The 63,020-nt window shown below is 43.1% G+C and overlaps 2 protein-coding genes across 7 annotated transcripts; one reads left to right on the top strand and one right to left on the bottom strand.

The window, feature by feature from the left end:
* Window positions 1-7,203: 7,203 nt before the first annotated feature.
* On the bottom strand, window positions 7,204-41,925 carry RAB4A (RAB4A, member RAS oncogene family). 4 transcript variants are annotated; one of them, XR_008677721.2, is made up of 9 exons: window positions 41,617-41,748; window positions 26,126-26,206; window positions 23,847-23,961; window positions 16,776-16,838; window positions 15,047-15,201; window positions 13,612-13,707; window positions 9,712-9,848; window positions 9,010-9,050; window positions 7,204-8,899 (listed from the first exon to the last, which is right to left on the bottom strand). XR_008677721.2 is itself a non-coding variant. In XM_019031641.4 (8 exons), the coding sequence occupies exons 1-7, from the start codon at window positions 41,645-41,647 to the stop codon at window positions 9,733-9,735; spliced, it is 657 nt and encodes a 218-aa protein (XP_018887186.1). In that variant the 5' UTR covers window positions 41,648-41,925; the 3' UTR covers window positions 7,204-8,899; window positions 9,712-9,732. The 4 variants fall into 4 exon arrangements, 3 of the variants coding, with proteins under 3 accessions (XP_018887186.1, XP_063563688.1, XP_004028605.2); XM_019031641.4 differs by lacking the exon at window positions 9,010-9,050 and having other exon boundaries at window positions 41,617-41,925; XM_063707618.1 differs by lacking the exons at window positions 9,010-9,050; window positions 23,847-23,961; window positions 26,126-26,206 and having other exon boundaries at window positions 15,047-15,163; window positions 41,617-41,726.
* LOC134758736 (putative HTLV-1-related endogenous sequence) lies at window positions 41,616-57,405 on the top strand. 3 transcript variants are annotated; one of them, XR_010134259.1, is made up of 3 exons: window positions 41,616-42,011; window positions 43,360-45,026; window positions 55,179-57,405. XR_010134259.1 is itself a non-coding variant. In XM_063707621.1 (2 exons), the coding sequence occupies exons 1-2, from the start codon at window positions 41,631-41,633 to the stop codon at window positions 55,239-55,241; spliced, it is 444 nt and encodes a 147-aa protein (XP_063563691.1). In that variant the 5' UTR covers window positions 41,616-41,630; the 3' UTR covers window positions 55,242-57,405. The 3 variants fall into 3 exon arrangements, 2 of the variants coding, with proteins under 2 accessions (XP_063563691.1, XP_063563693.1); XM_063707621.1 differs by lacking the exon at window positions 43,360-45,026; XM_063707623.1 differs by lacking the exon at window positions 55,179-57,405 and having other exon boundaries at window positions 43,360-49,042.
* Window positions 57,406-63,020: the final 5,615 nt, after the last annotated feature.

Raw genomic sequence — 63,020 nt, 5'->3', positions numbered from 1 at the left:
TAAGAACACAAATGGGTCAGGTGTCGTGGTTCACGCCTATAATCCCAATACTTTGGGAGGCCGAGGCGGGAGGATTGCTAGAGCCCAGGAATTCAAGACTGGCCTGGGAAGCATAGCGAAATTCCATCTCTACAAAACAAAACATTAGCCAGACATGGCAGTGCACAACTGCGGTCCCAGCTACTTGGGAGGCTTGAGGTAAGAGGATTGCTTGAGCCCCGGAGGTTGAGGCTGCAGTGAGCCGTGATCGCACCACTGCACTCCAGGCTGGGTGACAGACTGAGATCCTGTCTCAAAAATAAAAATAGAAACCCACAAATGGAAGGACACTCTGCCTCCAGTATTTTCATATGAAAAGGGGTGTTTAGAGAAGTGCGTCTGAGGTCCTCACGCGAGCAGTTCAAGGGGCTAAGGGGTTGGCTGTGGGAGGTGAGCCTGCGTCTGCAGCTAGGAATTTTACTGTGCACATATGCTTTTGATTTTACTAATGAAAGATGGTCCAAACCAGTTAAGGATGACTATTTTGGTCATGTCGAGTGGCTCACACCTGTAATCCCAGCACTTTGAGAGGCCAAGGTGGATCACTTGAGGTCAGGAGTTCGACACCAGCCTGGCCAACATGGTGAAACCCTGTCTCTACTAAAAATACAAAAATTGGCCGGGTGTAGTGGCGGGCACCTGTACTCAGGAGGCTGAGGCGGGAAAATCACTTGAACCCGGGAGGCGGAGGTGGCAGTGAGCCAAGATCACACCACTGCACTCCAGCCTATGCAACAAGAGCAAAACTCCATCTCCCCCCCCCCCCCAAAAAAAAAATGACATTTTGTGAAAATTAACATCGCTATTAGTTAATGTTTTACTGTTCTTAACACTTAGGTATTGACTAATACCTATGACAGCTGCTGCATCCATTTCTGTTTCATTGTTTTAGAGCTTCAGGATTTCAGAAGAACTGGGGAGTTCCTCTGTGTCCAGGTTGCTGTCTGGTCTTTGACGAGAACCTGGGAAGTCTGGACCAAGCACATACTTCCTGGCAACAGTCTCCTAGGACAGCCTCTCGTGCTGCCCCATGGACAATGCATGGCAACCCAGCCTGCCCCTGCGTTGCCCTCAGGCCTTGACCCGTGATCACTTGTGGATACTTACACTCAGCCCCCGTTTGTCATCTGTGCTTTCTACAATGACTACATAGCTAAATGTTTCCTTGAAGCCCAGCTCAAGTATTCCTTTGCTGTGTAGTGTCACCCAGCCATGGAACAAACCTGTATAATGTCACCCAGCCATGGAACAAACCAGAGTAAAGTATCATCCCCACAGAAGATCCCTGTGAACAAACACCAGACTCTGTGCCTAAACTTCAGGCCACTAGACGTTTCCTAAAATGTAACTACATATGGTAGAAGTCTGGAGCAACAGGCTAGCATTTAAAGCCAAAATTATTCCTGGAAATAAAAAAGAGGAAAAGAGGATAGCCAGTAGTAGAATAATTGCATAGTTACAGATTAAAGAAAAATTCATGAGTGAATAATGAAATTTTTCTTCTACTGTTGCTCAAGGACTAAGTAGAGATGAGTAGCACAGGTGAGGGCTAACGTGGGTCAATAGTTTATTGGCAGACAGCACAGGAATGCCGTCAGAATGAATACACTAACTGCTGCAGCTAGAAAGGCAGATCCAATCACATAGTGTGGAGAACAGCCTCCCCACGAAGGCCTCACAGGCACCTTCTCACCTTAAGGAGAGAAAGATCTAACCAACACGTCAGTACCAGACTGCCTTAACCGCTGAGAAGTAGACGGTGACAGGCATTCTGAAAGCCAATTGACATGCGTTTTCACTCATGTACTTCCAACCTGTAATACTTTTAATTTACTGAATTTAATTTGCTGGAGGCAGAGTCAAAAAAAGCAAGCTACCAAACTTGCAAGATTTAAAAAAAAAAAATCAAAACATGGTTTCACAATGATGATAGAAGCTTACCCCTCACTCCAGATAATTTAGTACTAGCTGGGTGCCGTGGAGCATGCCTGTAATTCCAGCACTTTGGGAGGCTGAGGCAGGAGGATCACTTCAGCCCAGGAGTTTGAGACAAGCCTGGGCAAAATAGTGAGAGCCCATCTCTAAAAAAAAATAATTAGTGGCCAGGTGTGGTGGCTCATGCCTGTAATCCCAGCACTTTGGGAGGCTGAGGCAGGCAGATCATGAGGTCAAGAGTTCGAGATCAGCCTGACCAATATGGTGAAACCCTGTCTCTACTAAAAATACAAAAATTAGCTGGGTATGGTGGCGCATGCCTGTAATCCCAGCTACTCAGGAGGCTAAGGCAGGAAAATCGCCTGGACCTGGGAGGCAGAGGTTGCAGTGAGCCGAGATCACACCACTGCACTCCAGCCTGGGTGACAGAGTGAGACTCTGTCTCAAAATAAATAAATAAAAATAATTAACTGGGCATGGTGGTGTGCTCCTGTAGTCCCAGCTACTTGAGAGGCTGAGGTGGGAGGACAGCTTGAGGTCAGGAGTTCGAGGTTGCAGTGAGCTATGATTGCACCACTGTGCTCCTGCCGGGGTGACACACTGAGACCCTGTCTCAAAAAAAAAAAATTTTTTTTAATGGAAAATACTCCTATACCAATTAAAAACAGAACTGCTTGTAGTTCTTAAAACAAATTTTCATAATATTTGAAATTTTCATAATACAATGTTGGGGAAAAAAAGATTCCAGTCAACAGAAATCCCAGTTCCTCGTCCACTGTGCCGTGCAGAAGGACCTGCAACCAAGGCTGCTGCCTGCTCCCTGGGTTTGGCCTTTGGCCAGCCCCTTGCCTGGGCGGCTCGGGCCCCTCATTTGTAAGATGGGCCTACTATCTGCTATGACCACTGCAATGGGTTGTTCTGAAGGTTAAATTAAATTCTAAATGTAAGAATACCCTTAAGTTGTAAAATATGCTATGCCCCTTCAAGGTTTTACTATTACAGACATTTCAATGGATAGTATTATAAATAGGTTCTTGTTAAACTAAATATTATCTAGCGTTTCTCCGGCACACTATGGTTTTTAAGGAAGAAAAGAAAGGTGGGCATTGAGTCCTATACTTTGACAAGGGACGGGAGATGCAGTGAACAGCAAAAGGAGCCCTCGGCAACCGCAGATCCTCACAGTGGGCTCTCTCCAAGTGCAGGAGTCAAGTTCTCACAGCTCAGATAGGGCTGAAGTTGGAAAATCAGATAGAAACACACATAAAGAACTTAAATAGAATTCAGAATTTAAGTGTCAGGTGAAAAGAGTGAGTCTTAAAATTAGGGTAGGAAAACTATTTGTCATTCCTCTATTCCTTTGAAAAGGCAGCAGAGTTACTAAGTTTCCAAGATCTAATTATAGTTCTGGCCTCTGCTTCAACATGGGGACTTGTCAACTGTAACTTAGAGTGTGTAATTAACAGAAGTGAGAGATTCAACACATTTCACCCCTAATCATTTATGAGGCATCATAAAATACTATAACAGCTGATCATGGCTAGGCCTTAGATCAGAGGTTTATGGACAATTATATCCTCAATTGCATCTGACAACCATCGAGGTAAAGCTCCCCATTCTTACAATATCGAATTCTGCTAAGATGGAGAACACAGCAGGCATAACTGCTTGTTCACAGGCTGTGCTGTGAGATGTGCCAGGAGTCAAGTAGGAGTGCACAGACAGAACCCCCAACATGTTGTTGTTGTTTACCTGACAACAAAACATGAGACCTAAATATTGTAAGCTATCAATCCCGGAAGGTCATCAATATTCAAAAACAAAGTGACCTACTGCAGGAAGGAAGGGTTTTAACTGCCTGTATGGAAATTTTGCAAAGTGGGATCTTGCAGTGGAAAGGCTGCACCAGCGATATGCAGATACCCTGGAAAGACTTAGGGACACAGTTGGCTCTGTGATCATTTTTTCCCACAAGCCCTGGGGTCCCTCCTATGTGCCAGGCATCAGGCACACCAAAGCAGCCCTGTCCCAGGGAGCCCTTAGCCCAGGAGAGAAGACAAACAAGGACAAGGTACAATCAATGAGATCAATAGCAAGAAAGGAGGTCCAGACAGAGAATCATGGGAGTTGGGTGTCCGCATATGCTGAGGTCAGAGAAAGCGCCGCAGCAGAGAAGTTTTGCACACTGCACCCCAAAGAGCAGCAGGCCTTCCGCTCGACTGACTTAGAGGGCTGGCTGAGGAGCATTCCAGGTGAGGAACTTGAGTCCCCACAGAGACTGTGAGAAAGCCAGAGGCGTTCAGAGAGGTGCACGAGTGTCCTATAAAAGCAGCATTTTCCGCTGGAAGTGAGAATAGTATAAGGGCATGGTAGGTACCTTTATGGCCACGCAAACCAATATGATGACTTTTCTGTAAAAGCTAATAATGTGGTAGATTTACCTAAAATCAATCATATTATAAAATTTCCTATTCAATTTAAAATTATTTGAGGGCTCACACCCAAACATACAGAAATTAGCATTTTTACCATCATGCATCATTACTTGGTCCTTCAATATTTAGTAAACATAATTATTTTCATGACATTTTAGAATGTAAAATACTCAGAAATTAAGCAAGTTTGTTTTCTTCACTCTAGTTTTCTTTAAAGTGAAGTTTACACATTGCATCAAGAAGTTAAGAGAGTTTTGAGAGCACAGGCTTATCCAATTTCCATGGAGTTTTCCACAGAAGTTTCACGACAATGCCCTTCAGCATGAAGGAGCACACCAGATTATTGCAAGTTTAAGAAATGGAGGGCCAGGTGTGGTGGCTCATGCCTATAAGCCCAAGGCTTTGGGAGGCCCAGGTGGGAGGAATGCTTTAGGCCAGAAGTTTGAGACCAGCCTAGGAAACATAGAGGCAAGACATAAAAAAAAAATTAGCCAGGTGCAGTGGTGCATGCCTGTAGTCCCAGCTACTCAGGAGGCTGAGGCAGAATTGCTTGAGCCTAGGAGGTTGAGGCTGTGGTGAGCTATGATTGTGCCACTGCACTCCAGCCTGGGTGACAGCAAGACTGTGTCTCTGAAAATTAAAACAAACAAACAACAACAACAACAAACAAAAAAAGGAATGGCTCAACCCCCCTTCTATACAGTTACATATGGTCCGGACAAGCATGCATCAAAGTTAAATGTTGCCTTTACAGTAAAATACATTCTTCAAATAGAGTAGTTTGAAGATGATATCTTCAAATTTGTAGAGATGATTTAAAGTAAATATGCCTCATGTTACTACATTGGCAGGAGTGTTTTAAAACCAGTACAACAAGGGATACCAGCCCTCCAAAGCCATGCTGGCTATGTATAGCAGGCTGATGGTCCTGGTGTCCCTGCTAAAGGTACAACTGCCCCGGGCCAGGGAACAGCACTTCTGTACAACTGGACACATGCTGGGAAGTCACTGTCTCCAATGCTTCACGAAAGACACATTTTGCTGTTTTAGCACATATCAGAAAACCAACTTTATATGATTGCAAGATATGAAAAACATAAATAGCCTTGGCTTTGTTAAGTTCCCAATGGTATGGAAATTCCATAAAATTTTTAGAAAATGCTATTGTCAAAGATGCATACTGACCAATTTTTTTTTTTTTTTTTTTTTTTTTTTTTTTTTTTAGATGGAGTCTTTCTCTGTTGCCCAGGCTGGAGAACAGTGGCATGATCTTGGCTCACTACAACCTCTGCCTCCTGGGTTCAAGCAATTCTCCCACCTCAGCCTCCCAAGTAGCTGGGACTACAGGCGCCCGCCACCACGCCTGGCTAATTTTTGTATTTTTAGTAGAGACAGGGTTATACCATGTTGGCCAGGCTGGTCTCGAACTCCTGACCTCGTGATCCACCCACCTCAGCCTCCCAAAGTGCTGGGATCAGAGGCGTAAGCCACCGCGCCCGGCCCTGAGTATTTTTGGGTGAAATGACAGATGCCTCGGATGTTTTCAAGTACTATAGTATGAAAACGCTGGGTAAAGATAAAGAAAACAAGATCACAAAATGTAGGCAATTGTTAAAGCTGGCTGATATAGTGGTTCATTAGGCTATTTTTCTCTATATTTGAAAATCTCTTATAAAAAATTTATAAGTATATAAAGGGAGAATCTTTATATACTTATAGATTTATATTATGAATGTATAAGTATATAAATTCATAATATAAATTTATATTTATATTATATTATACCTGGGGGGGCCAGGCATGGTGGCTCATGCCTGTAATCCCAGCACTTTGGGAGGCTGAGGTGGGAAGATCCCTTGAGGCCAGGAGTTTGAGACCAGCCTGGGCAACACAGTGAGACCCTCCCTGTCTCTACAAAAAATAAAACTAAAAAAAAAAGAAAGAAAAAGAAAAAAAATGAGGGGGATATATGAAGGAAAAAAGTACATAAATGCTCTTTTAAAAGAAAAAAACAGATTCCCTAACCACATTATTTTCTATCAGTAGTAGTAGTTAGTGTTTTCTAAACTTTGAGGCTGGTGACCAACAACTTGGGTCACTTGTCCTACTGAAAGTGGTAGATCTTGTGTTCTCAGATAAATTCCTCTAAAATTCTAAAACAACCCTTTAAAGAAATAAATACAATAGGGAAGTAACCAAGTCAACAAGTGGGACAAACTCAGATTGTACGTACAGGAGTAGTTAGATGGATCAGGAAAGAGGTGCTTCACAAATGGCACCACAAAATATTAAAAATTCACAGGTTTTTTTTAAAGCACCTCTAATGTGCCTCTCCAAAAACATAAAAAGATGTCAGAAAATAAGGAAACATCATCTGCTGTGTCACAGTAAAAATTACAAATCATTTAGGTTTCTAATTTTAGCATCAGATTCTTTAAATACTATTATTGATCTGCTAAGAATCAATGTTCTTGAATTCATCCACTCTTATACAAGCCACAAGTAATGTTTTCAACAAAACCATTACAGATTCCCAAATTGTGATGTTCTCATTTTCACTTAAATGCTGGACTGTAAAAGAATAAATTACAATCTCCAGTTTAAATGGTCTTTATAATCTTTTTCTAGGAAGACTGAATAATTACTTTCCTAGAAATCTAAATTAAGAGCTTCCTGAAAACTTAATGAGTTGCGGGAAATAGAAACATGACATTTATTACTAGCCTGAACAATACCAAATTATCTCTCCTCCTCATTCTCCCTAAAGGCAAAGCCTGATTAAGAACCACCATGGTTTGGTTCTCCAGCAACTTTTATTGGCCAAAGGATGCAGAAGGATATATGGTGTCTGTGGTTTAATTAACAGGATCGCTTATAAAACAACTTTACATTTATCTTATTTTTAAAATTCTTGCTTTTGAATAAGCTGATGTGTTAGAATAGACATGCTCCTATCCCATGCAAAAAGCTGTTCAAAAATGAGCAGCTTGCAAATCTATCATAAATGAGACAGTGAATAAAACATTCTTACAGTGAGGTCTAAGAAGTAGTTCAGTCTGAGAATTTGCTTCAGATACTTTTTGAAATAAAATATTCAAGGCATAAAAAAAGCAAAACTCAAAATATCTAAAACAGATACATACTGATATTTTTATCCCAGTCATTTCCCAGAGTTTTTATGTGTCTCTGTGCTCTGCTGATTAAAATAAACAACAAAAGCAGTAGGCATCTTCTAACTAAAAGTTAATTTACTAGTCTTCAACTAAAAAGTCACAGTGGAAGAACATATATAAGGTGAAGAAAGCTTTTTAACCTTTCAGATTTAAATAATACTGCATTTCAACTTTAAAGAAAGGTTCCACCATATATTTTTTGCACTGACATTTTAAAATACAAGAACAAGTCTTTGTAATACAATATATACTTCAATATACCCAATATACCTTATATGAATTAAAAACATGTCAACTGAATAACTGTAGTAAGGCATTTAAGTATTCAGCAGAAGTCAAAGAAATTTCTTAATGAGTGGTGTCCATTTAATATTAACTGGTTTTAGTAGGTTTCCTTAAAATGAACAGGAAACAAAAGATGTGAAAAACAGGCAGTGATGCCATTATACTGAATTCCAGAAAAAGCACAGTACAATGTGTTTTCTAGCAGGGAGACCAGCAAACTGGAAGTGGATGAGCGGCCCCAGCTTACATGGTCTATTGTATTTGATCAACTGCTGAGAGAAGTATTAGTAGCCCAGTAGGTTTGGGTAAAGGTACCAGAATCCTTTGTGCTAGTCTCACAGCCAAAAACAGAGCAAGTACTCCAGATATACTTCCTGAACTGACCTGGATGAAGAGGCTTTAAAATCAACAGAGCTGGACAGTATAAAGTTCACAGAAAAACTCCATTTTTCATTTTATTTTGGTATATTAGTGAATGTCTACTGATCTAGTATTTCAAGTGTGGATCACGTAAACACCATGTAGAATGTAGTAAACGGAATTAAATAAGAAAACACACTGGCTATCAATGCCAGAGTCTTTGAATATCAGGTCATAAATATAACCAATTGTGCAATATAACCAACATGATGAGAAAAGCACACCTCACAATTGACAATTTTAGTTCATATGATTAAAAAAAATAAAATCTGAAACTGCATTGAGTGCCACATTCTATCATATCATACATCAGATTCCATGCTGTGGAGCCGCACTGGGCTACAGGACATACAGTACATATAGCATGTTTTAAACCGAAAGTGAAAGGAAAAATATGAAACAAAATTTTTACATACACATCTAACGGTGTTGTCCATTTAATTCGATTTATATGATTTGCTGTGCCACTTTGACTGGCTTGCAGAACACCCCAAATTCTCTTTTCCCCATAAAGATCTACTTCCATACAGAGTAGAAAAGGATGGTGGTTAAAAAAAACTTCAGATTCTTCAGGTTCCAACGATTGTGTCCCAAATGCCACTGTATGAACACCTAAAAAATATTAAGAACAATTTCAAAATCTGTATAACTATAAATGCAAAAGTAAATACAGCTTAAAGCCTAAAAGAGAATTCATGATTATCTTGTCTTTTAATACTTGCCTGTGCCTACTACATGATGTCGACTATAAATAAAACGTCCACTGTGGTAAATGGGAAAAAAGAAGAAGCTTTAAAAAGTTAAAGGGAGACATTTGTCAATTTTATAAATAGGCCTCCTGTTTTAGCAAAAGGCACATTCATTTAGACCTCAATCAATCCAGGAAGGGCTCCTCACTGACATAAGGAATCAGGATATCTCACCCTTCCCGTCAACCACCACCTGCCCTTCCTTTCTTTCTGAACAAGAGCATGAGAATTTCCTATAGAGTGTAAATTCTTTCAGTTAGAACATCCAACTTTAACTTATGGGTTCTTCTCCTCTTTTTTTTTTTCTGAGACAGTTCTCACTTTATCGCCCAGGCTGGAGTGCAGTGGTATGATCTTGGCTTACTGCAACCTCTGCCTCCCAGGCTCAAGCAATTCTCCTAAGTTTCATGAGTAGCTGGGACTACAGGTGCACGCCACCACGCCTGGCTAATTTTTTGTATTTTGTAGAGATGGTGTTTCACCATGATGCCTAGGCTGGTCTTGAACTCCTGAACTAAAGCAACTGGCCCACCTCAGCCTCCCAAAGTGCTGGAATTAGAGCCACTGCACCCGGCTGCGATCCTCTCTTTTTCATACTGCAGCTTCCCAAAGCTTTAACAGGCCTCTGCACTTGAGCTTGCCAGGAACTCAGGGCAGGGAGGTGTCCAAACCCACCTGTGTGCTCTCCCATGGCTCCTAACAACCACACTCCTGAGCGTTCGGGGCCTGTGCACGCCGCGGTGACCTCAGCTGTCTCAAGGCAGCATCTCCGTACTGAATACCTGAGCCCATTCTTTCTGGGTCCAGCTCACCTAAGGACCAAGCAAGTCTTCTTTTAAAAAAGGCTTTTATGTTTCTTTGATTCCAAAAATAGATTAAAAAAAAAAAAAGCAAAGTACAGAACACTGTGTATATATCCCACCATTCTGAATAAAGGGAAAAAACTATATATATGTTTGCTTGCACCGGCACAAAACATCTCTAGCAGGATACATAAGGAACGGCTGATTCGGAGGAGTTCTAGATGGCTGAGGACAGGAGGGGGTGGTAACAGGGGGACTTTTCATTGCATACTCTTTTATACTTCTTGAATTTCAAATTATGTGAATATATTATTTATATAAAATAATTTAAAATTAAATTACAAAGATATAATTTTTCACTTATTAGATGGGCCAAAAGTCCAAGTATGATGATACTACACGCTGTGGACATGGCTTTAGTGAAATAAGCCCATCACTAGGAGAAAATGTGACAGCCTCTACACCAAGATCCCAAATGCTTATGTTCTCTGACCCAGCAATTCCACTTCTGGGCATTTGTCTGACACACAGACTCATGCACATGTAAAAAAAAAAAATATATATATATATATATATATAATTATTTACTGTAACATTACTTATAATAGCAAAATACTGGCAACAACCCAAATGTCCAAAGTAGACTGGCTCATGAATTATGGTAACACATAGGTTGAGCGGTCCTTATCCAAATATAGGTTGAGCGGTCCTTATCCAAAATACCTGAAACCAGAAGTAATTTGGATTTTTTCAGATTTTGAAATATTTCCATTATACTTACCAGTTCAGCATCCCTAATCTGAAAATCTGAAATTTGAAGCGCTCCAATGAGCATTTCCTTTCAGTGGCAATGTTGGCAATTAAAAAGTTTCAGATTTTGGAACATTTTGGATTAGGGATACTCAACCCATATTACACATTACGCACACACATTATGTATGACATTATGTTATATATATGTACCTTATGTATTATATGTATATATGGAAACTATATGCTGATTTGTAATGATTTGTAGGTTATACAATAGTAAGTAAAAAAGCAAGGCATGGTAGTCTATCATATGATACATTTTATATAAAAAAAGGGAAGAAAACAATGGTTTCTGAATGTATTACCCATTAAAAAAATAAAAAGTACTGCTGAAGAATCCTAATTTATACTCTTATATTTTTTTTACCTAGAGGTACTTATGATTTTGATGATCTCAGAAAAAAACACATCTTGGAAGACTGCATATGAGTTGTTCTATCTGATGCATTCAGGAATACAGTATTATTAAAATAGCAAGGTCATGTAAATACAACCTCATGCTGAGCTTAATAATACTCAACAGTAAGCCAACTGTAAGGATTTATGTAACAGAGTCTTGGTTTTTGTACCAAGCTTAGTAATTTTTTTTTTCTTTCTGATAAAAAAAAAATACAAAAAGATGACATGTCCACTTCTGTTGAAACCCAGCCCTTCTACCTGGGCCCGACTCTCCTCCCTCCTACTTCACCTAGCACCCTCCTTCTTCCCTGCCCTCTCCTTGCCCATTCTTCTCTCCTTCCCCCTCAGCATTTAAACATGCTGGAATTTCTCCCATCACCCACAACCCCGGCTTTAAATTAACCCTTTGCACCCTACAGTGCCAGCCTGTGCTTCCTCAGGAGAGGAGTGGACACTCTGCTTGCTCACCTCCTACTTCTTCCTAACAGACGGCCAGCCATCTTCTACCTTCATAATTCTGCTGAAATTGTTCTTGATCAAAATGATCACTGACTTTCTATTCCCCATCCCAAAGTGTGTTTTTCAGCTCAGTCTTGGCTTATGAGGCTTCCCTCTGTTACTATTACATTACATAATGAACACTCCTTTGATTTGCTTATAATTAGGGCTTAAGTGACACCCACATTCCCTTGATTTTCTTCACACATTTCCGACCATTTCCTTTTTCATCTTTTTTGTAGATTCCTCTTCCTCTGCTCATCCTCCAACTCCAGGGTTCTGTTGATCACTGCTCTCCTTAAACACTGTTCTCTGGACGATCACATTGCTTCCACAGTTTTAGCTGTTCCTATATATTGATGGTTCCCAAACTTATACTGCCAGCCAGGAACTCTTCCCCAAGCTTACTAGATAACTCCACGTTCATGTCTCAGCGTTACTGCAAAGGCCGCACATTTGCAGCAGAGCCATCTTTACTCCCTCACACTCCCTGCTTCTCCTCTGACTCCACCCCATCTCTGTCTAGAGACACCAGTGTGACAGCTGCGAGTCATCCTTGGTTCCTCCTCCCCTGCTGGCCCTTCCTCCTCACCTTGTCCCACCTAAGAATCAGTTGTCCTGTCCCACTATCGGGCATATGAGTCATAAGGTGCTACTGCCTAAATATATCTTAGATCCATCTCTCTCTCCATCTCTGCTTCCATATCCTTGTTAAAGCATTAATCAGTCATCTCTTACTAGGATTACTCAAAAATGCCTTATAATTGGTATCCTGGCCTCCAGGCCTGTCCTCCCTTCAGTTTGTTTTCAACATAACCTCCTACATACATGACTTATCTCAAGTCACAACCCAATCACATCACCCACCTGCTGACAACCCACCACCTACAGCAGTGGTTCTCAATCTTGGATGAACATTAGAACAGCATGAGTGAACATTTAAAAACACTGGTGCCTCGACCATACTTCAGCCCAATTAGTTCAGCGTCTCCAGAGGCAGAGCCTGGGATTAGAACTTTTAATGCATCTCAGTGACTCTAGGGCTCATCCAGGGTTGACAATTGGTAATCTACAAGATAAAGTTCTAGATCCTTGATGAGGACTGGCTGGCTCCTGCCTTTCTTCAACCTTTTCTCCTGCTATTCCCTCTTCCTCACTCCCTTTGCTGGCTCACTCTTCCTTATATTCTGAAAGACTGAGCTCATCTAAGACCTCCCCTGAAAGCCCTCCCTGACACCTCCTCCATCCTCTGGCTGGGGCAGGTCCCCTTCTTCATGTTACCCTGAGCCTGTGCATCTCTCAACTACTACATCAGCCTTGTGATATTATAATTATCCTCTGACTGTCTCCCATGAAAGACAGTTTCTTGGGGGGCAAGGGGTGTAATTTATTCATTTTTGTATCCCAGCATCTGACAAATAGGCACTCAGATGTTTGAATGAATCAATTAAAAGGTGATGCCCATATATAGTTACTTTAGCAAATGACAACTACACAGTATTTCGTCAGCTGCCTACATTAGGATTATTTTAAATTATTTTAATAAGCAACAAATACAAAAATGAGGCACTTTATAATTAAGGCATGCTCAGTAAGCTTCAGAAATAAAATTACTCTGGACTCCATAGCTCCATGATGCCCGATCTGCAACAATCAACACTATACCATGTACCTATAACTCCCTTACACATGACCACTGGCCCAACAGAATTAGCGTGCTCTTGACAGAGTGGACAAAGGCCTATTCTTCCTCCGTTTAGTGAAGGACCAAAGAAAGACTATGGTTCTAAATGCAAACACTCCCTGAAACCTTGGCTACCTTTCCACAGCTGAGCTGGTGTGCCCATCCACTTTCATCACCATGGAAACCATCCTGATAAGGACGGGGCTTTCATCCTGATAAGAACAGGACCTTTGAACCCATATGTGATGCTTTTAGGTTGGCAGGTAGAGAGAGAACATTCTTTACTAAATCACCCTGAAACTATTAATTAAAAGGTGATCTACTGAGCTACAGTGTAAAATATGCAGAAGAAAAGTTGGTTAATGGAAAGGCTTTTACCTGATTCGATTTTGTTAAGTATTTTTCTTGCACACTGTACAAAAGCCTCTTCTACATTCTCCCCTGTTAGCGCACTTGTTTCCAAAAACATCAGCTCTAAAATGGACATCAAACAAAATAAAGTCATATTTAGAAGATGATCATAATTTTCACTTACAAAAGCCTGTGTAGCATTCTCTTAGAAAAGCAGACAAAATATAATTTATGACCTAAAACCATATATTTCTGTAAATATAAAATCAATATATGTCATTATGTGTTTTTTAAATGTTAAAAGAATTTTAGCCTTTTCTGAAAAGTAACTGCTATCTTGTGCTAGCACTTAACCTGGTGAAGGGGCTGAGCAAGCAACCAGGCTTCCCCAGCCAAATGACAGCCCATCAGGAAGGAGCTGGCTTGCCAAAATGGCCCTGCCATTGATTTCAGGGAAAGTTGCAATGTCCTTCTTCAAACAATCTGAGTGTCACCACAAATACGACCTACAAGTGTTTACACTTTTTAGGGGACTATATTGCAATCTGTCATACAGCCCATGAAGAGACAGTATAGGAATTAATACTCTTTCTACCCACCAGAGTGGCTGTTCATCTCAGCAGAAAGGCCTGTTCTGCTTGCTCTCTCAGCAAACCATGGCCTCTCTAGCCTCTTGTATCCTCACTTGTAAAAATGAGTTTAGATGACATCTAAATTCCTTTTCATCTTTGTTAACATTCTAAACTTCTGATTTCTAAACAGCTTTTTAAAAACTGTCATGATGGCATATGGATTTCTCTCATTTATTTTCTTAGCAAGAAACTAGTCAAGTTACAATATAATTTGGAATCTTAGAGTCCAAATACTGATATTAGGATATTCTAGTTTTTGGTTCTAAAAATTAAAGTTATTTAAAATGTCTGAATTTTTAAAAAATCATTCTCTTATCCATTAATTAAGCAACCATTAATTTTATGTGGCATTTTCATGTATTCTATATGGAAATTCAAAAAAGTTTCAAAGTTGCCTATAACCAAATGACTTAAAATGAAGCCAATAAGCCAAGTATTTCTTCTTCCACTTCCCTTTCTATTTGGGCTAATATTTCACCAAATTTCCTTCAAAATACATTAAAAAATAATGACATCATTTGGTTACAGTCTTTAAATATTATTAATTTCACTTTAGCCCAAGATCTCTAATATTGAAAGACCCTAGACTGAAAAGTCATTACAAAATGTTACTACATTTGCTTTTATCATTATAGTAACTTCTGCAGGCAGAATGCAATATACTAAAAATATGCTAAATAGGTCTAATTTATAGAAAAAACAATTGGAAATTCCACATTTCCTAAATCTAGTTTAATCTTGAAATTCCAATATATGTTTTAAATTCAAAGAAATGCTATTATCCTCAAATATGCGATTTGAAAAATAGTAAGAAGTAAAAGGTCACTTGCCATTTTCTTGAGCAAATCTGGAGGCTTCTAAGAAGGTAACTTCACGATCTGCATCCAGGTCCTTCTTGTTTCCACAAAGGATGATCACAATGTTCTGGCTCGCTAGCATTCGGGCATCTGTTAACCAATTAGTAAGCGCATTGTAGGTTTCTCGGCTGCGTAATATAAGATTGTGAAAATAATACATGTATTTTATAAAACTAGCAACTCTTTCCAGTCATTCTCACTACTCATACCGCTTTTCAACATTTCAGGGTAATGGCACCAACACCTTTAAGATAACTCAGACAACGTGAATGCACCAAGTATATACCATACCCACAGAGTTTGTTCCATTTTGTTTCTGGTAAAATGAGACAGCAAGTGAGATATTTTGTTATTTTTCGTTTGCCCAGTCATGGGACAAAAGGAAAGAGATGTTCCTTCATTCATTTGACAAATACCTATTGGAGCTCTTAGCATGTGCAAGGCACTAGACTCTGGTAGGCAAGATTTCATAGCTAATTGCTGCCACTTAATGCATCCTTGCAATGTGCCGGCACTTTGTTTTACAGGACTTTATCACATTGATTCTTTATAAGGATTCCATGACACAGACTGCCATTATTCCCCTTTTCTCTGAGAAATCCAAGGCCCAGAGAGATGAATTACTTGCCCTAGGTCACACAGCAGCCAGTGGCAAAGTCAGGACTTGACCAGCTCTGTCTGACTCCAGGACCAACTCTCAGACTTACTATTTTTGGCCCTCATGTGTCTAAGGATTGAGTTCTTCTCACGGCACTTTGCTAGCTTGATTGATGACTTCACACTTTAGCAGGCTGAGCCTTTCACTGCCTGGGCAAGTGCAGGAAGGGCTGGGCCAGAAACTGCCTTCCTCCTCTCAGAACGCCTGGCTCCCGGGACACAGATTGGAAGAGGGAAGCGGCTGAGTGACATCCTCTCACTGGACAGGTTCCTACCCAGAAAGGGCCCCCAGATGATGCCATTTAGATGACACATTTCTAAGACAGTGCTACTGAGATCAGCACTGCTGAATGTGATTTCCTCATGGATAGGAATGTTCTGTAATCTGTTCTGATATGGTAGTCACCAGCCACATGTAGCTACTGAGGACCTGAAATGTGGCCAGTGCAATCGAGGAACAGAACTTTTTATTTCAGTTAAATTGCCATATGTCACAAACAGCTACTATCTAAGTGCTTCACATTAACTAATTTAAACCTCCCAATAACCTCCTGAGGATCATGTGATTATTACTATCTCTATCTTACAGACAAGGAAACTAAGGCCCAGGCAGCTGAAGCACCTGGCCTGAGAGGGTCAATCAGCTAGTGACTGCAACTGGGATTTGAACCCAGCAATCTCAGCCCAGAGTCTGTGTCCTCACCCTCTCTCAACTCACTTCTAATAACTTTCCATACACAAAGCTTTGTGAACCTTAAGGAAAGTGTCCAAGCATCATGTCAAGAAATGTAATGTAATAGCATGGATTGCTTTATCCACCTAAAACCTTACAAACACATTTCTCTGCAGGGGAAAGCAGTGGTAGGGGCTCGTTCAAAGACCTCAGAGACCCCAGATGGAAGGGCTAAGGGGCTTCCTGGATGCCAGCCACACCACCGTCCCTGGACACACAAAGCACACACTGCACGGAGGGCACCTGGCCAAGACCAGCCTTTGGGCTGCAGGGCACTGAGCACCCTCCTTCACCAGGGGGAGCTGGCATTACCTGGTGATATCATAGACGAGGAGAGCCCCGGCCGCGCCTCGGTAATAACTTCTCGTCACGGACCTGGAAGAATTATACTGGTTTTACTTTCAACCAGTTGAGACCCTTTACTGTATCCCACCTTCCCATGAAAAAACACCCATGCTTGCTTTGTAAACCACAACACAGGGACAGACACTGGTTTAAAAGAGAAATGATTCAAAGATATTTGAACATACATGTGAGGGGTTATTCTGCCGGAAATCCCATCACTGTGGCAAGTAGGAGATTCCTTCACAGCGGATGCAGCTCTCTGATGGATGTCTCCTTTGAGAACTCCTAGCAGGGTGAGCTGTCTGCGGAAGCCAGCACCGCCCCCTAGATGGACACTAAGGGGCTCAGCAATCCACTCACTTCTCTGCGGGCTCCTCATCTACCCCACTCCCTGGCACAACTTTCTCCATCTCTTCCAGTTCTCGCCACCTCTTGGGGCGGTGGAATCCATAGTCACCACAGGAATCCATAGTCACCACAGCCCTACATGCACCTGCGTCCCTGCCCTATTACTACGGGAAAACTGAGTGTCCCAGTATGTCATACCCACTCTCACATTCAAGAAGGCATCTTTCGGTCATACATGTTTTCCCCTACATTGTCAATCTCACCCTCTTTGTGAGATTTTTCCCATTAGGGGCCAGACACCTATAATCCCAGCACTTTAGGAGGCCCAGGAGGGAGGACTGCTTGAGGCCAGGAGTTTGAGACCAGCCTGGGTAAGAGAGAGAGACCCTGTCTCTACAAAAAATTAGCCAGGTATGGCAGTACACACCTGTAATCCCAGCTACTCAGGAGGCTGAGACAGAAGGACTGTTTGAGCCCAGGAGTTTGAGGTGACGGTGAGCTATGATCATGCCACTGCACTCCAGCCCGGGCAACAGAAAGAAAAAAAAAAAAAAAAAGCCAGGAGTTCAGGATTTTTCCTATTAGCAAAATAAAAATAAATTGGCTCTGGTACCGCCCATCTTAAAACACAAAACAGAAATATGCTGCACAATCTTTTCAGTTACTGTCCCACTGTCTGCTCTTCTCCACATCCAACTTTCTTTTTTGAGACAGAGTTTCGCTCGTTACCCAGGCTAGAGTGCAATGGCGCGATCTCAGCTCTCTGTAACCTCTGCCTCCCAGGTTCAAGCAATTCTCCTGCCTCAGCCTCCTGAGTAGCTGCACCCGCCACCACACCTGGCTAATTTTTGTATTTTTAGTACAGACAGGGTTTCGCCATGTTAGCCAGGCTGGTCTCGAACTCTTAACCTCAGATGATCCACCTGCCTCGGCCTCCCAAAGTGCTGGGATTACAGGCGTGAGCCACCACGCCTGGCCCCACATCCAACTTTCTGAAAGAGCTGTCTTTACCTGCAGCTTCCTCTTCTTCACCGCCAACCTAGTGTCCATCTCTGCTACTCCCCAAAAGCCTGTCAAGGTCCCCACCCTCTCTGCAACCGAAGCTGGCGCGGGCATTTCTGTCCTCACTCACTCGCGCAGCCTCTGCGCCCTGCACTCTGCTAGTCTTCCTCCCGCTCACCAGCCACTTTTCTGGCTCTGGTCATTCTTCTGAATCTGCCCTGCTGGGATTGCGATTCCCCAGAGCTGGGTCCTGGGCTCTCTTAACATTTGACTCAAATTTTGTCTCCAGCTCAGATCCAAGTGCTGCCTCCGTATCTCCATGAGACTGCCTGATAAACATGTCAAACTTAACATCTGCACAGCAGAACTCTTTTTGGTCCCACCCTCCAGGCCCGTCCTGGCCTAGGAAGAGGCATCACCACGCACCCTGTTTCTAAAGCAAATCAGCTCCACATTCATCCTCAATTCCTGTGCACCTCCACATTCACTCCGCCAGCCTAGTGCAGTCTCCTACACTACACAAATCCTGTGTCTGCCCACGCTGCTGTCCCTGCTGCCATGTGTGGCCCACAGTCCATTCTTCAGAGCAGCCCAACTCATCAAGGCCCACGACAGGACATCCCTGTCACTGTACCTGTCCCTTTGGCCCCATTCTCTTCCCTGCTCCCAGCCCCTGCCACTCCCGTCTGGGCTCGTCACACCGCTGGCTTTCCTTGTCCCTTGGGTCTCATTAACACTATCTCCTCAGCAACGTTCCCCAAGCACCCCCATCCAGTGGACCCCCTCTATCTCAGCGCGCTGTCTCCTGGGTGGCACCATCCCACTTGGTGGGACGCTCTGTCTCTGTGTTGGCTGCCTGCCTCCCCTCCACGGGGCAGGGCTCTGCTGTCTCACTCATCAGAGGATCCCAGTGCCTAGCACGGGGCCTGGACCGCTGCTAGCTAGACATTCCCAGAACTTAACTGTGGCCTAATTAAATTAAAAAAAATACATTTGGTCTTCGTCCCAGGTTCCTGGCACAGAGACCCAAACCCCTGTGGTTTCCTTAGTGATAAAGGTGTCTTTTGTAAGCCAAGGAGATAACTGTGGGAAGAGTGGCAGGCTACAGAGCCTTGGGATCGGGGCTGTGGCCGTGGGAACCCTCACCGTGTGAGGAGAGTGCTGGAACTTATAGCCTCACCTCAGCCCTCTGGGGAGGAAAGAGGAGCTGGAGATTGAGTCAATCATCAATGGATAATGTTTTAATCAATCGTGCCTTTGTAATAAAACCTCCACAAAAAAACCAAAAGGATGGGGGTCAGAGAGCTCCTGGGCTGGTGGTGGCATGGAGGTGCTGGGAGGTGGCCCATCCCCATACTTCGTCTCCTAAGCATCTCCTCCACCGGGCTGTGCCTGAATTGACACCTATCTAACAAACCAGTAAATGCCAGGAAAAATGTTTTTCCTGAGTTGTGTGAATCATTCTAACAAATTCTCCAACCTGATGGGGATGTGAGGGATGGAGGGTGTGGGAACTGCCAGATCTGTATTTGGCCAAGAAGTGCAGGAAGCCTGGGCACTCCAGTTGTGACTGGTGTCTGAAGCGGGGGTGGCAGTCTAGGAGACTAAGCCCTTAGCCTGGAGGGTCCCCTTTAACTCTGGGTAGTGTCAAAAGTGAATTGAAGTGTTGGACACCCAGCTGGTGTCAGAGAATCCGACTGGCTGGTGTGAAGAAAAACCCCCATAGACTTCATGTCAGAAAAAAAAAGACACCAGAGAAATGAACTATCCTTGGAGAACAAAGAAACCCGTGCAGCTTGCAACAAACAAACAAACAACATTACTAATTATTACTTTGCTACTTGGAAAAGAAGAGCTACTTTTAAATGTACTTTTTAGCTCTTAGTCAGGAAGCTTCAAGGTCTTCATGTAGCTTGAAGCTTTTCCTCTCTGCCTTGAGACTGTTATCAAGAGAGGCACACGCTTTAAGGACTGGTGGCAGGTAGAGGTGCAGAGGGGACTGTTTGCTCTTCACCCCACAGCCTCCTAGGGCAGGGGGAAAGGCCTCGCTTGTTCACATCTATTAAGAGGCAGCGCCTTTCTATTCTTGCTCAGCAGGCACCTAGCTTCTAGAGGAAGAGGGAACTACAAGTTCTCTTGAAGATAAGCTGTATCACATCTACTTCTTAAAATTTTACTTTCAAATTTATTTTACAACACTGTCTTGACAAATGGTTTCTTATACAAATTACTCCAGTATACAAATTTACACATTTAAGAGTACTACTTTGAGGTGTTAAATTTTTTTTCTTTTATTTATTTATTTATTATTATACTTTAAGTTTTAGGGTACCTGTGCACAATGTGCAGGTTAGTTACATATGTATGTATACATGTGCCATGCTGGTGTGCTGCACCCACTAACTCGTCATCTAGCATTAGGTATATCTCCCAATGCTATCCCTCCCCCCTCCCCCCACCCCACAACAGTCCCCAGAGTGTGATGTTCCCCTTCCTGTGTCCATGTGTTCTCATTGTTCAATTCCCACCTATGAGTGAGAATATGCAGTGTTTGGTTTTTTGTTCTTGCGATAGTTTACTGAGAATGATGATTTCCAATTTCATCCATGTCCCTACAAAGGACATGAACTCATCATTTTTTATGGCTGCATAGTATTCCATGGTGTATATGTGCCACATTTTCTTACAAAAGTAATTTAACCAATATAATACATGTGGATAGTTTTAAAGTGAAATGTCACGAAAAGTCTCTAAATTAAACACAGCCATCTCCTGCCTTACTCCTCTCTGGGAGCCCTACTCTCCGCAAGCGAGGTGCGTTCTCTCTTTCTGGTAACTGGGTTTCCTTTAATTAAGTCATTAAAAGAGCACATACTGCGCCCCTGTGTGCTAGACACTATCCCGGGCACAGGGGAAACAAACAGAAAACTCAAAAACCCTTACACTCATGGATCTTAGAGTTTCTTTCTTCTCATTTCTACAAAAGGTTTAGGAAACTGAATTTCAGAGCTGTTTCTTCCCCGCTCTGACAGAGTCGTGAGCTCTTACAGAGCTCCTCACTTGTTCTCCTGGTCCTCCTGGAAGGGCAGTGCCATCACCTACTGACTGCTGTCTTAGTCTTCCCTCACTGTCCCTCTAGACCTGTGCCATTCTGAGCTGGATCTTCCTGCTGGCTTCATTTTCCTCTTTCTGGGTTCATGCCCTTGTCCTGGTGAAGTATATCCTCCTAAACTTTCTAAGAAAGTACATTTCTAAGAAGTCTCTAAGAAAGATAATCTTGGCTTCCTCCTCATTCTTGCACATCTGTTGGTATTCAGCCTTTACTTGCACACTTACAGTTTGGCTAAGTTTAGAATTTTAGGTTGAAGAATTATTTCACCCTGAGTTTTGAAGGCAATGCTTCCATTTCTTTTAGCTTCCAATGTTGCTGTGGAAGGGTCCAAAGCAATTCCATTTTTCACACTTTATATGTGGCTGCTTTTTCCCTCTTGGAACCTTTCTGGTCTTCTTTACTTCATCTGTGGTGTTCTGAAATTTCACATGACACGCTCTGGTCTGGACTTTTTCCTTACTATGTTTGATTTTAGGTGGGCCAATTAATCTGGAATCTCATTCCTTCAGTGAAACATTTTCTTCTATTATTCTCTCTGCTCTTCTCTCTTCTGGAACTCCTAATAGTCATTGCATCTTCTGGATTAATTCTGGAGGATTCTTTATGTCATCTCTCCCATTTTTCACCATGAGTTTATTTAACATATTATTCTGATTGCTCTTTTTAAGTATGACTTTGTTTCTATTACATACTTCAATGCAATCTCTGCTCTTCTTCCTAACGATACTGTGGTTTTAGTGTGTTTTTCTTATTCCCTCAAAGTTCCAGCTTCTTTACTTTGAGCTCTCTCTTTTGCTATAGAAACTTTCTTCAAAATTCTGCCTGATCATTAAGAGCAAGGAATGAAAAAGTCTAAAAGAAGCTCTTTATGTGTGGGTGGAGCAGGTGGGCTTGGAGGGTTTCACTTTCAGATGACTGGATAGAGACTGGGCTGTTTGACCGGGAAAGCAAAATGTCAGTACCTTCAAGCCTTTCCTTTCTGACTATTCATTTTTCTGCAGAGAAGGCTCCTTTCTCCTATGTGGGACATACACACCTGGCTGCCAGCGACCAGGGAAGAGGTACGGGAGGTGGGTTGGGGGCCAGAGGCTTTCATTTTCACTTAATTTCCCTCTTTTCAGGCCTGACCCCATGCCCTCAGGTGGGCCTTATGACCTTGAGTCTAGACTCCATTTCAACGTAAAAGACTGAACCTCTTATTTCCTGTGTAAACAAGAACCTCTGTAACCTCTACCTCCTGTAGAACCTGATGCTTCCAAATCCTGACCTTTTCTGGGACTCCGGAGGAAGAAATGGCTTCCCCCATTACAGCACTTAAAGTGGAGCTCCTTCTGCTGTCAGAGCACCATCTACTTCCTATCTTTAAGATTTTTTTGGAAATCTCTCAATCATAATTGTGCACTCACTCAATCTTGGCCTTTTTGAGTTAATTCAATTTCAGTTACTTAATAGATATTTCAGTGGGGTTCTGAGAGGGAAGACATAAATGTCTAATTGAATCCACCATGTTTAATCAATGCTTCCAGAAAAATGATGGTGATTAAAGGTGGTTATGGTATTTTTGAAGCAATTATTGAACTTCAATTACTTAATTAATTTTTGAGATGGAGTTTTGCTCTTGTTGCCCAGGCTGGAGTACAATGGAGTGATCTCAGCTCACTGCAACCTCCACCTCCCGGGTTCAAGCGATTTTCCTGCCTCAGCCTCCAGAGTAGCTGGGATTACAGGCACCTGCCACCACGCCCGGCTAATTTTTTTATTTTTAGTAGAGAAGGGGTTACACCACGTTGGCCAGGCTGGTCTTGAACTCCTGACCTCAGGTGAGGAGGTCTGCCTCGGCCTCCCAAAGTGCTGGGATTACAGGCATGAGCCATTGTGCCCAGCCAAACTTCAATTATTTAATATACGACATGTACTCAACTTCAAGTGAAATGTTTACAAATGGGGTGGATTTTATTTCACTGAATTATAAAACTATGAATATCAGTTCTGACTTCGTGCATCTGTGTAAAAACCACAACTAAAATATTAATCTATTTTCTTGCTTTAGTAGTTACAGAATACTAAACATGTAACCTCATTTGCAGTGACTGAAGTCATTCTGAGCCTCAGTTATGACCCTATTGTAATTAAAGTGTGGAGAGAATATTTTGTGGAGTGTGTATCAAACATCAGAACATGCTCTAGTTAATGTAAAACAAAACAAACCCTCACAAGAGGTTTTAAGAAGTTCTTCTTTAAAAAAGGAACACAGAAAAACAAGCTTGTGCTTTGATTTGAATCTAGAAACATACTGTACAACACACAGTGCCACATCCTCCTGAGAATGGGTCAGCCTCCGAATTATAATGCAGTTGCGCGGAGATCCTCCTGTATTCTTTAGTAATCCGTGCTGCAGAGAGCTAACCTGAATTTTAGCTGTCTTGTCAATCAAAGTTTCCAAAAATGAAGTTTCTGAGATTAGGACAAGGAAGGGGTGTGTTGGGGAGGGAGTGAGACCTTATATATTGAGAGAATATCATCAATTATTTTAAATCAAATTTTCAAATATTTTTATTAAGTTAGAGAAAAGCTACCTGAATCGTTCTTGTCCTGCTGTATCCCATATTTGTAACTTTACATATTTACCACCAACATTTATTATCTTTGAACCAAATTCCACTCCTATTGTATGATTTGAGTCATCTTTGACTAAAAAAGAAAAACAAGAACAGCATATTTAATTTTAGAACATTAACAGGCTTATAGATTTAAACAAGTGACACTAAAACCAAGAGTTACATCAATGGGGAATGGACATTACTCTAGCCAGTCATTTCTCCAACATTCCACTGAGAAGATGCATTTAGTTTTAAAGATAATACACACAGCCCCTATTCTCAAAAAGACATGAAAATTTTTCTCAAAACCCCCAAACAAATCATACATTTAAAAACCTATGCCTGAAGGTAGCCCTGCCATATCTGAACCACATCCAACTGTGCACTGTTAAGATGCTCACAGATGGTGACTGCTGACATACCAGCGTACCATTCTGAAGGGCATAACGCCCAGTGACAGGTGTGGAACTCAGGAAGTAATGAGGTGGAGACAGTTTCAACTACTGTATTTGAATGGTTAAATATTCTAAAGAAATAACAGTGAGTGGAAGGAAAAGCAGAGGAAAAGGGAAAAGGAGGAAAAAAATTGAACCAAAGAAAAAACACCCTCCAACAAACCCCAAAACAAAGCACCCTCTGAAAAACCCCAAAATAAAACACCCTCCAACAAACCCCAAAACAATACACCCTCCAACAAACCCCAAAACAAAACCCTATGCAAGCTACAGGTGTTTGAGATTTCATTAATCGTAGTGTTCTATGGAAATGATTTGGGATGAATCTGTTGGAGAAATTAGTACTATTTGAGGGGGCAGGAGACAGGCAAAATAAGTATTTTGCTAAACCCAGCGGGAATACACTGCCTATGAAAGAACATTTCTGTGATGATAAACAGATAAGCTAAAATTGAACATCGCAGCTATACAGTCCATTGGCTACTTTATATTTTGTAACTGCAGAACAAAATTTAATTGTTTCAGAGATCAGGGATGCCACTGGCAACTGGATTTATTATTTACAGGGCAGAGGGTAGATAAATGGTTACAGTGACTATGCTAGTCTGTTTCATGCCCAGACAGTATAGAACTAGTATGGAAATTCCATTAGGAGTAAACTACCAGGAAAAATGCAGGGTAAAATCCTTAAAAAAATAGTAACTAAAGGCCAGGGGCATCCTGGTTACAAAGAGAGACCTTCCGGTTCATTACTGTTGTGAGGAGTTGCGGAGAGGACCATGCAGGGGAGTTCTCTGAGGAGGACAGAATGATTACATAAGCTGGGTACTTGGCCCAGCACTCTCTGGGTATTCTTTTCTAAGACTGTACCACACAAAGTCTTGGCAACTTGTAAATAAACTATCCAGTGAATGAATACTTGTTAAATTCAGTAAGGACCAGTTCTGTGACTAAGCCACACTGGGTCCATGTCACTAAACAAACAGGCTCCAACAAGCTCTTGGGTGATGAAAATGGAAGTAGCAAAGTAAATTTCTAGGATTTTATTATTCTTCAAAGCTTTCTGCCAAAACACCCCAAACCGGTTCTTTCTCCTTTTTACCCACCACCTACCATGCCTCACATATACTTTCTTAAGATAAACTTACTTAAATAAGACACTCTGTTTTTGAGCCTTCACCCACCTGCCACAAACTAGACAGGTCTTTCTCCATGATTCTTTCCATTATTAAAAAGCATTTTTTGTTTTAAGGGCCTTTCAAACCTACAGTCTTCTACAGCCTTCCAAGGTCTCACATAGTTTGAAATTAAAAATTCAACCTCCTTTACCAAAACAGTGAAGGTCGATGGTAAAAGATGGGCTGTGTGGTCAAGAGGTCCGTTTCCGGCCTATAAAACAGAATTGATGATAGCAACTGCCTTAACTACAATACAAGCCCACTATGAGGACCAAATGTTGTTATTTTATCCAAAATGTATGCCTAGAGCTTCTCTGGCTGCTCTGTCAGGAAATAGGATTCCTGCCACAGAACCCCTCTGCTATCTTCAACATCACTATATGATCTCTCGGCATCTGCAAAATGTACAGTAGAAGTAACCATATATTGACCATTGTTAAATAGAAATGCTAACTTAATAAAAAATCACATCACCCAAAGTTTAATAACATAACCCTTCAAAATACTTTCAAACTATTACTTTTTTCCTCTGAAAAAAGTTTAAGTTTTACTGTAAACAAATCTGAGTGAGAGGGCTCTCAGAAGACATGCACGGAAGAATGACTAATTTCATGACACTTACATTTTTTTTCAATAAACTGATGAAGTAAGCAAGATTTGCCAGTTCCTGCATTTCCAATAACCAAGAACTTAAACAAAAAATCTGAAAGATAAAAAGAGACTGTGAAAATAACTTCAAAATGGTGCTGTGAATTTCTTCTTAGATCATGATCATCAAATTTAGTATCTTAGTTGTTAATATAACAGGAAAAAGAGGTAACTGAGTATCTTGTGAAATGACAATACACATGTTGACTTACCTTTTCACATTTAAGGATTTTAGATATTTGGCTGACATGTTAATTCAGTGGTTTTCCAAACTGTGCTCTTTGAATAATTACTTTGCAAGGTGAAAGTTTGAAAACTACTCTTGGAATGAATAAAACTTGTCCCTTTGCTAGCCACTATTCAAAGAAATATGCATATTCAGTTGTCAGCAAACTTAGTTTAGAAATTTCAAGTGTTTTCTGTACAAAAGAATAAACCTGGTAGACTTTGAAGAGTCTACCTCTTTCTTCTTCTTAAAAAGCAGGGGAAAAGGGAAAAGGAAAAAAATAAGTTTTGTCTGCACTTGCAGATTTACGTGGTCTTGCTTCTTTTCCCTCATCTGTAATTTGTAACGGCATAAGCCAAGTTTAGGTCAGCACTTCAAGTGTGAAATTTGTCTGATTCAATGACAAACTGAATAACTTCTTCTTTACACACAGTAATATATTTAATTTGGGATATTATTTTTTATAAAATGGAAATAAAGGATTTCCAAATGGAAATTTTTAATTAGCATGATGTAGTATCAGTAACTTCATATTACCCATGTTAATTCACTTTGTTTTTTCTGTTACCAAAGAACTGTAATTCTGCATAGCTTAGGAGCTTAGGAGCTTGGGAGTACCAGAACACCAACTCCCTCCTCCCCGTTTGACTCAGCTGCTAAGTCCACTCCTTACCCTTGCTCCTGACCCACCACTGCTAATCCCCACTGCTGCCTGACTCCTTCTGTGGCCTCAAAGGCTCTGCTCTGTATTCCTGGCTCCCCTGTTTGTAGCTTTGAAAGTGTCACCTCCACACTCTTTTCCAGATCAGATCAAGCACTCCCTCCTCAATTAAGCTCCAAGAGTGTATTCCTTTACTGATGCTTGGCCTAGCTCTGTCACCAATTTCTTAAGAACTATGTTAATCACCACTGAGAGATGAAGCCTATTCAACCTCTCATAATATTCACATGGTTATAGGCAATCAAACTAAAAATAATGCTATGAGAATTTTGTTAGCATTAAAAAGTTCCAGGCTGAGCGCGTTGGCTCACAACTGTAATATGAGCACTTTGGGAGGTTAAGGAGGGAGGATTGTTTGAGCCCAGGAACTCAAGACCAGCTTGGGCAACATACGAAAATTCTGTTCCTAAAAAAAATAAAAATAAAAACTTAGCCGGGTGTGGTGGCACACACCTGTAGTCCCAGCTACTTGCGACACTGAGGAGGGTGTATCACCTGAGTCCAGGGGTTCAAGGCTGCAGTGAGTTAGAATCGTGCCACCACACCCCAGCTTGGGTGACAGAGCATTCTGTCTGTAAACTAATTATTCAATGGATAGGTTAAAGAGTAAAATGGACAAAACTGAGGAGAGAATTAGTGAATCAGAATAAAACCTGGAGATTACCAGTAGGCAGTACTGAGAGCTGAGGACAGAACATATAAAAGAACTCAAGAGACATGGAGGATTGAAGGAAACGATCTAACAGGAATTTTGAAATTAAAAAAATAAGAGAATGAGGGTAGAGAGCCCATGTTAAAATAAATAATGGCTGAGAATTTTATAGAATTAAAATTAAAGGATTGTTCAAATAAAAAATAACTCTGAACCATGAGAAGAATAAATAAGGATAAATCTACACATAAATACATAATTGTGAAACTGCAGAACACACATGAAGACTGTAAAAGCAATAAGAAAGAAAGGAAAGAAGGCTTGTAAAGAAACTAGGTGTCTTGATTCCAAAGGTCCGAAAGCAATGGGGTACTATCCTCACAGGGCTGAGAAGAGGGGCAACAACAACCTATCATTGCTGCATTTGATGTGCAAAAAAATTACCCTTAAAGCCCAGGTGGACTTCCACTTCCAAGACAATGGAGTAGAAGAACTTTTTCCTATTTTTCTCACTAAGAACAACTAAAAACACTAGAAAAGGATAGGTGTGGTGCCTCCTGCCTGTAAATCCCAGCACTTTGGGAGACTGAGGCGGGTGGATCACCTCAGTCAGGAGTTCGAGACCAGCCTGGCCAACGGCGAACCCCCGTCTCTACTAAAAATACAAAAATGAGCCAGGCGTGGTGGTGGGTGCCTGTAATCCCAGCTACTCAGGAGGCTGAGGCAGGAGAATTGCTGGAACCTGGGAGGTGGAGGTTGCAATGGGCCAAGATTGCACCACTGCACTCCAGCCTGGGCGACAGAACAAAACTCAGTCCAAAAAAAAAAAAAAAACCAAACAACAACAACAAAAAAAACCACCCTAGAAAAGAAATATCAAAGACTCTGAGGCCAGGCGCAGTGGCTCATGCCTGTAATTCCTGCACTTTGGGAGGCCAAGGTAGGTGGTTCATCTTGAGGTCAGGAGTTTGAGACCAGCTTGGCCAACATGATGAAACCGTGTCTCTATTAAAAATAATAATAATAAAAAAAATTAGCCAGGCGTGGTAGTGAGCACCTGTAATCCCAGCTACTCGGGAGGCTGAGGCAGGAGAATTGCTTGAACCTGGGAGGCAGAGGTTGCAGTGAAGCAAGATTGTGCCACTGCACTCCAGCCTGGGCAGCAAGAATGAAACTCCGTCTCAAAAAAAAAAAAAAAAAAAAAATACTCTGAAAGAGTGGAGCAAAAGAAGGCCAGTGTACCAGAGATTTCAGTGTACCAGGGATTTCAGGGCCCAAGGAATGATTTGGAAGGGAAGTTCCCTGGGTTCTTTTTGCCTCTTGTATCCTAGGCTTGGAGCAGAACAAGCTGGCAACCCAGAAATGCCAATGGATGCAGACAAAAAAAGTCCTAGCAAAAGCCTGCTCTCTGTAGCCATGGGACCAAAAAAGGGGCAGCCAAGCAAGAGAGAGGAAAATTCTTACACAATAATGACTCTATTCTAGCCAAGCACCACAGCAAAAACTATGGTCCAACCTGTACCCATGCCAGCAAAGGCCGAATGGGGAGCCTAAACTTCCACCCTTGCAAGGCTACAACCAGGCATATCAATATCCCCACAAAGATGGTGTCAGAGAAGACCAAGTAGGGAGCTAGGGCTTTCATCTCTGCTGGCTGTGTAATGAGCTCTTCTGTGCCCCTGCCACAGTGTCAGTGGAGGTCACCAGGGAAAGACGGACGAGAACATTCTAATCCTTACCCAGCAGTAACAAGATGAATTCCTCTCATGTGTCAATGGAAGCAAGTGGGGAATCTGAACTTCTAGATTCCAGAATCTAGACATGATGGCAGTGATAAGGTAGTGTCCAAGAGAGGAAGACAATTAAAAGATTTAAATAAAGATCTAAGGTCCTATAACATAATATAAAAATATCCACGTTTCAGTTGAAAACTCATCATCATACCAAGAACCAGGAAGACCTCAAACTGAACGAAAAAAGGTAACAGACATATTCCTATGTCAAGATGACAAATGTTAGAATTATCTGACAAAGATTTTAAAGCAGTCATCATATCCAACGAGTAACACAAGCATGCTTGAAACAAATGAAAAAATTAGAAATCATCAGCAAAGAACTAGAAGTCTCAGCAAAGAACTAGAAGATACACAGAAGAACCAAATAGAAATTTTAAAACTGAAAAATAAAAGTACCAAAATAAAAGTTCAGTGGATGGGCTTGACAGCAGAATGGAAGTGACAGGAAAGAATCAGTGAACTAGATGACAAAATGATAAAGTATCCAATCTGAACAACAAAGAATAAAAGGTTGAAATAAATAAACAGAGCCTCAAGGACCCGGGGACAATGAAAAAGATCTAACATTCATGTCACTGGAGTCCTGGAAGGAGAGGACAAAGAGAAAGTGGTTGAAAAAAGCACTCTAAGAAACAGCACTGAAAACTTAAATTTGGTGAGAGACATAAATCTACAGATTTGAAAAGCTGAATGAACTCAAACAGGATAAACTCAAAGAAGTCCATGACAAGATACATCATAATTAAACTTCTGAAAACTGAAGACAAATAAAAAGTCTTAAAGGTAGCCAGAGAAAAATGATACCATATCTACAAGGGAAATACAATTCGAATAACAGCAGATTTCTCATCTGAAGCCAGGGAGGCCATAAGAGAGTGACTGTATTTTTCAAGTGCTCAAAGAAAGAAAACCTTTCAACCCAGAGCCCTACGTCCTGTGAAACTATTTTTCTGGAATAAAGGGTAAATGAAGACATTCTCTGATTTAAAAAAAATTTAACAGAATTTATCACCAGGAAATCTGCCTGCAAAAGAATAGCTACAGGAATTTCTCTAAACAGGAAGAAAATGATAAAGGAAGGAATCTTGGAACATCTGAGTGGAAGAAAGAACATGGAAAGCAAAAACATGGGCAAATACAATAGGCTTTCCTTCTTATCTTGAGTTTTCTTCATTATGTTTAACTGTTTAAGAAAAATAGTATTATCTATATGATTCTAAAATATGTAAAGGAAATATTTAAGACAATTAAAACAAGACAGGATAAAAAGATGACAACAGTAAACTATGATATATATATATAGATAACTATGATAAGTTATGTATATATGAAGTAAGACACAGAGTGACCACTGAAAAAGCTATGAGCAGAGATACATTCCACAGCACTCTTGGTAAATCAAACAGAATTCTTTAAAATGGCCAGTCAAGGCAGGCTGGAAAAGAAAACTGAGAAATAAAATGGCAAACCTGAGTCATACAATATCAATAATTACAATAATGTAAATGGAATAAATACACCAATTAAATGACAAAGATTGGAAGACTGACTTAAAAAGCATGACCTAATCATACACCGTCTACAAGAAACTCACTTCAGTTATAATGATATGGACTGCTGAAAGAATGGAAAAGGATGTATCATACAAACATTAATCAAAGAAAAACAGGGCTGGCTGTATTAATATCAGATAAAATAGACTTCAGAACAAAGAAAATAACCAGAGACAGAAAGGGTCATTACATAACTATTAATACATAAGGGTAAACCCACCAATAAGATATAGGTATCTTGAACGTGTATATGCCAAACAGCTGTAAAATATGTCAAGCAAAAACTAACAGAATTAAAAGGCCAAACAGACAAACCCACCATTACAGCTCGAGATTTTAACATTAAGTAAAATGTTAACAGTATGGTTGGCAGTTTCTTATAAAACTAAACATTTAACTACCATATGACTCAGAAACTGCACTCCTAGACATTCATCTCGGAGAAATGAAGACTTTGAGTCATATAAAACCCTGTATATGAATGTTTATGGCAGTTGTATTGGTATAGCCCAAAATTGGAAACAACCCAGATGTTCTTTAACAGGTAAATTGTTAGACAATCTTTGGTACACTCATAACAAGAAATGCTACTCGGAAATAACAAGGATTAAACTGTCAATACATGCAATAACCTGGAATGTATCTCCAGAGAATTATACTGAGTGAAAAAGTCAATCCGAAAAAATTGCAACTGCAAGATTCCATTTATATAATATTCTTAAAATGACAAAATCATAGAAATGGAGAATAGTGGTTGCCAAAGGCTAAGGAAAATGTGGTGATAGGAACGAAGTCTGTGCCTATAAAAGGGCAACAGGAGAGATCTTGTGGTGACGGAACTGTCCTGTATCTGTGTCAACATCAATATCCTAGTTGTGATATTCTGCAATAGTTTTGTAAGTTTTTCCCACTGGAGAAAACTAGGAAAAAGGTGCATGAGAACTCCGTATTTCTTCTTAAAACTATATGAATCTGCAATGATCTCAAAAATAGAAAGCTTAACGGAAAAAAAAAATACGTGATATTATCAGACAATGACTCTGTACGTTTACTATGCACAGTCCCCAAACTGGAAGAACTAGCAAAGGATTCAAGAAGGAAACAATACCACAAGGAAGGAGCAGCAGATAAGGAGCTGAGCTGTCCATCAATTCTTTTTCTGTGTGGTGATACATGTATTTAGATAATGCAGATAAAACTATAAGGAGATAATGAATTATTCCTTGGTAGATGATGAGAATCCAACTTCATGAGGAGTTTCAGTTAGTGCTGAATTACCTGGATCTCACAGAAATCATTCTGGCAGGAATGCATCATGTTCTCTCAGAGTGTTCAATGTTTGCTGGTTTGCAGCAATGATGATCTCACTCATCATGACTCCATATCAGAATATGGCAGAATCTGTACTAGTTTTATGGGTTTATTTTGTATTTTTAATCTGTGGTTTTTTCTTTTTCCTTGCTTAACAGTGGATGACATATATATAGCATACCATGTGTATGTTTTATATGTTAAGTGTATAGTGCTTAACAACTACAGAAAGGCTTAACAGGAACAGGTGAATAGCCATATTACAGAGTAATTAATGAAGGGAAAATGCCTATGTAGGTTATATAACTAAGTGTGAACTGGTTAAATAATTGTGCCCACTTAAATTAGATTCGGTGTTTATTATAGTGAATGTTAACTTGAGGGCTCAAATTCACAATAAATTTTTCTCACTCAGTTTATGATAATTATATTCACCTGATAAGGGTTTTCTCCAGAATGAATTAAGATTGAAGGGAAAGACCACACCCCAAAACAGAAAATCTAAAACAGATACATCCTACTAACGTACTTTTAACTTTTCGTATGAGAAAAGTCAAATGAGATAATAGGAAAGGTATCAAATAATTAGAATTCAATCTTGGGCAAATGTCAGCCATTCAGGAACACAGACAAAATAAAGACCAGGAAAAAAAGGTCTCCTAGCCACTGAAATAGCAAACATAAAGCCAAAAAAGATAAACTCTACAGGAGACACCTCATTTGGAATTGACTGACTTGTTTTACATTCACTTCAAGCAGCCTCTATTACCTAATGCCCCAAACTGCAGCAGATCAAAGGTATATACTAAAGTAGGACTGTGAACTACAGGCACAAAGGCAGATGGGGACAGCAGGGGATGAGCTAGAAAATGGCCGTAATAGCACAGCACATTCTGTGCAGCAGTCGATAGTCAATGATGACCTTGAGTGTTCAAGAAAATTAAGCCATATTCAGCAGACACGATGACCTCTGCCTTCCTAGTTTTTTCCCCAAGCAATTGTCTTGCTTTCAAGATTTCCAAATGTCAGAAAGGAAGCAAGGATGTATGGCCTCTGACTGTATGATGCATTTCATGTGTCCTACTTCCTGGCAGAAAAGGCTAAGTGCTGTGGTATAGCACTAGAATTTGGGTAGAATGGAGTCATTTAAAGAAGGTTTCCTTCTTTAGGAATTAAAGGCTTAGGGTCTGTGATTATGAAAACTGAGATAAGAGATGCTGAAGGTTCTGAGAAGGAATAGGCTTTAAGGCAAAATAATAAGTTGCCAATTCAGAGATTAAGTTGAAAATACCTGTAAGCCAACACAATGGAGATTTGGGGAAGCAGTTCTTATAAGGGCCGAATATGAAAAGAGAAGCTAAGTAAAATAAAGGCTGCCAAGTGTCCACTGACTGATCATCAGCATCTCTGGTGAAACCAACATCATTTCAGGTGGGGGCAAAATCCTAATTACAGTCAGTTGAACAATGAAGGAAGTAAAACTGTTGACAAAAAGTACTGACAGCTCTTATAAGCACTTTAGCTGTGAGGGAAAGGAGAGACAGAGGTGGTTAAAGGAGGAAGGCGCAAAGTCAGGAAGCTACCAGTGGAAAGGGAAAGGAGGGGAACAGACATGATGGGTGAAGTGGGGACCTGAAGCTTTAGAGATGGGGTCCAAAGTATCAACTGGGTAATTATTTGATATCTAAACCTGATATCACCACATTTTCCTTAGCCTTTGGCAACCACTATTCTCCATTTCTATGATTTTGTCATTTTAAGAATATTATATAAATGGAATCTTGCAGTTGTAATTTTTTCGGATTGACTTTTTCACTCAGTATAATTCTCTGGAGATACATTCCAGGTTATTGCATGTATTGACAGTTTAATCCTTGTTATTTCCGAGTAGCATTTCTTGTTATGAGTGTACCAAAGATTGTCTAACAATTTACCTGTTAAAGAACATCTGGGTTGTTTCCAATTTTGGGCTATACCAAATATCTAATTATTTGATACCTAAACCTGAAGCTTTAGAGATGGGGTTAGTTTTAGACAAGAGAGACCTTCTGAGACAACATGGAAAGGGTTAAGGATGAGGTAAGCAAGTTTGCAGACATGGCATCTTTTCCTTACATCTACTGGTGGTCATCTACTAGGAGTGAGAGAATGGGCTTGAGGAGATGTGTGAAGGTTTAAAATAGCTGATGTGGAGAGAGAGGTGGCCAGGATAAGAAAAATGATTGCTAAGTATTACTGAGTACCCAGCTGGAAGCAGAGACCATACATCTGCAATGATCTCAATCTAAAAGGAGCTCTGTCTGCACAGCAGGCAAGGCAGATGGCTGGGAAGCCAGGGCTGGAGCTGTGCAAAGTGTGTGTAGTTGAAAGAAAAAGAAGGACGAGGTGGAAGGAAAAGCCATGAGTCTTACCTGAAGAGAGAGCAGCTCATTGCCTGAAAAGAAGAAAGGGGCCAGGCATGGTGGATCATGCCTGTAATCCCAGCACTTTGGGAAGCCAAGGTGGGTGGATCACTTGAGGTTAGGAGATCGAGACCAGCCTGGCCAACATGGTGAAACCCCGTCTCTACTAAAAATACAAAAATGAGCCAGGCGTGGTGGCGCACACTTGTAATCCCAGTGACTCAGGAGGCTGAGGCATGAGAATCACTTGAACCTAGGAGGTGGAGGTTGCAGTGAGCTGAGATAGTGCCACTGCACTCCAGACTGGGCAACAGAGTGAGACTCTGTCTCAGAAAAAAAGAAGAAAGGGAGGAGATGGACCAGCAGCCTGAAGCTCTTACAGTGAAGACTGGATGGAGTTGGAGTGGTCAGAATGGGATAGGTGACAAAGTCCAGGGAGCAGTCAGGGAAGTGAGTACCTGAAGAGGTGGTAGAAGAGACCTGACTTCATCTTGACTCAAGTCAAGGAACTGTGGAGCGGAGTTGTTGATTGACCTCTGCAAGGACAATGCAGTGACCTAGAATCAGTCAGGAGTTGGAGCAAAGAGCAAGACCATATGATAGATGACCTTGTTGAAAAAGGACTATCCCCAGGGTCATCAGATAACAGCAACGAGCAGCTGGCAGAGGACAGAATATAAGATGACATGTACTTTAAAGGACAAAAAGTTTTGGTACAATGGTCAGGGAGGAATGGAACAGTGGGAACCTTGATGAAATGCTGGTTAGGAGAGGTGGAAGGTTTGGGCAGCAGAAGAGCACACGACCTGTAGAGGAGTGGGAAGAATGAGAAGTAAAGGAGGTGGAACAGGCAGCAAAAGCTAATCATGGGACTCTGCAGTGTGCCTGTAGGAGCCGCGGTTTACCTAAGCCTGAATTAAACGTTGTCGGCACAGCGGAATCCTGACGCTTGTAAATTTAACATTTGCAGCACAGACTCCCAACAATTGCTCCAGGTTCGTGATTGGGTCTTTGATTTTCCTGACCCATTCGTTGGGATCACACACACTGAGGAGGCTGATTTGAGGAAGCCAGTTACTCAGCAGGCCAACTCTTTGTTACTTTCTACTGATACAATAATAATTTATATATATATAAATATAAATAATAATTATATATAAATTGTAAATAATTTATATATAAACTATATATATTATATATAGATATATAGTTCTTCTAAAGTGGAAAACTACTCCCATCCTGGCCCAGGAGGCTCTTGTATCCTCATGAACCCAGGTTCCAGGTGCTGTGGAAGCTGCCTAGGGACAGTGGTGCAGATGCTGTGTGGCAAGCTGTAAGACAGTCAGCACAGCTGCTCAAGTCACTACAACGAAGAACTTTGGAATGAAACCCAATTTGCTTACCTTTTAATCATGTAAACTGGCCCTAATTTAACTTTCCTTTGCATCTTTCAGGGTAAACAGTAACTTAAACCATGTTAAGAAGTCAGCTCAAAAGACTCTGAAACCAAATAGATCCAGGAGGTAAGGATGGGGAAGAATTAAAAATGGACTCTAACTTTATCTTCTAGGCAAACACAGGAAAAATAGAAGATGGGGCATAGGCGTGAATAATTTGTTGGGTTTGGGACGTACTGCATTCAGATGCCTGTAGGCCACCCAGGTGTAGTTAGGTAGCTGAAAAAAAGATCTGTAGTTTGGGTGAAGGATGTGACTAGAAATACAGACGTTACAGTCATCAGAGCATCAGCAGTAAAGTCACAGGCATGGATTGGAATACTTTACAGTTCAAATGACCATGAGAAAGAATATTTTGTTTTTTCAAAAAACCATGCTTTCAAAGTTCTCGAGCATGGAGTCATTACATGCCTCCCTGGACCAACGGCACCTGCATGGCCCGGGAGCTGGTCAGATGCCGATCTCCCTTACCCTCCAAGTCAGGATCTACATTTTAATACACCAGGGGACTCGTGTGCACATTAGTTTGATAAGCCACTGGTGCAATGTTTCCCAAACTTTGGTACTTGAAATGTTCACCAGCTTTCAGTGAATGAGAAAAAGAAAATGACAAACATGTATAATCATATATTTATTCAACTTGAAGAAATGTCCTTTGTTTTGGTGTTACAGGATTCCTTTGTTGACATGTTTACCTGTTCCATCTTTCATGAAATTAAGGTAAAGGGCAATTGGGGTGATTTCCCTAACAGCAAGTTATTTCATACTTTATTGGAACCAGGTGACTTTGAAATGCTATTTACAGACGGGCATGGTGGCTCACGCCTGTAAACCCAGCACTTTGGGAGGCTGAGAAGGGCGGGATCATGAGGTCAGGAGTTTGGAGGCCAGCCTGACCAACATAGTGAAACCCCGCCTCTACTAAAAATACAAAAAGAAAAATTAGCTAGGTGTGGTGGCAGGCGCCTGTAGTCCCAGTTACTTAGGAGGCTGAGGCAGGAGAATCGCTTGAACCCGAGAGGTGGAAGTTGCAGTGAGCTGAGATCGTGCCACTGCACTCCAGCCTGGGCAACAGTGTGAGACTCTATCTCAAACAAAAAAAAAAAAAGGAAAAGAAATGCTATTTCCTTTACCAAGGATATCTTCTTCACTCCATCTTGCCTTGTCATCCTAATTTCTCATGAATCGTATTTTGATGAGCAAAGCCTATATTTTAGTATCTTAAGGCTGCCATCACAAAGAACCACAAACTGGGAAGCTTAAAACAACAGAAGTTTATTGTCTCACAGTTCTGGAGGCCGGGCATTCAAATTCAGAGTGCTGACAGGGTCAAGGTCTCTCTGAAGGCTCAAGGTAAGGATCCCTCCTTTCCTCTCTCTAGCTTCTGGTGGTTGCCAGCCACCCCTTGACACTCCTTGGCTGGTAGATGCATCCCTCCAATCTTGGCCTCCATCCTCACATCTCTTTCTCTCTGAATGCATTTGTGTCTAAGTTTCCCTCATCTTATAATGACACCAGTCACTGAATTAGGGCTCACCATAATTCAGTATGATGACCTCATCTTAACTTGATTACATCTGCAAAGACCTTATTTCCAAATGCGGTCACATTCACAGGTACTAGGGGTTAGGACTTAAACAGATATTTTGGGGAACACAATTCAACCTGAACAGCCTAAAATGATACATTTTTAAGGAAAATATTCTGATAATTCTCAAAATTATACGGCAAATACTGTAATACTGTGCTGTTTTCAAAATGAAGCACAAAATAAAAACATTAAGAGTATATTTTAATAAAAATGAGCATAGAACCAGCAATTTGAATTGTATTCTTCTGTTTCATTTGTTATTCCCATTGTAGACGGCATAAACTCTAATTTATGTAGAGATTTTGTATTAGATTCTTCCTCACTCTCGAACTGCCCCAGCACTTAATTTTAAAAGAAATTCCTGGCATTTTCCCACTACGTATACTTTTCAGCTCCTTTCTGAACATCGCTGCTTAGCATCAAAATTAGTTTCAGCCAATTTGTAATCTCCCAGGTCTCAGATGGCTGAAGCAGAGTTCCTTGGGAAGTCCCAAGCCATATAACTAGCCAGGGCTTTAAGAATGTAGTGTATCTAATGGCATTTGGTAGAATTGTTTCATATTCACACTAAGTGTTTCATTCAAAACCTAAGATTTCAATTTATTTCACGATATTACATAAAGTACAGTATTCATGTGGTGACTTCAAAGCAACAAAAATGTTCAACACTACTCAGTCTATGGAAGGTGAAATACTGTTTTAATATGTTAAAAAGCATATTAAATGAATACATTAATGAGAGGTAGCTCATAAACGGTACATTTCAGCAGGGCACAGTGGCTCATGCCTGTGATCTCAACACTTTGGGAGGTGGAGGCATGAGGATCACTTGAGCCCAGGATTTCGAGATGAGACTGAGCAAGAGAGAGAGACCTCGTCTCTACAAAAAAAATTAAAAAAAAAAAAAAATTAGCCAGGTGTGGTGGCATGCACCTGTGGTCGCAGCTACTCAGGAGGCTGAAGTCGGAGGATCACTTGAGATGTGGAGATGGAGGTGGCAGTGAGCCATGATTGTGTCACTGCACTCCAGCCTGGGTGACAGAGTGAGGTCCTGTCTCAAAAAAAAAAAAAAAAAAAAAGGGAAACAAAAACCCAGTACATTTCATTCTTCATCTCTCTGTCAGGCTACACAGTGCCTCCTTTTACAGAAGAGCAAATAAGCACAGAGTACAAAGGAGTTTAAAGGTTAGGCAAACATTCCTTCACCAGCTCAGAGGCAAATGTCCAGAAGACAGCCTGACTGTTTCACTTTTAAGGAACAATGCTGTATAAATATAGCCACTGATACATCAAAGTGACAGCCTAGGACTTGGTTCTAGGTGACTTTTACTTCAGCTTGGCAAACTTCAACTGTCCTGCTTGCTCCTTCTAAAACTCATTTTCTTTTTTTGAGACAGAGTCTCACTCTGTTGCCCAGGATGGAGTGCAGTGGCACAATCTTGGCTCACTGTAAACTTCACCTCCTGGGTTCAAGCAATTCTCATGCCTCAGCCTCCCAAGTAGCTGGGACTACAAGCGTACCACCATGCCCAGGTAATTTTTAGTATTTTTAATAGGGCTGGGGTTTCGCCATGTTGGCCAGGCTGGTATCGAACTCCTGAGCTCAAGTGATCCGCCCAACTCGGCCTTCCAAAGTGCTGGGATTACAGGCGTGAGCCATCACCTCTGGCCTCATTTTCTATTTATTAGTTTCTACTAGTTTTCGATTAATTTCCTCTATTAGAAGAAAAGATTCAATTCAGAGTTGCAAAGTAAAAACATACTTGGAAGTTACCATGAAATAAGAATACTAATGGTCAAAGCCTTATGATCAGAATGTAATCAATCTGTGAAACTCAAAAGTTCAGTTAACTGTGTCTGAAGTGGAGATGCCAAAGATATGCTCTATTTTATCAGTTGTTATCATGCGTATACGAAAAATGAAACATAAAAGCTCTATCTCCTGAACTCTTCCAATCCTTTCTTACTGATTCATGACCCCCACTTGCTTTTCTTATTTGGACATTCCACCCTTCCCCTAGTGCTCCGTGCTCCTTACTCAGGTTAAAGAAACTAAGCCTGGGCTAAAGAGCACTTGAAAATAAAGAAGTGCAAAGATGTAACCAAAAATTGCTAAAGACCATGTTTTCCTTACAACATTTCTGACTGTGGTTCTCTACAGGAAGAACCAGACCACCGCCATTTGCAGAAACATTTGCAAACACTTGTCCTGATGAAGGCATCGACTTACTGGAGGATTTCCTAAGCCTTCTAGGAACAGATGTCATGCCCCTTTGTCACCAAGAACAGGGCAGTACCAGTCACAGGAGTCACTCACTGAAGGTGGACCAAATGCACTGTGACCCCAGCATGGAAGCCCTTCCAAAAGTTCCCATTTTTTCTTACAAGACAAACTGACGCCTTCCTCAAGACCCTCTCCTCTCTGCCTCCTCATCCACCTCTCCAGCGTGGTGCTCAAAACACACCCTTCTTGAGTTACCCTTCCTACAGGCCTGAGATGTTCTGCGTGCTGCCTGGTTAATGCCTCCCTGACACCCCTGTCTGGGTCATCTTTCTTTCTAACACACTTTCAAGGACCACACTCCTTCAGAACTCTTGCCTGGTTTTTAATTATTCACTCATTAGTATCACAACTGGATTAATACTGCATTCCCTCAATAGACTACGCTCCATGAGACCAGAGCCGTGTCTGCTGTGTTTCTGCAGGACGTACGGCCCTCCCAGCACGGTGCCCGCTTCCCTAACGCCATTCTACAGTATTTGTTGCAGAGAAGGAAGCAGCATGCCAGGACAGATGGAGACAGGACTAATTTGGCTTGAGGTATGTAATTTTGAACTTGAGCCTCTCTCTGGGACTGTAAAACTCCAAATCAAAGTCTTAATCTGAGAATACATACATCTGAAAGAGTGATTAGGGACTGGTAAACATCTATTAATATTCAACTCTGATACAAAGTACAAGTTGTTTATTCTTACCACGCAAGGCCAAAAAAGGGGAGGAAAAAAAAAGCACACAGCATATGCACTGGGAAAGCTTTCGCTTATTCAAAACAGTATTTGTCAAGCACCTCCAGGTCTGGGTGCTGCAGGGGAAACAAAGATTAAACAGCCAGGGCTTTGCTTCCAAGGTGCTTACGGTCTTAAGAAGGAGACAAGACATGTTTATAAATAGCCAAAATGCAACCCAGAAAAGGCTAAAAAACACTGAGAGGGAGGGAGAAATAAACGAAGCAAGAGGTCTCCGGAGGAAGAGATGAATGAATTAGCCTATTAATAACTCCTCACTGTAATCCCAATGTAAAGCAAGGAATTCCAAACCAGGAAAGGTCAAACTGAAGTATTTGAGGAACACAGGCGTCGCCCTAAGCCCTTCACAGGCTCGCTGGGGATAATATCGCAGCTGAAACGGAACATCAAGCTGGCTTTTCAAACCTTCAGTTATTTATATTAGACTGAGAGGGGAAAAGCGCTAAGAGTGCAAGAGCAGAGAAAGAGCAAGAGGAAACTTGAAAAGGCGGATCACGCCAATGCGCTGTGCACAGCCCCCCCGCGCCCCGCGCACCCGCTACCCCACCCGAGCCCCCAGCGGCCCGCGTCCCCCATCCCGGTCCCAAGCCCAGACACCTCCGAGATCCGTCCCCCGGCTCCGGCCGGCGCCACCGCCACCCTCAAGACCCCCGCAGCCCAGGCCCGGCCCCGCGCCGCCGACGCCCCCCGCGGCCCGACCCGCGCGCCCCGCCAGCCCGGGCCTCGTACCGTAGGTTTCGGACATGGCCGTCTGCGACATCTTGGGAGCGGCGCCGCCTCTCGCCGGGTCACCGGCTGCACTCGCCCGCGGTCCGCCGGCGCGTCTCGGTGGGGAAGGACCTGGGGTGGGGGACCGGAGGAGGGAGGGGCCCGACCGGTCCCCACGGCAACCGCCGGTCTCCCAGCGGCTGCGGCCCAGCCGGACTCCAGCTCCGCGCAGGCGCAGGGCCCTCCACCCTCCGTCCGGCCGCGACCGCGAGGAGGAAGAGGAGATGGGCTACGCGAGGCCCGGCCCACTCCGCGTTCGCGCGTGCGCACGGGGAGGCCGGGGCGGGGCGCATGGGGACTTCGGCGCGCGCCGGAAGCACGTGCGCGGGCTGGGCCCTCTGGCGGTGTGCGCCGAGGTGGGCAAAGCGGCAGGTGGGGGCGTTGGGGGCTGAGTCCCGATTTCCCTGAGGGAGGGTCGGGTAGAGGCGGGCGGTGGGCAGGTTTGGGGGTGACAGAGGGCTGGGGACAGTGGGGTCCAGTTGCCGGACAGAGGAGGAAGGTGCCCACACTGGGGAGGAAAGCAGTCCATTTGCCAAATTGGCCCGTCTCAGTTAAGACGTTGTCTTCGGTCATCATCTGCGGCTGTCAGCCAGGAAAAAACTTCCCTGACGCTCTTACGATGGAGGCCAGAACTTGGTTAATGTGTAACAAGGAGGCAGTAGGCCCCAGGTGTCCAGCCAGAGGTCGCCCTGTGAATGGGAGGCAGGTTCATTTACCCGTTGGGAAGCTAAGCTTTCACTCCAAACTGCCGGGGCCCTCTTGGATGGAGCTGAGCGGGTGTGGGCGGAATGACAGAAGCGCAAGATGCCCAGGTGCTGAAAGGTCATCGCAAGACTACAGACTGCAGCCTCTCCACATCCCGTTTTAGAGGGTTCTGGATTACGGTTGAGAAGTATCTCCTGGCCCTCAGCTGGGGATGTGTTTCCAAATTTAGGAGTTTTTTTTAATTTTTATTTTTTAACAGGGTCTGGCACTGTCAGCCCAGCCCAACCGATTCTCCCGCCTCAGCCTCCTGAGTAGCTGGGGCTAGGGGCTCACACGACCACACCGCGCCAATTTTTAAATTTTTTGTAGAGATGGGGTCTCGTTATGTTGCCCAGGCTGGTCTTGAACTCCTGAGTTCAAGCATCCTCCCTCCTTGGCCTCCCAAATTGCTGGGATTACAGGCATGAGTCATCTCACCTGGCCTTGGATAGTTTGGTTTCAGAAGCAAAACTGAGTTAGAATCCCCTTCTTTGGGAAATGTAGAGATAAACATTTATGGGAAAGAGAATTTTGGTTGAGGATTTGGCCCATCTGAGCTTGATCAGGGCCACATAGCGCCTCATAGTTCCCAACCTTGTTCACAATAGGTAGTCGAATGCTCAAAATATCCTTGGCTAAGCTCCCAAGTGACCTGGACTGTGTGGAAAATGCCAGTACATACTTTTGTGTGTGTGTGTGAGTCAGTTTGGCTCCGTCCTCCACATAAATTGGCATCAGAGCTTCCCTCTTCCCCAGTGGCTATTTGGGTTGGTATTTTTCTCTTGTCTCCGATCCTAATAACAAATAAATGCAGTTTTTTCTAAATCACAGAGAAGGCCCCATGGTGAAAAGTTGTGACAGCTGTAATTCCTAAAACTGTTTTGTATATATTTCTTGTTCAGTGGCTCAGATCATTTGTTGCTTTCTTGTTTGTCTCTCTGCATGTCGTGTTTGATTTAGGCTCCTGAGTATAACAGATTGGTTCTGATTAAAACCATTTCAGAGGAAAGACAGTGATCCCAGGAAGCGGGAGGAAAACAGCATCACCTGAAGTTATTCCTATTCGTTAGAGTTGTTTTCTTCCTACGAAAAACCGCTATCTACAAGAAAGAAGTCAGTGAGCTGCAGTGATAGCATTACTGACTGAAACTGGACCAGAGATCCCTGAAACCTGGACAAGGTGGTAGAAATACAAATTATGCTGCCATTTCAAAGCTGTGGGCAGTTTTCTACTTTGTGGAAAATGAAGACTTAGGTAGGCCTTTGGGAAAGACGATTTGTTTTGGAAAAACCACCCAAAGGGATCATTTGGTTTGCAAATGTAACTGCAGTATCACAACTGGGAGAAGAAATATACAAGGGCGAGGTTTGAAGGAGCCATTCAGTATCCTTGGATGATACTGTGGAAGATTCTTTGCATCTCAGTAACTTTGGATCTTTGAAGATCGAAGAAAATAAATTTCCTCAAAATATTTTTAGAGACTGCTTTGATTCTGAGGCACTGCTGATTATATGGAAGAAAAAAATACTGGAATATTAATTTGTGGTTTTCTCCAGTTATCGTCTCCCTTCTCTTTGGGGGAGGTTTGTGACACAGTAAAAACAGATATACAAAAGCCTAGGCATGTTGGAGATTTGCCTAAGGGAAATGTAATTATGAAGAAGGATTTTTTTCAAGCTGAAACTAGATCCCACTTTTTTCCAGGTCAGTGGGTCCTTCAAGTATCTGGTACTTTGCTTCCTGACAATGTTAAAGAATGTGGCATGACCTTACATTTAATGCCCAACGTGAGGAGCCCTGGGGCTTGATGCATGAGATTCTTGGAGCTAGGCCTGGTGGAGGGCACTGGTCACAGCCTCGGTGGAATGGTGACTTTCTTTGGTAACTGGAATTGAAGAAAATGAGTGGACTTGTGTCTGAGCACTTGGGAACTCAGCAATCCCTGGGTGTTACCTTGAGAAGGAGCCAAATTCCGGACATAGAAGTGGAGACTTGAAAATGGAAGCTCAATTCCACACCCAGGCTGGTGGAGACTATGACATATGACTCACATATTCAAGAAAGTAGACACCTCAGAGGTCACTGGGCCACTTTACCTTCCACTGTCAAAACTATGTCCATGATCAGATACCTCTGTTGCTAGGGAATATTCAGTCAGAATGGGCTAGATTAACTGCAGTAATGCAGATCTTTCAACCCATTTATGACTTACACAGCAAAGTTCCTCACTCAGACTACCTGTCCACTCCAACTAGCAGAGACTTGCTCATGGGCCCTCCTAGACCCGGGCCGACCGAGTGTGTTTTATCTAAATGCATCTCCACAATCACTCAGGTAGGAGTGGCTATGCATTAGGACCGATTGTGCATTAGCTAGAGAAGCACTTACCAGGAATTGCTATAAGAACTTCTATTTACATTTCATGGGCCAAAGCAAGTCATGTGGCAACACTTAATTTCAAAGAGGACAGGAAATGCAATATTATTATGTCCCTGAAAGAAAGGAGAAGAGAAAGTCTATGGAAAGACATTATGACTACCACTGGAATTTTCACCTGTCCAGGCAGCTCATCGTGCTTTTATTTGAAACAATTTTATTGAAGTATGATAGGCATAACTGCACATATGTATGTATTTATTTATTTTATTTTATTTTATTTTTTGAGATGGAGTCTTGCTTTGTTGCACAGGCTGGAATGCAGTGGCGTGATCTCAGCTCACTATGACCTCTGCCTCCTGGGTTCAAGTGATTCTCCTGCCTCAGACTTCTGAGTAGCTGGGATTACAGCCACGCGCCACCACACCTGGCTAATTTTTGTATTTTTAGTAGAGACGGGGTTTCGCCTTGTTGGCTGTGCTGGTCTCAAACTCCTGACCTCAGGTAATCCGCCTGCCTCAGCCTCCCAAAGTGCTGGGCAGCCTCCCAAAGTGCTGGGATTACAGGCGTGAGCCACCGCACCTGGCCTGCACATATTTAAAGTGTACATTTTGACAATTTTTGATATATGTGTACGCTTGTGCTTGCTGCTCCGGGGGACCGCTATTTCTAGGCCTTTTCAGTGGACAGAGGCATTTTTGTGATTGTTTTATCTCATTTGTCGCTTAGGAAGAATAGCTTCTTGTGAGGTTTAGTGGTGGTTTTGGGGTTGATAGTATAGGTCTTCATCATAGTCCACCTCCAAGTGATGATACACTACTTTATACAGAGTATAAGAAACTGACAACCATTTGCTTCCATCCTCCCCCAGCATCTGTGCTGGGGATGTTGTACTTCTACATATGTTGTACGCCCACATACATTGTTATTGTTTTTACTTAATAAGCTACTAATTCTCTGTCTCTCTTTTCCTTTTAATTGTGGTAAAATAGACATAAAAGGTAGCAACTCAACCATCTTGAAATGTACAGTGGCATTAAATATATTCCCATTGTTGTGCAACCATCACCACCATCCATCTCTAGAACGCTTCATGTTGCAAACCTGAAACTCTGTACCTGTTTAACAACAACTCCCCATTCACTTCTCCCCACAGTGCCTGGCAACCACCATTCTACTTCCTGTCTAGGAATTGGCTTCTGTCGGTACAGTACCTCATATAAATGGAGTCATACAGTATTTGTCTTTTCCTCACTGTCATATTTCACTTAGCATAATGTCCTCAAGATTCATCTGTAACATTGTAGAATGTGTCAGAATTTCCTTCCTGTTTAAGACTGAATACTATTCAATACTTTGTACATATATACTGCATTTTCAGCCAATTCTTTTCAATAGATTTAAACAATAAGAAAAAAGTGTTTTATATTTACTCACATAGTTACCATATCTAAGACTCCTTATTCTCTTGTATAGATTAGATTTCCATGGTCTCATTTCCCTTTTGTCTGAAGGGCTTTCCTTGACAGATCTTGAAGTGTAGATCTGCTGGTGACTAATTCTTTCAGCTTTTATATATCCAAAAAAGTCTTTATTTCACTTCTGTGTTTGAAGTTATTTTTGCTCAATTTCGATTTTTAGGGTTTTCAATTTTTTTTTTCTGACGTGAAGATACCGTTTCAGTGTTTTCTGGCTCATTTTGTTTCCAATAAGGAGTGAACTGCCATTCTTATCTTTATTTCTTTTATGCAACGTGTCTTTTATCTCTGCTTGGTTTTAAGATTTCATCTGTATCACTGGTCTGAAGCAATTTGATTATGATGTGCCTTGGTGTTGATTTTCTTTAAAGTTCTTGTCCTTGAGTTTCACTGAACTTCTCTGGTCTTTGAGTTTATAGTTGCTATCAGATTTGGAGTTTTTTCAGCCATTATTTCTTCAAATATTTTTTTCTGCCCCTGCCTCTCCTTTCCTTTGGCGATTCTACTACACAAATATTAGATCACTTGAATTTGTTTCACAGCTAACTCAGGCTTTGTTCATTTTTTGTTAGTCTTTTTTCTTTCTGTTTTTCATTTTTGTGTAATTTCCATTGCTGTGTCTTTAAATTCACTCATCTTTCCTATAGTATCTAATCTGCTGTCAATTCCATCCAGCGTATTTTTCCTCTCAGGCATTGCCATTTCACCCGCAGAAGTTTCACTCGGTGTCTGGACCTGCATCTGGGTCCTCTGGTTTCCGTGTTTAGTGCTCAAGCATATGGAACATATGTCATTTCTACTAACTTTATCACCTAAGTAATTTCTGAGATTGTTTATATTGATTGGCTTTTCTCTTCATTGTAGGTAATATTTTCCTACTTTACAAGCCAGATAATTTTTTATTGAATGCCAGACATTGAGAAGTTTACTTTGAGATACATATAATGTTTATTTTTATAAATATTTTTGAGCTTTGTTCTGGGGTGCAGGTAAGTTCCTTGGAAAGAGCTTGATGCTTCAGGTCATGTTTTTACACTTTTTTTAGGGGGTGGGCCCTGAGCAGCATTCTACTCAACAAATCCTTGAGTTATGAAGGTTTGCACCGTGATTGGTGGAATTCGGAGTTCCTCTGGGCCGTGCATGAGTGCTGGGGATTGTTTTCTCTAATATTCGCTGGTGATTCTTTATCTGGCATGGGGTAGGAGTGCCTACCACAGTAGGAATTTGAAATGCAGGTATTTCTTCACTTGCCTGCACTGCTCAGTAGACTTGAAGGGAACCCTCTGCAAACCTCTGGCACTCTCTCTCTCTCTGTAGAACTCTGCACAACCCCCAGCTCAGGGAGTGCTGCTTCTTCCTCCTGTCTGACTCCAGAGCTCGGTCTGTGGCACTCTTTCTCTGCAGTCACTTACTTGCTCATTCATTTCATCAGGTCTTAAGGCTTTCAATACGATCTAAAGCTGATGATTCCTTAATTTCTAGCTTGCCTAGGCTTCTATGTACAATTGCTTACTTGATACGTCCACTTGAATGAATGCCTATTAGGTTTCTTAATACTAACGAAATAAAAACCGAGGCCGGGCACGGTGGCTCACGACTGTAATCCCAGCACTTTGGGAGGCCAAGGCGGGTGAATCACGAGGTCAGGAGTTCAAGACCAGGCTGGACAGTATGGTGAAACCCTGTCTCTACTAAAAAATACAAAAAATTAGCCAGGCGTGGTGGCGCTCACATGTAGTCTCATCTACTCAGGAGGCCGAGGCAGGAGAATCGCTGGGAGGCAGAGGTTGCAGTGAGCCGAGATCATGCCACTGCACTCCAGCCCGGGCGACAGAGCGAGATTCCATCTCAAAACAAACAAACAAACAAACCAAACATCCAGATTTCTTGACCAAACCAGTGCCTTCTGCAATCTTTTGTATCTCAGTAAATGGCAGTTTGCCAGGTGTATTAGTCAGGGTCAGGGTTCTCTAGAGGGACAGAACTAATAGGATACATGTATATATGAAAGGGAGTTTATTGAGGAGAATTGACTCACACGATCACAAGCTAAAGTCCCATGATTGGCTGTCTGCAAGCTGAGGTGCAAGGAAGCCAGTGGTGGATCAGTCCAAGTCCCAAAACCTCAAAAATAGGGAAGCCGACAGTGTAGCCTTCCATCTGTGGGCAAAGGCCCAAGAGGCCCTGGCAAACCACTGGTGTAAGTCTAAGAGTCCGAAAGCTGAAGAACTTGGAGGCTGATGTTCGAGGGCAGGAAGCATCCAGCACGGCAGAAAGATGAAGGCCAGAAGACTCAGCAAGTCTGCTTTATTCTAGCCGCTCTGGTAGCCGATTAGATGGGGCCCACCCAGATTGAGGGTGGGTCAGCCTCTCCCGGTCCACTGACTCAAATGTTAATCTCCTTTGGGAACACCCTCACGACACACCTAGGAACAATACTGTGAATCCTTCAATCAAGTTGACACAATATTAAACATCACACCAGGGCCAAACCTTGGGAGTCCTGCCTGACTTCTCACACCCACATTTGATCCATCAGCAAGTCCTACAGGCTCTACTGTCAAGAGCATCCAGAATCTGCTTTTGCTACTCCCACTGCCCCACCCCCGAATCCTGGCCATCTCCTGCACCAGCCCGCCTTACCTCTCTCCTGCCTTTTGCAGCTACCTCCCCTTCCTGCTTCTATGGTTGTCTCCCTGTGTTGTCTTTTCTCAACACAGCTGCTAGAGCAATCCTATTAAAATGTAAATAAACAAAACCAAAAATAAATGACAATTCTCCTTTAAAACAGCCAGTGTTGCCTGTAATCCTAGGACTTTGGGAGGCCAAGATGGGTGGATCATTTGAGGTCAGGAGTTCGAGACCAGCCTGGCCAACATGGTGTAACCCCCCACCTCTACTAAAAATACAAAAATTAGCCAGGCGTGGTGGTGGGCGCCTGTAGTTCCAGCTACCTGGGAGGCTAAGGCAGGAGAATCGCTTGAACCCGGGAGACAGAGGTTGCAGGAACCCGAGATCATGTCACTGCACTCCAGCCTGTGCGACAGAGCGAGACTCTATCTGAAACAAAACAAAACAAAACAGCAACAAAAAAACAGCCAGTGTTGGAGGGAGGAGGGGACTATAGGTCCCATCAGGCCACCCTCTGCTCAAAGCCTCATCTCACTCACAATGGCCTATAAAGTCATCCATGGTCTGCTCCCCCAAACCCCTCATTCTCTCGACTCTGATCCTACAGGCCTTCTTGCTGGTTCTTGTACACATCAAGCAGCCTTTGGCCTCAGGGCCTTTGCATGTGCTTTTTTCCTCTTCCTGGAATGCTCTTGTCCCAGATGTCTACATGGCCCTCACAGCCCCCATGTGTTCTGCTCACAGGGCACCTCATGAGGGGGGCTTTTCTTTTCTTATATGAAATAGCAACCCCTCTCCATTTTATCCCCCCAGCACTTCATTCGCCCCCTATTTTGTTCTATGCCCCACTCCATAGCATTTAACATCACTTAAAATACATATCCTTTATTAGTTTATTGTGTGCTCCCTCTCTAGATTATAAGTTCTATAAGGGCAGGAAATGCTTTGGCCTTGTTCCCTGCTCCATCCCCATGCCTAAAATAGTATTTGGCACATAGTAAACCCTCAATCACTCGGAAGATGTTGAATGAGTGAATGAATGGAACAAAACTCAACAGCTCTCTATGGATTTAATGTAATGAACTTAATTGTAAATATGTTGATTTATGGGAAATTTAAAAGTGGGGGTCTCTGGCCGGGCTCTGTGCTCATACCTATAATCCCAGCACTTTGGGAGGCCAAGGCAGGCGGATCAATTGAGGTCAGGAATTTGAGACCAGCCTGGTCAACATAGTAAAACCCTGTCTCTATTAAAACTACAAAAATTAGCTGGATGTGGTGGTGCATGCCTGCAATCCCAGCTATTTGGGAGGCTGAGGCAGGAGAATCTTTTGACCCCGGAGGTAGAGGCTGCAGTGAGCCAAGACCACACCACTGTACTCCAGCCTGGGTGACAGAGAGAGATTCCATCTCAAAAAAAAAAAAATAGTGGATCTCTTATATGCTACCAAGTGATTGTGGGAAGGCTATAATAAAACTAAAGTATCATCTAATACTAGTATAATTTATTGAGTACTTGATAAACACTAGGTATAGTGCTAAGTGCTTTCTTTACATGTATTAGAAAACCTAATTCTTACAACAGGTTTATAAGGGAGTTATTATCCCATTTTACAGATGAAGAAACAAAGGCCCAAATGGATTATGTATTTTGTCCAGTTTCCACAGCTAGTATGTATCAATGTTGGAATCGCTATCTCAAACCAAACCAAACTGACACCTCTCCTTTTAAAAATGCAGTATAAAAAGCCCAAAACACAGAGCTGTGATTTCAAAAGGCATTGAATTATTTAATGCCTAAGGAAAACAGCGCTCTGTTGAGCCAGGCCCTGTTCTGGGTGCTTTATGTCACTTCCCTTGATCCTTACACCACCTGACAAGGTTGCTCGTCTTATCTTTATGTTATAGTCAAGGGTGACATCCAAACCAGGGCTCTTTATTGCACTGTGATGCCAAATAAGTACGGAGGCACAGATGAAAAAGTGTTTGTGGTAGAAAACATTCCCAGAGCACTTCTACAAATTCAGCATAAGCTTAGGTTAGCTTTAAGATAGAAAATAGTCCTGAAGTTAACATCCAGTTCTCTAATATGAAACTCAGATCTTTGAGTCTGTCATCCTCCAAAGCACAGAGATTTTGTTTATCTAACAGGAATATGCTGCAAATAACAGTCTACAACATTAAGCCAAGGCTAGAGTTGTGGATAGAGTTCTTGAGTTCAGTGATACGATAATTTCCTACCTTCATCTTCACATTTGAAAGTTACCAGCAAATCTTCCATCAGTTCTAATGTGATGCATCTCTGCTTATTTCTGCATTTAACAGCATTGATACCCAGGGATTATTCATTCCAGTCATTTAAATTCTTGTTTTGTATTCAGAAAAAGAGGATTTTCTGGTTCCTCTTTTCTTTTTAATTATATTTATGTGTTTCCTCCATATTCTGATAAAAGTACCATAGAATTATCTTTTATTTACTTATTTATTTTTGATACTGTGTTTCAAATTAAATGGCCTGTTTTCAGCCTGGTTTCTTATTTAAAAGATAGTTTTCAAAACAACTGCTTAAAAAAAAAAAATTCTCCATGGCTCACGCCTGTAATCCCAGCACTTTGAGAGGCCGAGGCAGGCGGATCATGAGGTCAGGAGTTCGAGACCAGCCTGGCTAACATAGTGAAACCCCGTCTCTACTAAAACTACAAAAATTAGCTGGGCATGGTGGCAGATGCCTATGATCCCAGCTACTCGGGAGGCTGAGGCAGGGGAATCGCTTGAACCCAGGAGGCAGAGGTTGCGATGAGCCAAGATCACGCCACTGCACTCCAACCTGAGGAACAGAGTAAGACACCGTCTCAAAAATAAAATAAAATAATCCCTGAACACCACCAACTGAAATTTTCTTTTATGGTTAATTTTAACATTTTAATCAGCTTTACTGGGGTATAATTTTACATACAACAAAATTCACCAATTTTAAGTGTAAAATGAGTTTTGACGAATGTACACGGTCATGCGACAACTTCAACCTCGTCCCAGTATGGAACTTTTCTGTCACCCCCAAGAGTTCTTTTATGCCTTTTTCCAGCCCTTTCTGGGCTCATTTTGAGAAGTTTTGATAACGGATTATTGGCTTTCACATGGGAAGATGTAACCTACTCCAGGAAACTAGGGTGGGGGTTTCTCCACTGCACAGCCCACCCACCATACGCTTCAGCTCTACACCTCTCAGCAGCTTGTCTTTCTTGCCCTTTCAAACATCTTCGTTTGTGTTCCACCAGCTTCTTATTAGGGCCCAGACAGTAGCCAATACCATTTCCATCTATCAGCTTGGTGAAATGTGCCCTTTAATGGAAGACTAATGAGGCCTAATAGAAAAAGCTTCCTGGCTTTATTGATGTTCCCTGTGACTTTACAGGAGAGAGAGAGATTTAGGTCAGAGTCATTAGACTTTCTCTTCCTTTCCCTGAAATGGTGTGGACCAGCAACCAGGCCAGCAGGCATGCAATCAAACTCTGTGGTGTCGCACCATGTCACCTTCCTGGATTAGATGACTGGGGCCGCTGTAACAAAGTACCACAGACCGAGTGGCTTGGACAACAGAAATTTATTGTCTCACAGTTCTGGAGGCCAGAAGTCCGAGGTCAAGGTGTCAGCAGGGTTGCTTCCCTCCGAGAGCTGAGGGAAAATCTGTTCCAGGCCTCTCTCCTGGCTTCTGGTGCCTTACTGGCCATTTTTGATGTTCCCAGCAAGCATTGCTCCTATCTCTGCCTTCATTTTTTTTATTATTATTATTTCTTTTTTTGAAATGGAGTCTTGCTCTGTTACCCAAGCTGGAGTGCAGTGGCACGATCTCAGCTCAGCTCACTGCGATCTCCGTCTCCCGGGTTCAAGTGATTCTCCTGCCTCAGCCTCCTGAGTAGCTGGGATTACAGGCGCGTACCACCATGCCAGGCTAATTTTTGTATTTTTAGTAGAGGTGGGGTTTCACCATGTTGGCCAGGCTGGTCTCAAACTCCTGACCTCAGGTGATCCACCCCCCACCTCGGCCTCCCAAAGTGCTGGGATTACAGGCATGAGTGCTGTGCCCGGCCAACCCCAGGTATTTCTAATGCAGGTGGTCCCACATTTGGAGAAATCCTGCTGGGGGTTGAGGAATGGTTTTGTTCCTAAAGGCACTGCCACTTGTGGAAAATGGAACAGAGAACAGCAGAGATTGAATACAGCATTAAATGCAGTGAGTGAGAAAATCCTTATGTCTGAGCAGTGAGGACATGTTGCTCGGAGATATTTCTCAGTTAGAAATATCTATGGGGCCTGGCCGCCATCACATCTGGGAAGTGAGGAGCGTCTCTGCCCGGCCGCCCATCGTCTGAGATGTGGGGAGCACCTCTGCCCTGCCGCCCCGTCCGGGATGTGAGGAGCGTCTCTGCCCAGCCGCCCCGTCTGAGAAGTGAGGAGACCCTCTGCCTGGCAACCGCCCCCTCGGAGAAGTGAGGAGCCCCTCTGCCCAGCAGCCACCCCGTCTGGGAAGTGAGGAGCGTCTCCGCCCGGCAGCCACCTCGTCCGGGAGGGAGGTGGGGGTCAGCCCCCTCCAGGCCAGCCGCCCCATCCGGGAGGGAGGTGGGGGGATCAGCCCCCCGCCCGGCCAGCCGCCCCGTCCGGGAGGGAGGTGGGGGGGTCAGCCCGCCGCCCGGCCAGCCGCCCCGTCCGGGAAGGAGGTGGGGGGGGTTAGCCCCCCGCCTGGCCAGCTGCCCCGTCCGGGAGGTGAGGGGCGCCTCTGCCCGGCCGCCCCTACTGGGAAGTGAGGAGCCCCTCTGCCCGGCCAGCCGCCCCGTCCGGGAGGGAGGTGGGGGGGTTCAGCCCCCCGCCCGGCCAGCCGCCCCGTCCGGGAGGGAGGTGGGGGGGTCAGCCCCCCGCCCGGCCAGCCGCCCCGCCCGGAAGGGAGGTGGGGGGGTCAGCCCGCCGCCGGGCCAGCCGCCCCGTCTGGGAGGTGAGGGGCGCCTCTGCCCGGCCGCCCCTACTGGGAAGTGAGGAGCCCCTCTGCCCGGCCACCACCCCGTCTGGGAGGTGTACCCAACAGCTCATTGAGAACGGGCCATGATGACAATGGCGGTTTTGTGGAATGGAAAGGGGGGAAAGGTGGGGAAAAGATTGAGAAATCGGATGGTTGCTGGGTCTGTGTAGAAAGAGGTAGACATGGGAGACTTTTCATTTTGTTGTGTACTAAGAAAAATTCTTCTGCCTTGGGATCCTGTTGATCTGTAACCTTACCCCCAACCCTGTGCTCTCTGAAACATGTGCTGTATCCACTCAGGGCTGAATGGATTAAGGGCGGTGCAAGATGTGCTTTGTTAAACAGATGCTTGAAGGCAGCATGCTCCTTAAGAGTCATCACCACTCCCTAATCTCAAGTACCCAGGGACACAAACACTGCGGAAGGCCGCAGGGTCCTCTGCCTAGGAAAACCAGAGAACTTTGTTCACTTGTTTATCTGCTGACCTTCCCTCCACTATTGTCCTATGACCCTGCCAAATCCCCCTCTGCGAGAAACACCCAAGAATGATCAATAAAAAAAAAAAAAAAAAGGGGAAAAAAAAAAAAAAAGAAATATCTATGGGTTAGAAACATACTATGGGCTGAATGAGAGCTGGTAGAAAAAGGGTGGTTGTCAGCTTCCCCTGTTCTTTCCTGAGTCTCACTCTCCCTCCTGCATTCTCCCTTCTTTCTTTCTTTCTTTTCTTTTCTTTTCTTTTTTTTTTTTTTTTTGCGATGGAGTCTTGCTCTGTTGCCCAGGCTGGAGTGCAGTGGTGCGATCTCGGCTCACTGCAACCTCTGTCTCCTGGCTTCAAGCAATTCTCCTACCTCAGCCTCCTGAGTAGCTGGGATTACAGGCACCCACCACCACGCCCAGCTAATTTTTGCATTTTTAGTAGAGACAGGGTTTCACCACATTGGCCAGGCTGGTCTCGAACTCCTGACCTCAGGCGATCCTCCTATCTCAGCCTCCCAAAGTGGTGGGATTACAGGTGTGAGCCACTGCACCTGGCTCTCTCCCTCCTTTCTTAGGGAGGATCTCGACTCAGAACTTTTCCTCGATCCTCTCTGTTGAGATGGTTGATTTCCTCCTTAAAACATTATCTGTTCAGTTTCTTTTAAAAATTTACTCCCCCTGCCCCCATTCTGTAGGAATTGCTGGGTATTGGCTGGGCAAGGAGTTTGGAGCCCTCTGAGCTGATAATGTAAAATCTTTGAGGGGAGAGACTTGAGCTTTCTTTTTTTTTTTTCTCCTGTAGCATCTGCCCCAGTGTCAGGCACATTTTAAGTGCCCAACAAACATCTGTGGAATGAATGAATGAGTGCTGGCACCACCTATAAGCACACAGTAAGGATAACCATGGAGAGAATATGCCGAGCCTTTCAATCAGCCCAGAAGAGCGCCGTCTGTTAAGGCGAAATGCCAGAATCCCAAGGAACAGATTCACCACCCAGGGGCGGGACTCAGGGACTGCTGATACTGAGGCTGCCCTGTGGATTTTCCTTCCAGATCCCTTCTTGATTTGCCCAAAAGAATTTCACGTTTTGTTTCAGTTAAGGAGAGGCCTTTCCTTACTGCTGACTTTAAGGAAACTGGAAATTGTGCTTGTAGGGGAAGTGGCTTTGGAACTTGGGGCCTCTTTGGGACCTGGTAGGCAATGGGGTTTCGGGGCAAGTTTGTGGGACATGTGTCTGAACAGGAAGGAAGGGAGGAGCAGTGGGGCCAGCCAGGAAGCAGCAGCCGAATGCAGATTTCTCTTCTCGTGCAGATTTGCTTAGAGTTGAACATTACCTCCCAGAGATAGATTGACTCCAATCCTGCAGAGATTGGCTATCCTGCTCTTCAGCTTATTTTTAGATATATGATCTCACTTGAATCTCACATCCAATGAGGAGTTCCTGACCCCTCAATTTAGCTCCACCTGGCATTCCAGAGCAATTCGAGGACCTGGTGGGGCTACTAGCAATCCACTGCTACATATAGGGGAACAATGAGTTTTAAAGCTGCTCAGAAATCTGTGATTCGAGTATCAGGAAATCCTTGACTCTTTATCAAATGTGAAGTTGCTGATTTAAGAAATAAAGTTAAGAAACAATATTCATTAACAGAATGGAATTTAATGAAACCGCTGGTGTTTTGGGGTTATTTTCTGGTCACGTAGTGCCCCCTGGTGGGTTCACTGACATACTCTTCTGGAATGCTCCTTTCCCAGGCTGTGCTTTGTGACAAGGCCAGCACCAGCAGGGTGATTCCAAGAATTTGCAGTTTAGGCACAGTCCAACGATGCTCTAAAGATTGTCTGCTAAGGGAAAAAATGAGTTATGAAAATGCTGTGGGTTGTATTGTATCCCCCACCAAAAGATATGTTAAAGTCCTAAGTCCCAGTACCTGTGAATGCAGACTTATTTGGAAAAAGGGTCTTTGCAGATGTAACTATGAAATTAAGGTGAGGTCATTAGGGCAAGCCCTTAATCCAGTATGACTGTGTTCTTATAGAGGAGGAGAGGCTGGGTGCAGTGGCTCACACCTGTAATCCCAGCGATTTGGGAGGCTGAGGCGGGAGGATTGCTTGAGCCCAGGATTTGCTGGGCAACATATCGAGACCCCATCTCTACTAAAAATTTAAAAATTAGCCAGACATGGTGGCACGCAGCTGTAGTCTCAGCTACTTGGAAGGCTAGTGGGAGGATGGCTTGAGCCCAGGAGTCCGAGGCTGCAGTAAGCTATGATCATATCAATGCACTCCAGTCTGGGCAACAAGGAAGACCCTGACTCAAAAAAACAAAACAAAAACAAAACAAAACAAAACAAAAAAAGAGGAGGAGAGAGACACACAAGGAGAGAATGCCAGGTGACAATGGAGACAGACACTGGAGTGATGCATCTGCAGACCGAGGAATGCGCAAGGATTGCCAGCACCCCCCAGAAGCCAGGAGCGGGGCATGGAATAGAGTCTCTCTCAACCCCTCAGAAGGTTCTAACCCTGCTGATGCCTTGATCTTGGACTTCAGCTTCCAGAACTGTGAGATGAGATATGTTTGTTGTTTAAGCCTCCCGGTTTATGCTGCTTTGTGATGGCAGCCTAAGCAGACGCATACAGAAAGAACCGGGGATTTGAGTCGGAAGAACTGCTTTGAGTCCCAGCTACCACTTAGTACCTGAATGACCTTGGGCAAAGAAGTTCAATTTTTCTGAGCCTCAGTTTTATAAACTGCAAAATGGAGAAATACAAAGGTAACTGTTCTCCTGCCTCAGGATCCCTGTGAGGATGAAGTGTGACTATGTGTATAAAAACATTTTGTTTATTGTACAGCACTGTGTACTGCAATCTTATTACATAAAGAAAGGAAGGTGGGAGGTAGTAGAGCGGAGTGATTACGAGCTAGGCTCTGGCTGGGCACAGTGGCTCATGCCTGTAATCTCAGCACTTTGGGAGGCTGAGGTGGGTGGATCACCTGAGGTCAGGAGTTTGACCTGGCCAACATGGTGAAACCCCATCTCTACTAGAAATACAAAAAAAAAAAAAAAAAAAAATTAGCCAGGTGTGGTGGTGGGTGCCTGTAATCCTAGCTTCTTGGGTGGCTAAAGCAGAAGAATCACTTGAACCCGGGAGGCAGAGATTGCAGTGAGCCAAGATCGCGCCATTGCACTCCAGCCTGGGCAACAGAGCGAGACTCCATCTCAAAAAAAAAAAAATAAATAAAGCTAGACTCTGAAGTCAGTTTGCCAGGGTCTGTGAGTGGAAATGTTACAAAGAAGCTTCTCATGAAAACTTGACTCTCAAATGAGCCAAAGGCAGTGATGCCCAGAAATGGAGTTGTGGTAACACTTAAAGGAATGTATCAGTCGTCTATTGCTCTATAATGAACCCCAAAACTTAGCAGCTTCAAATGATGAGCTTATTCTTTCACACCGTCTCCGTGGATCAGGAGTCAAGGGCAACTTAATTGGGTGCTTCTCACTTGGAGTCTCTTGTGAGACTACAGTCACCTGAGGTTTAGACTGGGGCTGGAGGACCCACTTCCCAGATGGCTCACCCACCTGGCTGTCGGCAGGAGGCTGCAGTTCCTCTCCATGTGGTCGTCTCCACAGGTCTGGTGAGTATTTTTACAATATGGCATCTCATTCTTTCCACCTCCCCTTCCTGCCCACCTCACCATGCCCAACGTGTTTTTTCTCTTGTCAGTGATTCTCAACCTGTATGGAGTCACAGGCTCACTGTGACCTAATGAAAACTAGGGACTCTTCCTGAGTAAAGTACACACATGCATTTACACAGAATATTCTAGATAGAATTTCAAGGGGCTCCAAGGTTAAGTACTAATTGGGTCCACAGAGAGCTCTGTCAAACGTGAATCAAATTGTGTAATTCCCTGTTTAAATCCTTCTGTGACTCCCACTGCCCATAGGATAAAAAACCTCTTTAGCACACCATGATCTGACTCCAACTTACTTTTAGTAACAATAACCTTATCATCACATGGAATGTCTTCTACATGGCAGACACTTTTCACACTCTCTTTCTAATTCTTAGAAGAACTCTGCAAGGAGTGGATTTTATGATTCCATTTTAGAGATAAGGAGAAGCTCAGAGCTGAAATCTGGCTGATTCAGCACCTGCCTCATCTCCCCCACACCCCCAAGTGAATGGTTGAGTTTAGGGGAGCCCGGATTCTTCTGACTCTGAAGCTGGCATCCCTCCAGGCCTGGCCACCCCGCTCTCTGCCCCTTCTTGTCTACTGCCAGGCACACTCCTCTCTGTTGCTTCAGAACCACTCATCATTTCCAGACATGCTGTGGGTTTTGTGTAGGAAGCTTTTTCTACCTTAAAGGTCCTTTCTTCCCATCTTGTCCTCCTTCTCCAACCTTCTCTAATCATTGTGCTCTGATATCCTATTCCTTCTTCAAGACTCAGGGTGTCATTTCTTCCATGATCTTTTCCTGAACTATGACTTTCCAGTGCTCCTTTACATATTCCACGGCAACCACCAGGCTGTGTCATAATTTCTCATGTACTCACCTATATACTTACTACCCCTAGACTGTTTCTTGAAGGCAAATATCAGTCATGCCTTTCTAACCTTTTTATAAATCTAGCTTTTCATAGGATAGGTGTTCACTGTATATTTGTTGAGTGAGTGAATGAATGAATGAATGGCATTTTCTGTAAGAATTCCCCCTAGCATGTAAATTATCCAGCTTTTGAATAAATGTAGCTAGGATCTAGGGCTTCTTGAGGCTTCAGTCTTTCTAGGATATCTCTAATGAGCCTAGGGGTGGCAGTGTGATGCCACACCTGAAAATACTCTGCCATTTTCAAAGCTTTAACATTTTGGCACCCAAGGGGAGAAGCCACAGAGTTTATCTGTGCCTAGCTTTTGTAGTTAACCTGTCTCATTTTAACAGGCAGGGAAATTGACACTCTGAGAATGAAAGTATTTCTACCCAAGGTCCTGTCATTTAATGTTGTGCTGAATAGGGACCAGGAGCTGGATGTCCTGAGCTGCGTGTTGAGATCTTCTCCCTACAGACAATGTTGAAGACTTGTAAAGGTTCTACCTCTTTGAAATCTTTTTTTTTTTTTTTTAAGATGGAGTCTCACTCTGTTGCCCAGGCTGGAGTGCAGTGGCACTATCTTGGCTCACTGCAACTTCCACCTCCTGGGTTCAAGCCATTCTCCTGCCTCAGTTTCCCGAATAGCTGGGATTACAGGCATATGCCACCACGCCTGGCTAATTTTTGTATTTTTAGCAGAGACACGGTTTCACCATGTTGGCTAGGCTGGTCTTGAACTACTGACCTCAGGTGATCCGCCTGTCTCGGCCTCCCAAAGTGCTGGGATTACAAGTGTGAGCCACCACGCCTGGCCTACCTTCGAAATCTTAAAGGGCAAAGCTGACTTCAAACAGACTTCAAGCAGTTGTTTTGGTATGGCTCCATTTTAATAAGAAAAAATATAAATGTGTAGATGGATACATCGACAAAATGGTAAAAGAATATGCATCAAGTAATAACTGTTATCTCTGGGATTAGATTAAATTAAACTTACTTATTTATTTATTTATTTATTTATTTATTTATTTATTTATTTATTTTGAGATGGCATCTTGCTCTGTCACCCAAGCTAGAGTGCAGTGGCACATTCTTGGCTCACTGCAATCTCCACTTCTGGGGTTCAAGAGATTCTCGTGCCTCAGCCTTCCAAGTAGCTGGGACGACAGGCGTGTGCCACCATGCCTGGTTAATTTTTGTATTTTTGGTAGAGAGGGGGTTTCACCGTGTTGGCCAGGCTGGTCTCAAACTCCTGGCCCCAAGTGCCTGCCTGGGCCTCCCAAAGTGCTGGGATTATAGGCGTGAGCCACTGCACCCAGCCTCTGGGATTTTAAATTATTTTTATTTACTTTTTAATGTATGTTTTAAAATCTTTCTATAAGGTATATAAATTACATATTCGATTTTTAAAGCTTCTAGTTGTTAAAAGAAAAATGCCCTGTGCATAAGATAAGCTATCACTGTAATTTAATTTTCTGACTTTTCTTTCTGAACACAGATAAAATCATGCCTATTTTGCACTTAACACAGGAAGTGGTTTCTAGAGTAGCAGAAAGTCTCAGTGACTTCGAGGTACATAATTCTACCTCTAAGGCAGCATCATCAAGATTATATTTACATGTGTTTAGTTCAGTGAAGTAGTTGTCTCAGGTGCTTGTTTAGATCTAACATCTTCAAGGAATGTCAGGAAGCCTAGAGGCTGAAGAAAGATGCAGAATATTTTCTAAATGTCTGGCAGTGAGGAAAATCCGTCAGTATTTTCCTTGTGATTAACTTGTTGATGGATTTTCTTTTAAAGAAGTCAAGCAAAGAGAAACTATCCTAAGGGAGCGGGAACAAAGGCGGGACTATTCTGACTCACTCACCTCTGTGTTGATGGTGCCCTTTGGCGTCAGTTTCAAAGTAATTCATTCACATCTGCTCAGCAAGTACACATTGCATGCTCATTAATTCCAGGTGCTGTTAGGGTTCCTGGGGATGCAGCAGTAAAGAAAGTAGAGTTCCTGACCTCATGGAGCAATACTTGCATGTGGGAGGAGACAGATGTGGCAAATAAGTAAATATATAGCACATCAGGGGTGATAAGTAAGTGAAAAAAACGAATGGTGAGGGGGGTCGGGCCTGCCTGGAGGGCGAGAGGGCGGGGGAAGCCATAGTTCTGCTTTCAGTAGGGTGCCTGCAGGATTCTTCCATAAGGAGACATTTGTACCCAGACCGAAGGGGAAGGGAGGGAGCAAAGGTTGTGGTATCTGGGGGAAGAGCCCTCCAGAAGACAAAGACCCTGAGATGGGAGCATACTGATGGGGCCTGCAGGGACAGCAGCCGGGGCAGGGAGATCAATGGAATGGGGAGTGAACCAGGCTGTGTAGGGCAGAATATGGGGTCTTGTAGGCCACTGAAAGCATTTTTCTATTTTTAAATTCTGAGTGAGACCTGATGCGATTAAGGGATAGGGCACAAGACAGTTACTAACAAGAGGCACTAGGATGCTAAAGACTCATGGAGACTAGGCTGTAAGGGACAAAGTCCAGACATGGGGAGCCATTAGGGGCTGTTGCCCATCCTGAAAGATGATAGAGGCTTGCGGGGGATGGGGAGGGAGGTGACAGGAAATGGCTGGATTCTGGATATAATTGAAGGCAGAATCCACTGGATTTGCTGGGAGATGAAGAGTGGGGTTTTTCCTGAGCAGTGGAGTAGATAATGGCTCTATAATCAGAGAAGGTTTCGGCAGATGCGTTTCAGTTATCTACTTCTGAGTGACAAACCAACCAACCATCCTGCACTTAGTGGCATGAAACATCAGCAATCATTTGATTTGCTCACCAGTTGCAGCCTGGGCAGGGTTCAATGGGGATGGCTGCAGGTGGGATTAGTTAGGGCAGCTCAAAGGTTGGCTGGAGCCATCTGAGGCTTGTTACTCACACGTCTGGCTGTGGATGCTGGCTGTCAGCTGGGCCGTCAGCTGCGATGTCAGCCAGAACTCCTGCACCTCCTTGTGTTGGGGTTCACTCCCTCATGGCATGGCGGCTGGGCTCCAAAAGTGGCCTCCCAAGAAAACAAGATATGAAGCACGTGACATTTTCATGCCTTTGCCTCAGAACTCCCATGGTCTCATTTCTGCTGTCCTTTATTGCTTGAAGGAGTCACGAAGATTGGTCCGAGTTCAAAGGAAGGAGACACGGACCCTGGCCCTGGATGGGAGGGTGTCGATGTCACATTGTAGAAGAACATGTGGGATAGGAGGTATTGTGCCCATCTTTGGTCAATGTCGTCTGCCACATGAAGGATGCAGAAATCAAGATTTGTAGAGCATAAGCTGCTTGTTAACTATCACAGAGGGATGTTGAGTTGGCAGATGGATGTATGAGTCAAGAGAGGTCAAGGTTGGGGAAATACACGTTGGAGGCTTTATTATACAGTTGGTATTTAAAGCCACCTGGAATGAGGAGAGACGTGGTGGTGGGAGGAGGAGGAGGAGAGGAAGGAGGATCAGGATAAGAGAGAGTTTACTAAGCATTGCATTTTTTTTTTTTTGAGATGGAGTCTCGCGTTGTCACCCAGGCTGGAGTGCAATGGTGCCATCTTGGCTCACTGCAACATCCGCCTCCCAGGTTCAAGCGATTCTCCTGCCTCAGCCTCCCCAGTAGCTGGGATTATAAGCACATGCTGCCATGCACAGCTAATTTTTTGTATTTTAGTAGAGACGAGGTTTCACCCTGTTGCCCAAGCTGGTCTCGAACTCCTGAGCTCAGGCAATCCACCTGTCTCAGCCTCCCAAAGTGCTAGGACTACAGGTGTGAGCCACCGTGCCCAGCCACATTGCATAATTTTTATTGAGTAGCTCTATACTTAGCCTTGTGGGAGGTACTTTGCACAGCTTAGAGCAAGATGAAGGCCTCCCTGCCCCAGCCCACAGTGAAGCAGGCCTCACTCTGTACCACCATAGAACTCGGCTCAGTTTCTGACTCTGTATTTTTCTCTTGCTCCCCGTGCCCCTGGTGCTGGAGTGCTTAATTAGATCTAACAAGGTCTCTTTTGTCCTTGT

This window comes from Gorilla gorilla, chromosome 1, assembly GCF_029281585.2.
Source record: "Gorilla gorilla gorilla isolate KB3781 chromosome 1, NHGRI_mGorGor1-v2.1_pri, whole genome shotgun sequence".
In the NCBI taxonomy this organism is placed as follows: Eukaryota; Metazoa; Chordata; class Mammalia; order Primates; family Hominidae; genus Gorilla; species Gorilla gorilla.
Note: the sequence above shows the minus strand (reverse complement) of the source record. Positions and strands in the feature narration are given on the sequence as shown.

Coding starts and splice junctions, on each gene's coding strand:
- LOC134758736 (XM_063707621.1), top strand. CDS start 41,631: ATGGCCGTCTGCGACATCTTGGGAGCGGCGCCGCCTCTCGCCGGGTCA. Junction 42,012..55,178: donor CTCTGGCGGTGTGCGCCGAG/GTGGGCAAAGCG, acceptor TTTCTCCTGTAG/CATCTGCCCCAGTGTCAGGC.
- RAB4A (XM_019031641.4), bottom strand. CDS start 41,647: ATGTCGCAGACGGCCATGTCCGAAACCTACG. Junction 26,207..41,616: donor GGCCATGTCCGAAACCTACG/GTACGAGGCCCG, acceptor TTTATCTTTCAG/ATTTTTTGTTTAAGTTCTTG. Junction 9,849..13,611: donor ACTTAACAAAATCGAATCAG/GTAAAAGCCTTT, acceptor CTTGGTCCTTAG/GTGAGCTGGACCCAGAAAGA.